Source organism: Liolophura sinensis, chromosome 6 (assembly GCF_032854445.1).
Source record: "Liolophura sinensis isolate JHLJ2023 chromosome 6, CUHK_Ljap_v2, whole genome shotgun sequence".
Classification (NCBI taxonomy): domain Eukaryota; kingdom Metazoa; phylum Mollusca; class Polyplacophora; order Chitonida; family Chitonidae; genus Liolophura; species Liolophura sinensis.
Window position 1 is genome coordinate 3,007,094 of NC_088300.1, and position 72,089 is coordinate 3,079,182.

Genomic DNA, 72,089 nt, shown 5'->3' on the forward strand with positions numbered 1-72,089 from the left:
CGCATAGCTCACTTTTCAAAGTAATGGTTTATCTGTCGTGATAACCGATGGTTACTTTATTGTATACTTGTATACACCTGCGCATTCACTTTATACCTCCCGAAACAGTGATCCTAATGAGGCTATTGTAAGTCACATCGTACCAAAGCCATTCACTTTATACCTCCCGAAAAAATTATCCTAATGAGGCTGGTGTAAGTCACATCGTACCAAAGCCATTCACTTTATTATTAGTGTAAAAAATCGTATACTTGCATGGCGTTTAAACATATGTACAAATCGTTATATATATGCACAAAAGAACTGAATTTATGTCAATTCGTTTGCACATATGTATATAATTAGAGAACAAATATTAAAACAACTTGCATTTTATAGCACTCTCGTTGCCTCCACCCTTACACACTGACCACCATCATGTTTAAACAATACAGATGTCTTCATTAAAAATCATAGAAATCTTTCCCTCTTTGATAGTTCAGTTCTTGATATTTATGTGAGCAGCCGAAGGTAATGTGTTCCACCCAAGGTTCCTTGAAGGTATATTTTACTTATCAGATTGAAATTCCATGCTGTCTCAACACCATTCTGCTGACATCTAGCTTATATGTATGCACAGAGCCCTAAAGATCCAAACAGGAATGTAACAAACCTACAAAGAAGGATGAATCCAAACAACCGGAAGTGGCATTTGTGCCAGCAGCTCTTGACTTGAAACCAGTGGCACGATTAATTGCCGGACGAGAGAGAGAAAAACAACATAAAACCAGGTGTATCATATATCAACCATTTTATTGTTCGACCCCAAATGTAACTGTTGTACACTGAAAAAGTCCATAACAAAGACAAATTGCACAAGTCCCCAGGAGACTTGTCAGACACAAAATATGTCAACGTCACGCACAAAATGGAGTAAGGTTTCTTTATCACATTAATCTACAGCGTACATATGGTCGACTACAAAAACAGCGACCACATGGTTCAAATAAATTATTACATCCTGTCAGGTATGTGTAAATAGTTCGGCAATTCTCTCCTGGTAACCAGGTCAATTAATTAACCTTCGCATAATCATACCCAATTGAATCTGTCCTTACACACAAAGTAAAGTTATTTCATCGGCCAATGAAAGCCCAGTTTACAAATGTCTCAGTCGAATCGTACCCAATACTGTACACTTCTCCATTTTCTGGAAGACGATTCGTCAAGCACTAATTTATCACGCGACCCATCACAAAACCTCATTGATTTCGTCATAAAACATTCTGAATAAGTAAGATATATGAACAAGTGAATCGATGGAAGAATGATGTATCAGAAATGACCATATTTAACTGTACAAACATGATGTGAAACCAAAATGAGTTTAAAATCAGAGAACATCATAACAAGAAAAAATCACAAATAGAACGGAAAAGAGAAAAAAAAAGAAAAAAAAACCCAAACATGAAAAGATCAAAAAACTCTGTATGTGTTCTTACACAAACATTTCAAGTGTTCAAACTGTATCAGTGAAAAAATTTTCTCAGGCCTATTTGACTCTAAAACCAAAAGAGAGGGTCAAAAAGATTCCTGAGATTGGAGACTCCAGATAGTGGGGTGGGGTATGCTGCCATAAGATATCATTCGGACCGGAAATTATCTCCTATTCCCTTCCAAGGCAGAGATTCTATCAAGATTAAAGTGTAAAGCCATGGGAATACTTGGGGGTGGGGAGGTGGCAATAACTGGAACAGAACCTGTCGATTTAAGACAGTCTAAGTGCGCTTTTACAGTTGGTCCCATTGAAAGGGAGGGTGATGGGCTTCCAGCAATTACAGAACAAATCATCTTAAACACTACACGGGAGGGTTTTCATTTCTTCACACTGAACAGTATGGCTGACCTCTGCTCCAGAGTAAAACCTGCACTCTTCTGTAGGGTTCCAGGTCATGACAGCAAGTAAGCAAAAGTCCTATCCAAAGTCTGTACAGAAAAACACCAGGCACTTATTATAAACAAAGAATGTATCAACAACAGGAAAAATATGCTTGTTTGGAAAAGCAGAATTCCATTCATGCCAGTGTTTAAAGCCTGGCGATATTGTTTCAGGACAAGCTAAAGCGGTTAATTAAACTGAACTCTGAAATGTAAAAACTCTGGAATTAAGTCATTTCCTTCCTCTCACAATTCAAAATTGTAGTCACTACAATAAAATGTCAAGAAAAAAAACAAACAAACAAACAAAAAGAAAACTTGTTCCCATAGCTCCACTTCTACACTCCAGTAGCATATACTACAGCATCACCCAAGTTACTTCCACTTAGAGAAAAATCGATACAGTTATATTACATAGAATAAAATATAGTCCTGTACATACTGTTTAATGTTAATCATGTCTCAGTTATTAGGATAAAATAGCTGCTCCCCATAACAGAGCTAGGAACATCTAAGAGAGAGGTAGTTTCGTATCTGCATATACCAAGACCTCAAAACAGGTTATTTATCTTTCTCTCCCCTTTACTAATCAAACTTGGCAATCATTTTCAGTGACAGTCTCCTAAATGTAAAACTAAGGCCTGGTATTTCTTTGTCAACATGTCACAAATAGGTCAATATATACAAATAATGTGATTCACAGAAATTCTGGTGTCAGAAGTGGGACATTCTTCTGATCTAGACCCTTCCACATACCTAGTGCTGATTGATGGATAGCATCTGGTGACAATCACAATTAATTCATCTTGTTCAATCACCTAATAATAATATTTTTGCTATAGCTCATATTATTTTTAAAAATATGTAAACTTCTTATCCAATAACAGGCCAACACTAAACTGAAAGTTGGACTGAGCTATTCTCTACACTGGCATGTCAGTCCTTATGCTGATAGGACAAAACCAAATCTGTTACAATCCAATAATCATTGAAAAGCCAAAATCAATTTACATACACACACGCTAAAGAGAATGCTCAAGGCTACCTAGTCGCTTAACACAGCTTAAAAGAGAATTATACTATAACATACAGTCCAGGTAAGCCTTAGAGAATGAAAACAATATGAAGCACTAGTGGTTGCCAGAGCAAACACACATTATACATATTCACAATCACATTCAATATCTTCCTGCATTCACACAGATTCAAACAAGTGCTTGTTCAATTATGTGAATATGTTCAAATAGAGCTTTCATATCAAGACATACTGAAGCAGCACACCTATGCAACCATACCACATGACTCAGTGGACCTGTGCATCATACAACATGACTCAGTGGACCTGTGCATCATACAACATGACTCAGTGGACCTGTGCATCATACAACATGACTCAGTGGACCTGTGTAATCATACAAAATGACTCAGCAGACCTGGGCAATCATACAACATGACTCAAAACAATCACCAACACTGACTTCGACCCTCAAGTTTCACAAAGCAGATTTCCACCTTAACCATTCAAAATCATGTATTTAAATATAATTGCGCTCCTATCCAAAGTAAGATGGTTATATAATTTATAAAACTTCATCATTCCCCCCTCCCCCCACCCCCACCCCAACCTCTTACTAATGAATCGTATCATGAGAACAGACATCTAAGGGCCACTATACAATTTAGCACATGAAACAGGTCGTTTCAAATGACACGTTGTGTTGCCATCATTATCCATTGACTTTATGCAGACATACAATTTCAAATCTGTGCTCAAAATCTGCTATTGCTTCATACTTAAATAAATACTCTATCCCACATCATTTCTTGGAATTTGATACTGTTTTATGGAAGATGAACAGCCTGTTTTGTGCCATCGTCTGTATACTCTCTATATACAATCTGTAACAGTTGGGAGAGTTTCTCACAAAGACAGAATCACTCACGTCATTTTCACATCAACTCTTCTACTAACACACAAAAATATATACACGTACATCCAGCTAATGCAAAGACCATTCTAGTGTTTGCGTCACTGAGATCAGCGCTAAATGCAAGGGAAATTGTTTAAAGCTACATGTTCTAAATACAGTCATCATCTACACCATACTAACATACACAGACGTCTACACTACCTAAGCACAGCCAACACGTTACAAGAAGCTGTATTTTGCTTTTTTTTTTCTTCCCATAAACCTAACATTGCTACAGTCAGGGTATTTTTGCAAATAAGGACAGAATAACTCATTTTATGCACTTCTGAAGCTGAAAGCAGTTCAACAAAAGTGTTAAAGTAAGCCTTTACCTACATGTACATGAACTAATAAAAATATAACATCAAGTCAAGTTTTCCTATAATGTGTGATCAGCTAACATATATCAGAAATACGAGATTGTATTTTTCTTTCCTTAATTTTGCCACAAGTTTGGTATACAGCAAATAAGCAAGTGTCAAATGTTCGTGTTTCTTCATGAATACACAAGGAAGAGTTTGAAAATATTTTTTTCAATAATACTATCTGCATCACATCTAACGATTTGTCTTTAACAAGAAAATTCTCACTAAATGTTGCGTTTAATTGAATTATATTGAAAGAGTATATCACGGCATTCAATACATTTGAGATTTCTAGGGAGAAAAATGTGCGTTTGCTGATGTGCACTTGGAAACAAATCTCCACAATATATGTGTCCCAAAGTTATTATTAAAGAAGGCCAAACAATGCATCAAAAATCCAGATGGTTTGAATATTGATAAAATTTGAAATCTTCACAACACCATGTCAGTTTTAAGAGAAATGCTCTGCACCAGAATATCATGCACTGGTAAATACACACATGGCCTATTCTCACCACTGAATCAAGTCCCTGGGTTTCATGGATTAGTAATAAAATAGTTCTATTGATTCTTAAATAAACCTATTTCACAATATGTATAAAATCTGACAAATCCCACAAACTTTTATATTAAATCTAAAGCAACTTGTCTCTGCTTTTAATGTCCATGTCCTAGAATCTGCTTGTATTTCCTTGAATGTCTATCAGTATACACAAGTAAATCAGATGTGCTAGATGATGACATTCACTGAAAACCAATCGAGTAAAGGTCACACTCGTGCACAACCAATTGATATCTTTGGAGGCAGGTGGACCTTTCAGCACAAGATGTCTGCAATAAATGGATCTATATCACATGATCTTACATGTACTTCTCTCTCGTGTTTACGCAGATATTTATATCTATATACATACACCAGCAACAGTGCTAACTCTCCTAATCCAAGGTCCATGCCATTGGCTGCCAAGGCAATAAACTCTGGATTTGTCAGCATGGTAACATCATCTTCTATCAAGGCTCCTAGAGTTTTTCTCCATGCCTCCTCTCCGCCCCAGAAGGACTAAGTATTTAAGGATATATCATAGAAAGTATTGACAGGGTCTGTATCCACAGCTCAGCTGCAGAGGTGTCTTGGAGTAGGCCCAAGAGCGACAGTGGTAAGTTTGGGCCATTTTAAAACCATTACAGCCCATTTCACTACAATGCAACAGTCCAGTCTTGGCTGCCTAATCCTGTAGTATAATGCACCACCTGAAGAATGACCAAAGCTGGCAATCTTGTATCTCAATTCCATCTGTTGTCGTTCACCAGCTCAATGGCAGAACCCATATGAAGGTTCCTCAACTGGGGTAAATGGACTGTAGGCCATGCTGATTGAACGGAACGCGAACACAGATGGGTCAAAACACCGGGCACCACCAGTTCGACTGGAATTATTAATAGTCTGCAAAGACAGAACATAGTAAAAACATTATTATAAACTTCAAGAATGCCTTCACAGATATAAAGACACATATTCATAAATTCGATATTTACATGTACCATGCATTAAGCTACATTTCACAACAGAATTCCTACACACTCAGTTTAACTACATGTAAGCACATTACTTATGTAAATAACAATACACATACAAACCATCCAGTTGCTGCAATAGCCATGATATGCATATGTGCGCGAATGACACAGCAGACTGAATGGTTATAGGTATATCCTGTAGCAAGAAAACAAAGCGTATGCAAATTTTCTACAAAGTTGTCTCCCTTGAGTCCTGAGGGTTAAACTGTCCTGAAATTGAAACCTGTACAGGAGAAGGAATGAACATTGCTGCTCTAGTGGTGAACTACATATGGCAATGTTTTATACGACATAACTTATCATAATCCTCTAGCAAAGGAGAAGATGAAATTCAAACTGCAAAACGCGGAAATACACACATTTTAGCAAGAAGAGAGAAACTTCGACAGCAACAAATCCGCTTTCTAAAATAAACAGATATGAACTTGAAACATATGCCGCACAGAACGTGCTTGACAGTAGTGGCTTTCTAGTTAAGGTACTACTACAAACTTACAGCTCTGCAGAAGTCCAAATCTTAATGTGTATAAACAACACAGTGGGATGTGAAAAAAAGAAGAAACCCAGAAAATTTACAGTAAGGTATTTACTGATAAGCAACACTGCAGCTCTGGTTTTCATCAGTGATGATCCAAGAGGTGTGTGTTAGGTAGAGTTTTGGGCCAAGATCAAGAGAGTTGCTTTGTGCTGGGGCCAGAGGGATGGGGAGGGGGCTGAGGTAGCGTTGTATGAAGGCAACTTACGGGGTAAACATAGTAACATACATCCAATAACCGTGAGAAAGCGGTGAAATCAGCCCCCAGACACCAGCAGCCTTGGTCCTCTCTATATAGGACTAATAAACCATCAATATGAAGCGGTTGGAGAAATAAGATATAATGGTGCTTCACTCATCAAGGGTCAATTAGCAGTGTCTACCTTAGGCAACTAGGTCAACTCTAACATTCAACACCAGCACAAATCTTCTTCATTTTATTTCCAATCTTTAAACGGTTCTAATTCAATTTTGCCAGGCCAGAAAATTGGCCTCAGGGTTTCTTTATTAGTGGAAACTAAGCAAACGTTCAAAAATTCTCAGAAGATATTGGGGCAGAACGTTTGTTATTTGGGAGAAATATTTTCCAGGGTTTTTACAAGAGCAGCTCTTCCCTGGAAATTGCTTGTCAAAACACTAAGGGTAGTTGGATGTTGATAATTCTGGCAGATGCTCAAAAGATAAGATCAGAAATCTGATAATGGCCGACCTCCAGTGGAGTGGCTTTGATGCCCTCCTGCTAACATCCCTGCCACTATTTTCAAGGTCGTTTAAAAAAATGTCCTGGCTTAAACATACAGCTTGGTTTCAGATTTCCACACGTGGCAATCCTGTTCTCTGTCAATTCATTTATCTTCAAGTTTAAGGCATTTGGGAAAGTGGTGGAGAAGGGTAAAAACATGTCAGTCCTTAGAGCCAGCCAGCTCAAGATTGAATCAACACGCCTGCAGTGAGATGATCTAGCAGTAATCAATAAAACCCAGGACATTTTCCTCCTCTTGCCTTGACACAATTCTGCAAGTTTCGAAAGATGAAAAAAACAAAGAAGAAATAATCCACATTTTTTTTAGACTTTTTTATGCAATAGATCCTGAAAACCATCCGAATGAGCAAAGCTTCCTCTTTGATTTTTTTTTTGTCATTTATTTTCTGTAAGGAATTGGAGAATTAAGGAAAAGCAGGCAAATGTTGTTCAGGTTACAGAACGAATATTGATTATCTGTCTGTTTCCTGGACACAGATTGGAACAAATTAAGCTGATGACACTGGGTTATCCTCTGGTCAAACAGAGACGATGCGTATGCAGTTGGTATCTGACAATGGCACCCTTGAACCACTAAGGGGGAAAAGTCAGAGTTATTTCCACATCAGCAGCCAGTCTAATTGATACTCATAAAATCTGATGTCCAGTCTCTACTTCCTTCATGTCCAATTAAACCTTTATCCAGAGAATCAGGCAATTTTTCCACCCATCAGGGTAGAAAAGACTCCTGGTTTCATGCTGAGCTCAGTCTGTGACAGCTACAGCAGGGAAAAGTCCTCAGGCATTGTCACTCTGGCACACAAGGACAGCGCACAATTTTATTATGTCTGATAAGTGACAAGAAGCCAGGAGTAATTGTCACTTCCCTGGTCCAGGCCCCAGAACAAATACACCCAACTGCTGCCAGCCAGGATCAAGTTACGCTGGAGTCCATTAAAATCAGAAAACACCAACAATGTCCTAACGAAGAATACAAATACAGGGCCAGATTTGAGCTTTGTCTGCATTTCTTTTTTTTTTACAGAAAAGGTCTTTTTTCAGATGCATAATTTTGTGAATGCCACAGCAACTTTCACTTCATAGAACAACTCCACTGAGAAGCTAGAGATTACCACATCCGATGTCAATTCTTCAATGTTATTAGCTCTTCCCCCTCTCTATTATGCATCACCAGACAGATCCTCCCCCCCCTCTCCAGTCACACAGTAGCCTTGACAATTTTCCACTTGATCCATTAGGGCATTTCCTGCCTGCTCGGACACTGGTCTTCACAAAGTTACCCTCTGTGAAGTGACCGTTACTTGATTAGCTCAACCCCAGCCTTAAGGACACATTGGCCCTGGACTGAAGATCAGCTGAAGGGAAACATACCATGTAGCTTGAGGGACACTGTTAAAGCAGCACCCACTGTGGCCCAGTAGCCTTCAGGGGGCACACAACTATCAGCAAATGACCACAGAGAATCATAATGTGTTGCTGGATGAGAGCTGCAGTGCTCTGTAATGCAATTACACAAGGGCAACTCTGACACAAGGGTCAAACATCAAAGACATACTTAAACTATTACATTATAAGAACAGCAAATGACATCAGTCCAATCTGCCTTGGGCTTTCTACCATTCACACTGCAAGTGGCACACTGTCATGTGCTACCCTTTGCCCATACAGCAGAACACCTTAAATGCAGGAAGATTCATGTTTTTTGGGCACAACAAAAACAAAACAACTGTTGCCCTCTTGATTATATCTGGAAGGTCCATTTCTGGAACTGTTAGTAATTACATCTGCTTACATTTTCAAAGCTATTAACACATATTCTCAGAAAATAACCTTTGTAAAATATTCCCAAGAATGCTATTGTGGCCCACATCATGAAGGTGGTATGGGATTGGAGCTATCACCCCATTAGCGGGTCTTCTGAGGAATTAGTGGTCAACATTCTGTCAACAGAAGGGGTCTGGGTAATAAACACTTGGTGGATGATTCAGTAAACACAGAATGAAGATCCTGTCACTAGTGGCCACTGGACTGCAAGGTTCAGCAGGGGCCTATAACCATCACCAGATGAAACCAACAAGCAACTCAGTGGAATCTAGTCCAGCCCAAAGGTTTCAATGGTCTGCATTCTTACCGGGGTGGAATCATGAGGTCAGGGGCAGTAAAACCTCTCTCCAGGAGTAACAGTAGCCCCCCCAGAGCTCCCCAGTGACTCCTTTCTTACCCTATTATCCAGACAATGTGGCCAGAACTCTGCCCTAGTATAACAAACAGGACCCTAGAGAGGGTCAGTAGAGACTACCCCAACATTGTAATCCAGTAGTCACCTTGACATTGCATACCATTGCTGGACAAATGTTAACCCTTAATACAGCACACATGTGAAGCTTTGATCAATCTGGCAACAGAAATATCAACCTGGCTCAAAGGTAACAGCAGTATGCTCAAAGTGTCCATGCTAGCTAAAGCATAATTCCTTTCTCCACGGAATCTCTGAAAGGAGGCAATTTAACAGTACTGTATCTAATATGAACTGTCCAAAAGTAATGTCTGGTTTTGGGGGCAATACACAATATCATGTAGCTTCTTTCCACTTAATTCAGCCAAAACATAACCAGTCACAAGAGTAATGGTGACTGAAAATATAACAAAGGTCAATTACTTGACCTGAATACATGATCCTAAATAGCCACTAAAACCTTCTTTCATGTATCCTCTTCAGTATGTTATAATATCTTAAGCACAGCCACCATTATTTGCGCATCACTGCCACTCAAAGGCCAAGTATTCAGAGAGGATTTGATCCAGTAACTGACAGTTTTCCATGCACTCAGCAGCTGATCTAATCTCGCTGTAATGTCATGATGGGGTTTTGGGAGCCTTGGACTTGGTAATCTAAGGTCTATCTGAATAACGCGCCACATCCTATTCAACTTCTCCACTATTAATTTATACAGACTTAATTAATTGGGCACAACTGACCCTGTCTGATGTCAAGAGAGGGCAGGAAGTGTTGTGCCATACACTGAGATAAGACAACCTTTTGAGAGGCAGGATTATGGGTTTGGGCAAAGGAGGGTATCAATCTATATGTGACCAGCTGCTCTGGGTGGAAAACAAAACACATGGGTTGTGGTCAGTTACTGAGCTGCCTGCCTAAACAATGACCAGTGGCTAGTCATCTCAGCAGTGTGTTTGCCTTCAGCAGAATTTCCGTAATCAAGCCACTGCCTGAACGAAGCCTTGTGCATTGCTGTAATTTAGAGTTCCTTTTAACTCAGCCTCCCGCAGTGGAATTGTGACCTGCTAATACAACATGTCCATGACCACTGGCTGATAAAATCACTGACAAGGGGCATTTATTGGCACACTCTTTAACCCTGATGGACTGACCAGCAGGGTATGTTCATTAACAGAATTCGTGATAAGCCTTATGGCAAGAATCCCAATTTCTGTACACTAACTAATATGTACTTAAATATTAGCTTCTGGTGCCTGATCCGTCCCCTCCCCCCCACTCCACTGACAGGTCCTGTCTTATTATGCCCTTCCATGTTTACGAGACCTGCAGGTAAAATAAACGGTGCAGGAAAATGCAGACTAAGTCATGACAAACAGAACAAGAGAACAAGTTTGATAGCATGAAAACACTGAAGACCATGAACACAGGAATCTTGACCGCTTGTGCACTTTAGCAGACTGCCCATGATCATACCTACGAGGCAAAAGTGACCACTCTGAAATAGGGCACTCAGTATCTGGACAATCTTAAACATGCCACACAACATAGATTATTTACTAAGAAGATTGCCCAGTATTTGCCAACAAGGCCAGACTATGGTGATTATAGTCCGGCTGCCCAACGCCTGATCACCTGATGTACACGCACATCTTGTCCTCGATTCCACAGCTTTCTCAGAAAACTTCTGGCACTAGGCCAATGTTTCAGCTATTAATATCAACCAATATCACAGCGCTATAATCTGGCCACAGCTTTCCTTGGCCCGCTTACCTGTGGAGGGACAGGGATTTGGTTGGCACACTGCCAACTCTAGTCACTGGCGGCTTCCGATAAAGCCTGGCGGCCATCGCTTTGGACAGAGCCCAGCTCCTTGCGGTCACCAAACTATTTATTTATCTCAATAAAATTACACACAACAGCCCTAAAGAGAAGCAGATTGTCAAATGCTGAATCAACTTTGGCTGTCTCAACAGATAATCACCTAATCTCAGCCTGGTGTATTTATCCAGAAGACAATATAATTGCCTAAGATTATCAGTGTAGCTGGCCACAGAGTCCATGCACATACTAGCCATGGGGATATGGACATGTATATCATCTTATCTCATACACACATTGTCAGTCTTTGGTTTCTCCTCGTTAGCTTACAGTATCTCCACATCAATCTTTTAGGGGCTGGACTCACAGACCACTTCCCAGTGTTCAATTTCAACCACGGATAAATCAAAGATACAAGTGATGGATGACTATATCTACATTTATTCATTTATCAGATTGGTGTTTTACATCGTACTCAAGACTATTTCACTTATAGGACGGCTTCCAGCATTGTGGTGGGAGGAAACGGACAGAGCCCGGGGGGAAACCTGGGACCATCCGCAGGTTGGTGAGGACCTTCTCACTTACAACCGGAGAGGAAGCCAGCATGAGCTGGACTTGAACTCACAGCGACAGCACTGGTGAGAGGCTCCTGGGTCATTATGCTGTGCTAGCGCGCTAACCAACCGAGCCACGGAGGCCCCCGATCATATCTACAATTTTACCAGTATTCATCATTTGATCAAATGACTTCAGTCACTCTTGGCCAATAGCCATACATGTCCAGTGCTCGGCTGCCTCCTAACTACATGTACATGACATGTAGGTAGAGATTTCAAGATCGGATAACATTCATGGATTCCACAAGGAAACAAATTCAGCTCATACTTCTGTGCTAACTTATAGGGGTTATTATGTCATTCAAATTCAACCATGAATTTGCAATGAGTCATGTTTTAATTAGCAAGCATAAAAATACACTGCTTTAATGACAGAGAATGCATTTCACAAAATGCTCTTCTTCTAAAAACATGCATGATCTATAAATTGAATGACTTTAAAACAAATATCACCCCAGTTTGGAATGGGATTAAGAACGTTGACTTTAATGGTTTTTACATTTCAGTTATCCCATATTACATGTGAAAATGTCAGGATGGGGGATACTACTGGTAAAAGCTCTGGTGACGAACAGATGTCTTGTGCCTGGAGCAATAATCTCCCTTGACCAACCCACCAGCAAACAGGGCATGATTAAATACACTGAATTAGACTGATGGGGAATGAAATAATAAATATCAGCCTAGCTAATCCCTTTTTTAATGAACACATTCACTACTGCCCTCAGAGATCTAGGCTGGTTTTATGAAAAATTCAGAAACCTTTTATTTGTTTCCTTTCTTTTCTACTTCAGGTTTCCTTGCATGCTGTTTGTTCTGTAGCTATTTTTTGACCAGAATCACAGGAGACCCTAGTGGAGTGTTAACACAGATGTTGTGTTATCTATGATCCTACATACCAGAGTACCATGTTATCTATGATCCTACATACCAGAGTACCATGTTAACTATGATCCTACATACCAGAGTACCATGTTATCTATGATCCTACATACCAGAGTACCATGTCATCTATGATCCTACATACCAGAGTACCATGTTATCTATGATCCTACCTACCAGAGTACTATTAAACCTTGACTGATACACTGACACCCCTAACTACAGCCATCTGCTAACCCTCTTTCTCAGTCTGGAGGGTCAATTTGAAGCCAGATTGGAGGTACTGTTAAAAATAAGGCAATAAACAAAATAAAAAAACTAAAAAAAAACCCCACTGATTCCTGTTATTACACTGCCAACAGATTGGTCAGAAGTCTATTTCGAACCATAAGGGTCATTTTAAGAGGATGATATAAATATTCACAGCATGATAAATAAGACAATCCTGTAAATTGCTTAGTGTGCATTTACATGAAATTGCCTTCTATATAAACTTAAAAATATACAGCAAAACACTTTTAAGCACAGTTTGACAAAAACTAAGGAAACACTACATGTTCCTGAGACATGTCAAATTAAGTCGGAAACAAGGCATCGTTTGTTTTCTTGGGTAATCCATGGTTCAGAAAACACCACAGAAGTTGTGGTGCAACTTAGAGGAGAATATCCGCAATTTAATCACATAGGTCCCATATGTATACATGTATGTATATACATTGTGTAAGGCCTGTCGAGAACTGGTTTTATAAATAGGTAGGCAAATTATTTTAGTAAAAAGCAATGTAGGTGTTGCTAAGGGTGCACTATATGCATTATTAGCTCACTCCATGTATCATAGGTCAGCCTATTAATGGACTGGCTACTTCTACAGGTTTTAGCTCTTGCAGTATAACCCACAGGAAGCTCAATGTTAAATCACAGAGGCACGCCAGAAATAAATCATCAGCCCTGTCAAGCTGAGAGGTGTCAGAGGCAGTGACATGAAGACAATGTGCTTACAGGGCACCCCTGCTTGGAGAGCAGCCATCAGCCCTGGCCCATGATGCATAGCATGTCAAGGGTTCATGGGAAGCACTAATAAAAGGGGCAGACTGAACATGTACTGGACAATTATTAAGAGAGGGTTGATGGATAGGGTGGTCAGTGATAGATGACCAGTGGTCAAACACTGACCCTCCCTTGATATGGCTGCCCTCTACCACCCCCACCTGGTTTCCCTACTCCATGTCCCCAGACAGCCAGTAATTTAGCTCAGATGCTGTATCCTGTGAGGCCCAGGCCTAACTCTTCACACCATAACAGCTCAACACCACACATCAAAAACATCTCCAGATCCTCATATCAGATCACCTGATCTGGCCCCTCATAAACCGAGGTGTAAAAGCCTTTGAAGCATCTGGTTTTACGTGCCCTGAAAGAATTTCAGAACTGTTGGCAGATTTAGTACATGCATGGGTAACGTTTGGGATGCATGATAAACTTGGTGAAGAAAGGCTGTTTACATGCATATGTATATCCTACAATAGCTGTGTAACATTTGTACATCTCTCATGCACCTGGCTGGCCGTTGTTACAAGAAGACTATGGTGCGTGTCCTCTGCTGGTTACTTTGTACATCTCTCATGCACCTCTAACCATTGTTACATGAAGACTATGGGGCATGTCCTCTGCTGGTTATTTTGTACCTCTGTGGTGTACATGAAGACTATGGTGCATGTCCTCTGCAGGTTATTTAGTACACATAGGACACCTTACAATCATGAAGACATATGGTTTTAACTCTTGATGCCATTCAGGTCACTATAACGTGAGCCATACATCAAATTCAGCCAATCTGAATCTGACCAATAATGTTCAGTCATTCAGGCAAATGAAGGCAAAGGCTACAATCCAGAAAATGATTAATATTTGCTGATGGGGAATGAAGAAAAACTGACAACAAATAACAAGACTAAACTCAGTGGACAATCTAACTTTTCACTTATTTTGTTGAAGTTAAATGTTTGTTGACAAATGTTTCAGTTATTGGGCATTGGTCAGGTTCATAACTGGAGAACACTCGAGAGCTCGAAAGAGACAAACAGATTAAAAATAAAACAAAACATATAAACCAGGTATAAAAAACTAAAGTTTGTCATTAAAGAAGTCCATAAACGTGTGACCTTTGTTTATGCACATATACATGTATATGTATGTAAATAAAGCAAATGTGTTTCTAACGATTTAAAAGGTTGCTGAAAATATTTGTGTTCAACTTTCCACCTGTTTACACAATGAACTTGTTTTCTCCCCAGCATGTGAATAATTGATTTGTCCAGGGTCTCTCTTCTCCTTTTATCTGGGTTTCTCAAAATAGACGCTAATCTGAATATGAACAGCATTTACTCACATATGTCTGGCCAAGGGTGGAGGGGTCTGCACTGTGAAATGGGATGCTTAATAAATAAAGCTGCTTGGCAAATCTCCTAAACCACTCTGCTGACTAAAGGGGCTGCCGGGCTTTGTTAGGGTTTTTAACCACATTCGTTCATTCGACCAAATAAGTCTTCAAACATTTCCCTTATTTGCTTTATGCTCTTTTGGATATGGTTAATTTCTTTTTTATGTCAGAAGATCTTTTTCCTTGAGAATTTTTAAGAATTACCCCCTTACCCATGTGCACCAGGACTGGCCCCGAAACTTGCCAGATGCATGCTTGTCACCCAGCACATCCCAGTCAGCTTCCACAGGAAATGGGTCCCTGCCAAGAATCTCGGCCTTACACAAAACAGACCGTTTGCCAGCAGAATACAACATCAAACCCTAACCTTTAAGAAGATGTGATTTACCAGTGCACATATTACACAACATCTCAAACCCCACAAGGGTGGAATTTTAATTGTAACCATGTGTCTCACTGTCTGTAAATGTCCTTTGTTAACAGCCTCCCAGTGATGAAGTCACCATTAAAACACATGGGGGACTTGTTTAATACAATGTCTATGGCTAAACGATCTTTTTTTTACAGAAAACAATTAACAACGGAGACGTTAGCAGTCAAAAGGAATAAATTACATAACAGCATCTCATTGAAATTTTGGTTACAAAACTCCATTTTTCACTATGTTATTGTATTCTAATATTCCATTACATATGATTTCATTTACAGCTGGTACTTCACCTCTTCAACTGTGTTCCGTGTCAGTCTTTCCATTTTTCATAAAACTGAGTTGGATCACCTAGTAATGTAAAATGGGGACAGTCCCTTCAAAATGGGGACAACTCCTCCAAAATGGGGACAGTCCATCTGCAGTTATGCATGGTTTATGTATCCTCTGCACTCACACCAGTCTTTCTACATCATAATTATTGTAAGAGGATGTAAAGTCTCTGCATGACCTGTACTTTTCACTGATTGCTCTGCAAACTGATTAATTACCAAGACAAGGATCAAATAGACTAGCAGGTGTTTTAGTCTTGGCCTGAGAGATACTGGTAGGATAAAGAGACTGATTCCAACATGAGCCTCCTATTCCCGCCGGCTGGGGCATACTTTATCGGCACCCATGTGCTACACATACCCACCTGTATTCTAACTACATCTACACATACAATATCACTTGGAAATGGATTACCTTGAACCCTCCAGCTGTACTGGTTCTGTGTGAAATGGTGGCAAACTCTACATTTAATACCTAAGCTTAGCTACAACCACTTGAGGAACATAAATGGCCTTAGGATCCAGTACATTTAACTGTGTGGAAAACTTATCTTAGTAACACAGTTGTGCCAATTAAGACAGAGTGCACTCCAGAAATTCAGACCTGGGGACAGCTGCTCTTAATGCCGGTCAGGCAGCTAAATAATCTATGCATAATTAGCCTAGTAAGATCTACCTATATCTATGTAAACTTCCAGGGCTTTATTGCATGGCCTTTATGTCAGTGAGCTACATGTACTGTTACTTAAACACTTTTTACTATTCTATGCAATCAAGACGAACTGTTTGACATAATTTTTCCATAATACTAACAGACACACAAGAATTTTCACTTCAACCACAGCAGCCAAGTTTACAGGTGGAAGACATTAGACACTTCAGCCTCCCCCAGACAAAGCTGCTGCCAAACCAGCTTTGGCTGGATTGAAAATATATTTAAAGAACAGTATCAGATCTATCTCATCTGAGGCCATATTGATTACTATACATGTATCTCACAGGACAGGAAGCTCATTATTGAGTAGTTATCAGTCTCCATCACAGGAGATCATTCATAACGGATAACTATCCAGCTTTTACTTTCAGTAAACCATTGAAACTGTTATCTTGACACATAACTAACTTCATGATGATCTCAACTGAATACTAACAAAAACCACTTCATTGTACTGTCACGCTCCAACACTCACCTTTCAGAGGAACATCGTTAATGACGCCCATGAATACACTTACTGTTCAGTTCATGATGGGACTTTAAACCTTATATTCCCCATGATTAGCATATTGAGCAGGGTATAATCAGACTATTCGCCACCCTGTCACAAGCTTCATGTTGCATTTTGCTTTCTCACTTCGATATTGATGGGGAAAGGCTAAAGTTGTTAATGGTCTAACCATATAGTTTTGAATGGGAATGAGGAGTCTGAAAGTTTCCATGTTTGCAGGAGTAACCAAACAATGAAGCAACACAGAAACTGCCATGAAATATACACCTACATCTACACTACACGGAAATAACTGACAGCTACTCTTTGATCCTTGGTATTTCATCTTTTCCCAACATGTATACACAATCATTCAGGGTTGGGGGAGTAGATGCTTACAAAAAAAGTCAGTCCCATGAAAGTTTTATATGGCTGCTTTTGTGGCCAACATTCAATGCAGAAGATATGAGATATACTCATTCAGCATATGTACACATGTGAACGACTCTGTCCAAATACCCTAAAGCAATAAAATCTACTTCCTTTCTGTTATATCTGAAATCTGATTGGCCGAGACAGGCATGCTGTCACAGTGATGCATGCATGGATGACAGATGGTCAATAGAATGTCATTTACCCATATGTAGTCGTGTAGAACTCTTGTAATATTACTTAGTTCGGAGATAACGTACTCCCCGTGGTGAGTGTACCCTGTATGCTCCAAAACCCTCTGATACAAAGCAGATATTGCGAGGGCAATCAGGCAGCTGTGCTAGAAGCCTGTAGTCATATCGGCAAATCACAAAATCACAATGGCTGCACTACACCTCAGCTGTGAACTGGACAATGAACCACACTTCTACAAGCAGGACAATGTCAAAATACCCTCAGACAACTGCAGTGCATTAAAAACAGAAAATCACAAACAGTCACAGAAAATTGAACAAGTTGAAAAACAAAGGCTAATTAGACTTACATGCAATGTAGTGGTACAGAAAATAATTAGGACAGGTATTCTCAGGTAACGTTATTATTGTGCAGATGCATTAACATTTATACATCAAGTAGATCACAGAGCACTTGGTTGAAAATCAAACTTAAGACTTTTCAAGTTTTTCCATGTGTGAAGTCTATAGAGCAAGACCGATGATCTAATTTTGAATGTTCACCAGTCATGTACAAGACAACAAAGCCCAGTGTGAGAAAAGATCTGCATCTTTGTAATACTGTATTCATGCATTTTCAGAGGCAAATACAGGATATCAAATGTTCCTTTTGGTGCTGAAAATAAACATTTCCCAGTCGGCTATCATCCTACCTTCCAACCGAAGTCTCAGAATCAAGTAAAATTCATGGATGAAATCTGAGGTCAAATACAATAAGTTAGAACAAAGGTGCTGTAATGAGTAACATGCATTCCGTGAAGAAGTAAATATACTTGTACGTTAACGATCAATACCTTCAAAGTCTCGTGAATAAGTTTGTCACAGATTTTGCTTTGAAAGAAAGCCAGAGTTGAAAAAGAAGTGTCTAGAAGAAATTTCTCTGCTGTTTATACATGTAACAGTGCCTGTCACCGTCATGAAATCATCAACACTGGAGCATATCTCGCCCAGCTAACACTGCAACTGCACTCGGAAAGAAGCCTTAGTAAAAATTAACATTGGACAATAACTCAAAGAGACCCCGCTGCTCTGCACCTATGATAATAAAATGACAGTGGACAATAACTCAAAGAGACCCCACTGCTCTGCACCTATGAAAACAAAATCACAAATGTGTTTAATTCACAGGTTGTAGTGAATTATTGACAGACATAATGGATAACACTAGCGGCTGTAAAAAACAACCCGGCAAGCTACTGTATATTTAAAGGAAGCGTACGCAGTCACCTTGTTCTATCTCGAGTGGTCACATCTGTATAATCCCAAAAAATTGGGTTAAATCAGAAACACATAATCAAAACAATTTGTGTTTTACTCCACTGGATAGTTAACCTAATTATTATCACATTTTTGTGCATGATGTTTGGGTTTGTGGTGGGAAATTTCAATGTACATTATGTACACTGTATTAGCTTGCTTTGTTAAGGCATATCATCTGGTACTCCAGAACTGTTCCCAACAATACACCTGGCTCATTAAACACAAGCATACATCATATCATACTTAGTACCTTTGTCTACTGGACTATTTCCAAATTTCTTGCATAAAAAAACCCCAGATAAATTCAGTGAGGTGTGTTGTTTGAGCTTTACCTTGGACACTAGATATGCTAACCTGATTCGTTGCTATACAAAAAGTTAACACATTTATCTGGACAGTAAAGAACCCCAAAACTATTTATCCTACATGTATGCGTAGGGGGATAAATTATTACCTTCATGAATTACATGAACAGTTAAAAATTCTCTCCTATAAATGTTGTCTAATTAAACTATAGTTTTTCCACCTCTTATGAAGGTAGAGATGTGGCAGAACTTAACATTAGTGGTAACATGATCAGGATCAATATCTCCATTATTACAAGTTATCTTTTAAAGATTCTTCCCTGGATCAAGGTAATTAAACAAGTTCATCACAATTAGAAAGTAAAGTCTGCCTATAATTACAGCGGAAAACCAATCAAATAATAATGTACAAATAATAATTGTGCTTGGAATGACCCAAATGCCCGTGATATTAATACAAGCTTTTCTCTCCAGAACTCTATTCCAGGCTCAATACCTGTTCAAGAGCTTTCTCTGGGCCTGAATTAGCAAGTTAGGAATACAAAAACAGCTCTGAGGCAAAACAGAGACTAGTTCATAAGAGAGACAAATAAGAAAAAGCAGGGGGCGAATGGAAGCAATTGCGGCTTTTTGATGAAGGTAAAACTGTGCTAAGTGAGAGCTGAGCAGGTAAGGCACTCTTCCATTGATGGGCACTCAATCGTGACAGACATCTGCTACCTACACAGTCAACACTGCTCCCAGTCCTCATTCTTAGAGGACAGCGCACAAAGCTCTCCACAGGCTCTATTGTCAAGGCCCACGTGCCGCAGGAAAACCGAGATCCCAAAACAAATTATTGCTGTCAGTGCCATCATGCAGCACATCCACACTGCAGCTTGCACTACACCCTGCGAGACTTTGTTAATTCTTTACCAATAGTTTATACCCCAGAAACAGTTAAAGCCAGTTGAATAGCAGCAGTGCCCACCTATTCCATCACCCACCCCACACCCGGCCTCTCCCTATTCCATCACCCACCCCACACCCGGCCTCTCCCTATTCCATCACCCACCCACACCCGGTCTCTCCCTTGACGCAGGCACAATAACCTCTCCCCTTCATTCAATCCATCCTACATACAGCTGGAGTTAAAACTTCCATTATCGTTTTATGAGCTCTCACAATCTGGACAGTCAGCTGAAAAATTATTCACAAAGTGCCGTGAAGAAATTTGCCGCTGCAATGTAATTAACCATAAATTATCTGCTGATGTTGTCGTTTAACACCAGCTGATGTTCACATAACAAAAACACCAAAGGACAGGGTAGAGTATTCAGCCGTAAATTTATGCCACATGGGATAATACAGACTCTTCACAGCAGCCTTAATTACCTTTCATCTAACTGTGGGAGAGTGTGATCAATGACAACAGGCTGCAGCATCAGAAACTTGTTACCGCTGTTAGACACAGGCCCCCTAGCTCCCCAGTGATTGAGGACACCACAAATATCTAAAATGGTCATCAACTTTAATCAGGAGTCAAAAAATGAAAACACAGAGTTTCAAGCCAAGACTTCCCCTTATCGTTTTGTAAATAATGTCATTATATAACTGAATATATAAATGAAATGGTTAATATATGTATCATAAACTTTTCATGCCTGAAAAAGTTTGAATCAAATGATCTTAAACAACTATCACACTGTTCAATGAATTTGATACAAAACGCATATTTACACGTGCAAAAATAAACCTGAGAGACAGGAATGTGTCGGAAGGCACACAGTACACGTACGTCACAAGGTATAGATTTTAGATCTCTAATCAAGGCTAGTACACCTTTCAGACGCACACTTGTTATGATGATTAAATTACAGATATATGCTATCAGCTTGCAAGCTCTGTAGAAGTTGGAGTCGTGTTCTTCATGCGGCTGTGAGTACATCTTTGATCTAAAAGTCATTAATTCAGAGTTGATGATCCTGGGAGACAAACCGCGCCAGGTCTGATAGTACCCGGATACTGGCCTGCTTTCCGTCATTATGCCCTCATGCTAAATGACGTGGAATTGGTAATGCCGTGAAGCTGTTTTTAGGAGTTAGGTATCTGCTTTTCACGTGTTATCATGTTTTATCACGCCAGATTTGTAATACTGAAGCATTGCTGTAAACTGGCCGCGAAAAGCCAATAGTGCACCTTTGTGGTTTTTAGCCAGACTGAATCTTCAGAAAAACAGGATTTCTGCACCTGATTTGTCACTGTGTGTAATGTTGTGAACTGTTTGAAGTCAATATGCATTGGGAGAAGGTGAAGAGGGGGGGGGGGGATATGGTACATCCATTTGCTGAGGAAGATCACTTGCAGAGAATTGAAAGCAGCTAGCAAGGTTGGGGGGGGGGGGGGGGGGAGAGATTTTAAAATAGTTGGGTGCATGTAATAAAAATCCCCTTTGGAGGTGTTTATATAGGATAACTTCCTCGCACCCCCTAGAGCCATAAGGCTGACACACAACATCTAATACTCAGCCAGCATCTCACTCAGAGGAACCCTAGCAATATCAGCTGTATAAACACCGAAAATTTATGTTTTTTTTTTTTTACTTATGGTCAATAAATCTTAAGGGTTAGATCCATTGCTGGCAGACTGCCTACTTTTGTTGTCAACCTTATTATTCCTTTGTGGTGAAGGCATCAGCAAAAACAGGCCAGAAATAAGGTTGAATCATGAGAGCTCCATCCATAATAATCGGGTTTACCAGGGAGGAACAATAAATCTGCAGCCAAACATTTGAGTTATGGCCAAACATCAAGAATATTATGAGAGTCTGATCATTCTATTTCCCTAAACAGATTTATGCAGGCTATTCACACTGTAGCTTTTCATTAGGGTCTGCAAATACATGAATGAAAATAAATAATGCTGGCCGTAATTTCTCTTCCTGTATCCACTTTATTACCTCCAATGTCAGGAGACGGGCATGAAGATAATAATATTAGAGGATAGGGTGGGTGTGAGCACTAGAGGAAGGCCACCAAGAACTGCGGGACTTGCGTACAGCCATCCTCTGTCGGAGGAGCAGAGGCTGAGCATGTGGTAGCTGGAAGACGTTTGTTCCCACAGACTAGGTGAACCCCCGCGTGTCAGAGATCGCTGGCACCACTGCGCTGAAGATACGGCAACAGACAGCTGTATCTCCTTCACTTACATACACAAAAACACCAGATATGCCAACAAAAAAATTAGTGATAGGGACTTGTGCTTGCAAAGATCTTGTAAGAGGTGAACTATCATCGCTAAGGCTCGTTGTCCTCCACCAATCAGCATGCCCCACCACAACTTGGCAGACTGGAACCCCTTTGCTCATTCCTAGCTATTTACTCACCAACATAACTTCCAGGGTGTTGAAATAAATACAAACACTTGACAAACTAACATCCTTGTAAAAGGATTGATACTTCCATCATCCAAGATGAATACCTCACCTCTCCCCACCTCAGGATGAATACCTCATCTCTCCCCACCTCAGGATGAATACCTCATCTCTCCTCACTTCAGAATGAATACCTCACCTCTCCCCACCTCAGGATGAATATCGCACCTCTCCCCACCTCAGGATGAATACCTCACCTCTCCCCATCTCAGAATGAATACCTCACCTCTCCCCACCTCAGGATGAATATCGCACCTCATCCCACCTTAGGATGAATACCTCACCTCTCCCCACCTCAGGATGAATATCGCACCTCATCCCACCTTAGGATGAATACCTCACCTCTCCCTACATCAGGATGAATACCTCACCTCTCCCCACCTCAGGATGCATACCTCATCTCTCCCCATCTCAGAATGAATACCTCACCTCTCCCCACCTCAGAATGAATACCTCACCTCTCCCCACCTCAGGATGAATATCGCACCTCTCCCCACCTTAGGATGAATACCTCACCTCTCCCTACATCAGGATGAATGTCATGTTATAATGATTGAATTCACCATCAAAATGAAATATAATGTACTTGATAAAAACAGGAGACACTATATGGACCCTCATAAGCAAGGTAAAGATTAACCATAGACAGCCCACTATATGGACCCTCATAAGCAAGGCAAAGATCAACCATAGACAGCCCACTATATGAACCCTCATGAGCAAGGTAAAGATTAACCATAGACAGCCCACTATATGAACCCTCATGAGCAAGGTAAAGATTAACCATAGACAGCCCACTATATGAGCCCTCATAAGCAAGGTAAAGATTAAGCATAGACAGCCCACTATATGAACCCTCATGAGCAAGGTAAAGATTAAGCATAGACAGCCCACTATATGAACCCTCATGAGCAAGGTAAAGATTAAGCATAGACAGCCCACTATATGGACCCTCGTGAGCAAGGTAAAGATTAACCATAGACAGCCCACTATATGAACCCTCATGAGCAAGGTAAAGATTAAGCATAGACAGCCCACTATATGAGCCCTCATGAGCTAGGTAAAGATTAAGCATAGACAGCCCACTATATGGACCCTCGTGAGCAAGGTAAAGATTAACCATAGACAGCCCACTATATGAACCCTCATGAGCAAGGTAAAGATTAAGCATAGACAGCCCACTATATGAGCCCTCATAAGCAAGGTAAAGATTAAGCATAGACAGCCCACTATATGAACCCTCATGAGCAAGGTAAAGATTAAGCATAGACAGCCCACTATATGGACCCTCGTGAGCAAGGTAAAGATTAAGCATAGACAGCCCACTATATGGACCCTCATGAGCAAGGCAAAGATTAACAATACACAGCCCACTATATGGACCCTCGTGAGCAAGGCAAAGATTAACCATAGACAGCCCACTATATGGACCCTCATGAGCAAGGCAAAGATTAACAATACACAGCCAAAGGAAAACAAATAGTTTTCCTAAAAAAAACAGAACCTAAACTATTTCCCTGGTTTTGAAAAAACAAAGCAGATTGATGATTTCCAAAAACCCACTGCATTACAGTTACATCCTTGTGTTAATAGAAACAAGAATTTTCTGTCAGTCAAGAAAAAAACCTTAGAAAATAACTCCTGTAAACAGTATGGCTTTCCCAAGAGGAAAAAAATAACTAGCACAAGAAAACTATAAGAGAAAGAAAACAATTTCCAAGTAAAGACATGGGGACAGTTTCAACTTTCTGTGAGATTTTCTGCCTGCTGAAAAAGGGCTTGGTTTGAACTTTGGAGAAGAAGTGTATGCCCCTCTCTTTATTGCCATTTTCCAAAATAATGACCTTCATCATTACTTAATCATTACTTATTATGAACATGGCAAGTATTGTGACAGCATTCTCAATTCATCATTCATCACATGGGTTTGTTAATAAAAAAAACTCAATTGGTTGTTGACAAGACTGGTATAAAGAGATTTAAACCTCACGCTAAAAGCCTCTTTTTCCTCTTTTTGCACTGTGTGTTTCTACCACCAATACTCAACTGAGTCCCCAAATTCTTGACAAGCTTCTGTTGCACCAGCATTTTTAAACTATCAGTAGCCATATAGTTACCCTACAGAACAAGCAACTCTAAGCTATCGGTAGGCATATATAGTTACCCTACAGGACAAGCAACTCTAAGGTATCAGCAGGCATATAGTTACCCTACAGGACAAGCAACTCTAAGCTATCGGTAGGCATATATAGTTACCCTACAGAACAACATTCTACTACCACAAGGAATACATCATTACTGTACATACATGTGCAAATCATTCTAACACAATGACCTTTTGTTCCTTGGCCACATAATAAAGCCCTGTAATGCAATTGTTTACAGGGCTACAGTAGGTCTCATTACTGGACATGTCACATATATGTAACAACAAAAATGCCACTATGTGCTGACTGATTGAACTGATTCATTGCCAGATGATACGAGGTAAACACAACATAAATTACTTTCCATGATAAGAATTACACTTTTACTCAGGTGCTCAGAGCTCACACTCTTCATAGGCTAAAATTCAACATTCAGACATAGCACCTGCTGACACAGGTAACTATATGTTCATGTACAATATCATAAAGAAATAATGTGTAAGTACAACACAAGTAGATACATAAACACATACATGTATTTTGTACTTCTTATTTTGACGATTTCAAATTAGTTACAGGAGTTGACTACAGTGCTAGAAAAGAATGCAAGCAGCCGTGACAAACAGTAAATGAGACTGTCATTAAACTGGACTTTCCACCCAACCCATCTAAAAAAAAAAAAAAGGAAATGAGACAAAATAGATTAGTTTCTCAGGTTAGGTGTTTTAATTTGCCAGGACCATGAAAGAGGTGCAAGAATTCCGGACTGGGCGGTCAAGCTAGCTGAGTGACTTCAAAGTCATCAGTATCTAACTGTTAATCCCTAGGCCATTAATCTCCCTTTAACACCTAAGGCATGTATTCGTGTCAGGGGTGAGCTGGCTGGGTAAACCTTGTGACCTTTCCCTGTGACCCCTGCAAACAACCAGCAGTATACTGAAGGTTGTTCAGAGGTGCTGGCTATAGGGCTGTGCTGAATGCTCTCAAACCTCCCCTCTACATGTTTGTATCAGTTTGTAGTACTACAGGGCCTGCGCCCCAGCCCATCCACTAAGGTCCACAGTCCAGTTTGGACAAGTTTCAGACCAAGCTTGCCAAAGTTTGACCACAACAAACACAGCCAGAGCCTCCGTAAAAGCCAAGCGAGAAGGATGAGAAAACGGACGCATTCAAGATTCTTTGGCCCAAATCAGAGCAAGCGAGTTAGCAAAGACAGATTGAATTCATTGGATCCGTTCCTAAGTCAAGCTAACAACAGGACAAAAATACAGATCATGCCAGGCACGCACACCCAGTGGCTCGCTAAATCTAACACTGAGCCACTGGTAATCCTCTACCCAGCCAAACACCAACCATTGGAAGAGAAGCTAGTGGAGAAGCATTCTGGGTACAGGGGTTTCACTGCTGTCAGTTTGTTTGCATTTTTGATGCCACCCCACTTCCACCATAGTTTTCTCCCCCCCCCCCCCACTCCCCCTTCTCTCTTAATTCCTTTTCCCCTTTTTCTGTGATAGTGTTTATTGTTCTTGATTCAGCCCACACATTGGACCATCTATAGGCAGGTATCCACCCCTGGGTCAATGTTAGATGCCCCTTAACTCCTGTGCCCCACTGTTATTGCCAGACACCCATTTCCCCATCCTGACATTATTTACCCCAGGCCGAACCACCTGCAGGTCATGTGACTTTCACCAACCACAACTAAGATTCACTATCAATGACTGACCCTCCCACAAAATGCTTCTCAGTTTATTGTCACCTTCTACTTCAGGCCTGACAACTTCAATCACACCTCTATTTTCTGGAGAAGGGGACAACAGATGTGTCATACAGAGCGATATAGCTGGCAGGATTAATATGTACATGTATGTTCTCCAGGTGTCTGACATCTTCAAGTATAAAAATCCTTGCAATTCATTTGACTGGGGTTTTTCAAAAACTTTTTAAAAGTGCCCTAAATAATTTAAAATCACATATAAAATTGTCTTCTTTTGCTGTTTAACTGACTGGAATGTGTGGGGTGTATCTGTTCTGTCATATTTCACAAATTTGGCTGCCAACTGTCTCAAGAGCATAGTAGGAAAGCAGCATGCTGAGACATAAATATTACCAAAAAACACCATCTTTGGCAGAATTCCACTTGTGAAAGTGCCAGTAACTGGATTCTAGTTCGCTTTCCAAGAAGGTGAGTAGGACAGAAATGTGAAGCACTTAAGACATGCATACAGGCTAGCAGTCTACATACACGGTTGAACTGAGAGATCCCATTCCTACTTAAGAAGAGGTGTTCATCAACATCTAGTGTGAGGGCGTCCAAGTCACCTCTTAACCAGCCAATCCACAGCCACAACCAACTACCTTGCTAATGAGCCATTATCTCAGAGAGAGTAACCAGCCATAGACAGGGCACATACCTCAGCCAGTGCTCGCTGTGGGAGGGACCTACATTGGGGAAATTAGTCGGTAAATGGTGACTGTCAGGTTGAGAATAAAGCTCTTCCTCAGTAACCGCTCCCCTCCCCCCACCCCCAGTCCCTAAATAACTTACCACTCACCTCCACCCACCTCCAGTCCCTAAATAACTTACCACTCACTTCCACCCAGGAACTATTTAAGAGTTATTGTGCATTTCATGATCTGGAGTAAATTTGATTCACCCCCTCATAACGTGCTGCTCTTTTGTTTGATGATAATGTGCTCTACCCTTTTACAGAAAACAATGCAGTTCTTTCACATCATTAGCTTTTATACACTTGACCTAGATACTGCACTCCATGCTCACTTGTCGAGATCAGTTTGAAGACATGTTTATTTGAGGGGCAAACCAAGCACTGTGCCAATAAAAACTAAATGTGTTAAGTTAAATATGCAACTGATAGGATTTCTATGCCATAATGTAAAACCTGATAAAATGCCACCCCTTACTCTAAAGTAAAGCGCCAATTCCAAACACGTTGCCAGAAGAGACCGCCCACAGGAAATAGAAACGTAACAGCAATGTTGATTCGTCTTAACAAACCTTCCAGGGGGATTGAAAACAAATTGAGATGAAATTCATCCCAGCAAGTCTTTTGACAGACTTGGAGACATGTATGCAGGCAATTTTCACATATACATGTTAGAAGACATGTTGACTGATTCCCAGAAGACAGGCCCAACCTGTGTCAACAATGACAGGAAATGAAGAATCTTGAAATTGCTTGCAGCCGAAAAGTTCTTCCTTCAGGCCCCAGAGAAGAATGTAAAATGATTCGGTGACCTTGTGTCAGCTTGTTTTGGTAAGCAGAGCAGGTAGCCTGGGTCAAATGCACATCAACTGTACCCCGATCCCAAAGTGCCTGCCTATCTGCTGGGCATACTGTGTACTCTGGCTTCAGAGTTTGGATAGGCTTTTTACAGCTCCTCTCAGGAGTTTGGGACAAAACAAAGACTTCATGTGTTTCTAGTTGTGTGAGAGTCCACAGAACTGCTCACGAACCAAACCATCTCTCTGCCAAATGTGAGGGTAGAGGTCAAGGCAGATCTCGTCTGCAAGAAGTGAAAAGCACATGGGATATAGGTGTGCTACATGGGGAGAATCACTTCAACGTGACAAATGACAAGCCCTTTGCGTCATGCCAATGAAAGCTTTCGTCCATTTCCAAAATCAATCTCTCGCATTAAGCTGCACCATGCAAAAGCAAATCCGGCCAAGTTACCAGCCCATTTCCGCACGGCTTTGATTTGTGAGCCACTTTATAAAATACAAAGGTTAATGTGTCCCACCATTAAGATTAGACCACATTCGTTCTGTTCAAAGATCAGAGAAGACAAACCACATCCAGAAGGCTTGTTGTGATTTTGTCCAGGTCTGGTTGTGAGTCAAGGTCTGGTTGTGAGTCCAGGTCTGGTTGTGAGTCAAGGTCTGGTTGTGAGTCAAGCCCTGAAGTGAACTAGATAATGGGAAGATGAACAGCAGCCCTGTTAAGCTGGTCTAGAGGGCTAAGTGTACATGTACAATGTAAAGGAGTCCAGTTTAGAAAAGGTTACAAAACCTATGTAGAAGTACTGAATGGAAGTTGAAATTAATTTCCAGATTAGATCAATACCAGCCAAGGCTTGGCCTAGCTGTGTTGCAGCAGTCTGTGTACAAATGGCCGCGGAGTGTGGGTTACCTCATGGCATATAAATCATGCCCGTCCGATTGACTTGTACCACTTTGGTGAACATGCCAACACTTTATCAGCCATAATGCCACCAAGTCCTTTAGCTGGTAACTGGAGAAAGCTTATAAATATCCCAAGCAGCCATTTTCCAGTTAAGACTTAATTTTACAGCCACTTGACAAATCTTTACTTTTGTGATTTAGTTCTAGACTTTGCAGAATGGCTTGTTACCCAGGTTAGATTGGCAAAGACATTCCTTGCCATCAAGCTCAAAACCAGCTCATACATTACGATGGTTTACCCATTTCTAATGCCTGTGCGCCGATAATGGCGTGCTCATGCCTTGATGCCTTTCCTGCTGGCCAATACTTGTGTGACTTTTAGTTAGCTTATTTCGTGGTTTATCTTTCACACACACAATGTATACCCATTCCTCCACTGCAACTTTTCTCTCTCTCCACATATTTACGTGTTTAGGTTACCTCAAGTGCCGTAGAGCCACCAGGATAAATCCAGCACTAAGGTTCTACCTTCTGCACAACATTCTCTACAATATTACAGTCCTCTAACTTCAGGGCTCTCTTGTTCCAAAGTGGATTGAAAGTTAAGTCACACTTAAATCTTGATACCAGTGTTGGTCTAAAACATAAGTAATGGACTTTAATCCAGACTAAAGTTAGTACAGGGCTCAACTACTACTATGCTTCTTAACAGCTGGACCCAAGAGATGTTAACCAAGTCTGGACACTTTGGCACATTCATGTATCATGTAGAGGATAGACATCCTATACCACAACCCTCCTGATTATGTCGAGTCAGTCCCACACACTAGACAAATTCTGATGGGACAAAGATAACCAACAAGAAAAACTTACCCTAATTTTGACAACCTTGGCTCGCCCTAAGCTGTGATGAGAGTTGTGTTTCTTGACCAAGGTCTTCTGAAAATGAAGAAGAGAAAGCAGGTATTGTTTATTTGCATATGAGATTTTCATTTATTTATCTCTTACTCAAGAATATTTCACTATGAAGGTGGCCAGAATTATGATAGAAGGAAACTGGCAGAGCCCAAGGGAAACCCATGACCCATGAGAGGCTCTTGGGCCATTGTGCTGTACTAGCATGCTAACCACCAGGCCACCCTTATTAGATTGTAATATAGCCCCATATTCAAGAATTTTTCACTTGTATGAAGGAGAGCAGATGTAAATGTTTAAGGAATAGAAATTTGTAATGGTTAAAAATTACATACCGGTAATACATAAATGATAATAAGCAAAATTGAGGGATGAGTTACACATGACATTTTCAATGATTTTGGAGCTCTGAAAGCAAACCAATCGTTATAAAACAAAATAAAAAAAAATGTCCAATTTTCAAATACCTACATGTATCCACCTGGTTTTTATATATATAAAAAAATGAACAAAGGTGAGTTTAAGAATGGCCTGGGAACTTTGTCTGCTCAAGCCTTGTCACTGCCACGCCAGAGTGATGGATGAGTGAGAGATTCACAAGTAAATCTTCTTACTAAGGACAGGTGAGACTGGTGAATACACCACCTGCTGTAACAACACACTTAACTTACAGATTTATATACACTGTTATTCTATCTGTAGCAAAAAAAAATTTTTGCTCTAAATTTACATTATAAATGTGGTGGCAGTAAAACTAATTGCTTTGAAAGCAATGTACTCTGAGGCTGCACACTATGCATACTTTTGTGGAACAAGTAGATAAGCTACTAAAGCCACTTAAATGGCTTTATTTTCTTATCTGCATGCCAAGCACTTTATGTGGTGGCACACAATGTTAAAATAATTAAAAAAAACCAAGTATATCTCTCCAAAGTGTTAACAACACATCAAATTTTAACCTGAATGAAACAAGGCTGAAAGGGGTTTGTTTTAGAAATTTTAAGAACAGCATGTAAAATGTACTAGTACTACTAGACAAGGAAATATCAAACTGAACAATGGAGATATAATTCAAAAGCAGACATGTTTTGTAAGCACTAGCTGAGTGTTGACACCCTCCTCACCATGCACGCCCAACCCCTCCACCCTGAGAGAGAGATAAAAAAACAAAACAAGGAACAATGAAGTAGAAAAGTGACTTTGCATTGGCTTGGGAATGAATCCACACTTAAAAATTTGTTCAGCCTGTAAATGTGAGGTGGTCTTGAACAAGAATGAGACACGAAGTGCAAAGCTGTGAACACGTGGTTTTGATGAGCGTGGAATGACACACATGCTGGCAGGGACGTGCCGACATGACCGCTGGCTGCTTGAAGCTGGCCAGCTAATATGCCATATATATCCGTTTTCTTGAGCAAACAGTAGGCACAAATACAGAGTCTGTCACAATGGACGGACAAACAAAAAACCCCTCTTTTTTTCAAAACAAAGAACTAAAGCCTCTGCGAGTCTCCCCTCAAACTGCTAGTGTAGCTAAGGCCCTAATATTTACTTCCGTTTCAAACTCTTTATTCAAAACCTGAAAACGTGCTCCATGAGGCTGTCTGTATCGCAGGGGCAATCAGTAAGCCTGCATACATGTACGTAATTCAAGGGAGAGTGCTGGTAGACTACATGTGTGTGTCACAGTGTGGACACTGCTCGGATGTGCAGACACTATGATGGGGAGTGTCAACTCCACTACTACGAAGAGTGAACACCACTGCTGGGAAGTGTTAACTCCACTACTACAAATGTGGACACCACTGCTGGGAAGTGCAGACACCAATGCAGGGAAGTGTGGACACCAAAGCACTCTTCAATGTGGACACCAATGAAGAGTGACACGCACAGAGGTTTATTTGGTTGTAAGTGTAATGAGGTCTTTTAGGTCAATAGAACATGATGCTAGCAGAGCTATCAGGTCAATACAACATGATGCTGGCAGAACTATCAGGTCAATACAACATGATGCTGGCAGAACTATCAGGTCAATACAACATGATGCTGGCAGAACTATCAGGTTTATACAACGTGATGCCGGCAGAACTATCAGGTCAATACAACATGATGCTGGCAGAACTATCAGGTTTATACAACGTGATGCCGGCAGAACTATCAGGTCAATACAACATGATGCTGGCAGAACTATCAAGTCAATACAACATGATGCTAGCAGAGCTATAAGGTCAATACAAAATGATGCTGGCAGAGCTATTAGGTCAATACAACAACATGATGCTGGCAGAGCTATCAGGTTAATACAACATGATGCTGGCAGAACTATCAGGTCAATACAACATGATGCTAGCAGAGCTATCAGGTCAATACAACATGATGCTGGCAGAGCTATCAGGTCAATACAACATGATGCTGGCAGAACTATCAGGTCAATACAACATGATGCTGGCAGAACTATCAGGTTAATACAACATGATGCTGGCAGAACTATCAGGTCAATACAACATGATGCTAGCAGAGCTATCAGGTCAAAACAACATGATGCTGGCAGAGCTATCAGGTCAATACAACATGATGCTGGCAGAACTATCAGGTCAATACAACATGATGCTGGCAGAACTATCAGGTCAATACAACATGATGCTAGCAGAACTATCAGGTCAATCAAACATGATGCCAGCAGAACTATCAGGGCAATACAACGTGATGCCAGCAGAACTATCAGGACAATACAACGGACGCTAGCAGAACTATCAGGTCAATACAACATGATGCTGGCAGAACTATCAGGTCAATACAACATGATGCTGGCAGAACTATCAGGTCAATACAACGGACGCTAGCAGAACTATCAGGTCAATACAACATGATGCTGGCAGAACTATCAGGTCAATACAACATGATGCTAGCAGAGCTATCAGGTCCATACAACATGATGCTAGCAGAGCTATCAGGTCAATACAACATGATGCTGGCAGAACTATCAGGTCAATACAACATGATGCTGGCAGAACTATCAGGTCAATACAATGGACGCTAGCAGAACTATCAGGTCAATACAACATGATGCTGGCAGAACTATCAGGTCAATACAACGGACGCTAGCAGAACTATCAGGTCAATACAACATGATGCTAGCAGAGCTATCAGGTCAATACAACATGATGCTAGCAGAGCTATCAGGTCAATACAACATGATGCTGGCAGAACTATCAGGTCCATACAACATGATGCTGGCAGAACTATCAGGTCAATACAACATGATGCTAGCAGAACTATCAGGTCAATACAAAATGATGCTGGCAGAGCTATCAGGTCAATACAACATGATGCTAGCAGAGCTATCAGGTCAATACAACATGATGCTAGCAGAGCTATCAGGTCAATACAACATGATGCTAGCAGAGCTATCAGGTCAATACAACATGATGCTAGCAGAGCTATCAGGTCAATATAACATGATGCTACATATACATCCCGGCAGGCCTGGCTGTTATATGCCCACTCCAGACCAAAGAACAATATCAATATCAGCACTGGCTACGTCATTAGAGCCAACCTTATACAACAGTAAGCGTGGCTAAAAATTGATAATCGATCAATTTCACTTATAGACTAATGCTTAAGTTCTAGGACATTAAAGGGCATATATTACTGATCTGAGGCACTCATGGATGAGTGTGAATTGACAATGAGCTGTGCATTAAGCTTATAAATGAACAAATGGTAAGTTGCTGTTTCACTGGCAAACACTGATCGATAGCACTTTTAGTTGAACACAGCACTTTGATACTTAGCCTGTCGTATTTCAGCTAGTAAAGGGAAATTGCAGGCTTTTACATCAGTACTTTCATGTGCATCAAAAGTCCTTCCCAGCCAACCATGGTGGCTAATCGCACCTCAGGGCTTACTGCAGAATTGCAGCCTTCTTCATTTTTTAAAATGAACCTCCAAATATTAACCTAATGTAGTGTATCAGAAAGAAAGATCAGAAATCAAATGTGTAAGTATCCAGATTAACTCTAAAAGCCTGCAATCAAGAAGACAATACCGTGAATTATAGTGATACTGACTCCCAGGTGTATATATACTACTAACATGTCTCTTTTCTCAGCAAGAAGAACATAAATAAATACAAAAAAGAAGACTGTAATAAATTTAAAGTGAAGATCATGCAGCCTGAATGGATAGAGGTGTTTTTTATTAAATCTAACTAATGAGGATTCTGAGCACGATACACAGGTCAACTCTCCCCCAGACATCTATTAACACTACAAGGATATATATGTGCTGTACATTTAGTTAAAACCCCAGGACTTAAGCATCTGTTCACTCATGAAAATCTGTGTCAATCAAGCAACAGGTTTTGCAGAGAGCTCACCAACATTAATGGACTTCATTTCCTACTGTTTATTTTTTGGCCGTCACACCATTAACAGCTTGGGGCTGATGTAGGGCTATTATTCACACCATAATCTTATCTGGCCGTCAAGCAGCAGGTCTTCCCAGCACTTAAATCACTGGCGAAGAACTCCTAAAAACTCACCAAGATCCATCAGAGACATAACCTAACCTATCAGATGTATTAAAAGCAGTGCCATAGGATTATTTAATCTTTCAGAGCCTGTGCATGACAGCAAAAGGCCAAAGCATCAAGCATGACCTGGTAAATGTTTTGTATTATTTTCCCCCTAGTGGTTGAAATTTTAGAGCCTATACAACAGCTCAGGCAAATCAGCGGGCTGGCCAGAAGGAAAAGCAAGGCATGGAGGTGCAGCTCAGAGATTAGGACTGTCAGCAAAACAGTTGTACAAGTATTACAAATATGACTGGCTGAGACAAGATATCCGTGAGAAAGTAAACTCGGGCAGCCCTGTAGCGATATACAACCTTCAATAGCCAGGCGGGGATGGCAAGGCCTAATTCACTCCAGTGAACATCAACGGTACCAACACTAGACACATGCGGAGAATTAGTGGCTGCCATAGCACAGATTGCCCAAAGGAAGGACATCAGCCATGCAAGAACGATAGCGCCTACTTCTGTACCCTGCCCTGCCATTCTGTGTTACACCACCATCTGGCAGAATGGCCTATCAACCCCCCACTCTTGCTCTAAACACACAGGCCAGCCTAGCACACTTTACACACGTGCTAAACAAATTAATAAGTTCTCAACAGAGATATAGCTTGTTTATAGCCCTGTTCTCCCTTTGTATACATCCACAGATTTTCCCTGAGTAACCACCTCTTTAATGCTGTCAGCCAAGAATAATCTACACTGGGGGAAATTGAGAATTGAGGACAGATGAAATGCAGCAGTTTAGAAATCTGATGATGCTATAGAGAAGGCCATGCATCAGACAGAGGATCAAATGGACAGCGACAACCCTCTTACAAGATAACATACATCCTGTCTTCATCAACCACTCCATTCAGACACATTTATCTTTACATCGTACTATATATTTATATAAAAAGCAGGTGTGTCATACACACACCGCCAGTCCAAAACTGCTACATACATGCATATGACACTCCCTCTCCCCTGAATTGGAAGAAGTTTTCCTACAGACCCTTAAAGACACTTATTCCACTGCTATTTCTCTCCAGTTCAATCTCATTGACCCCCAGTAAAAACTTATTTCATGCCAATTCTGGGAACTTGCCGCATTCTACTGCCATCATTTAGGAAGAGATCTGTTCCCTTTGGGATCAAGGCTATGCGCTTTGTACAGACTCAATGGGAGGGCTGATGAAGTCTGCCAGTAACTACTTTAAAATCATCAAGATTGCCTTCAGTTCCATTGATTTCCATCAGAAAGTTTCTGAGAGTATGTGACCCAGGACATGTCATATTATTTGTTTTTGACCTTTGACCTGCCCTGACCCTCATTTTCTTACTGTGTGCACATAATTGGGGCTATTACATTAAATACAGCTGGACATAAAAAATTATCCAAAGAGTAAGGCATCTTTTTACGTCTAAACAGGTTTTATGTAAAGAGGAACTACCCCCAGCAGCTATTAACAAAATTTAAATGTTCACAAACATAACCTTCCGGCAATTTTTTTTTCTGGAAACACTTTTCAAAAGCATTAATCTTGCTTTTACCTTGCAACTGTGGACAAAAATAGGACTGTTTACACACTGAAGTATTAAATTATTTTAGCTAAAATAAAATAGAGATAAAGTTCTTTTCCAAAAATAGCTGGAGACAATACGAGATGTCAACAGCAATCTGTTCACCTCATCAATAGGAGACGACAGTTTCCTAGGTTACCAGTACATATAGGTCCACATATCCCAGGCATCACCAGAAAAAAAAGTCACACTGCTTTGTCCAAGTAATTGATCAAACCTAGAAACAAAATTAGAACTATGGAAGCCAATCTGTGCTACTGTCATTTGCCTCAGTAAATCCAGAATTTTTCTCTTGTGCAGTCTCCTCCAGCAGAAAATGGTTGCCATGGTATCATGAGGAAGTCATTCTATCTATACAACCTTCTTCAAGGCATCACAGATTTTTTTTGTCCACCATTATTCACTTTACATCTCCAACAAGCAATATTATTTTTATCAGATGGCATGTACATGTAGGCCTTAATGAGTTTTTTTATTCAAATTCAAATCTGGAGAGCTCCAACATGAAAACAGTGACTTTATTTAACAGGTATGAAAATTAAAAATTAAAATAAAAAAATGCTACAAAATTTCCGGAAAACACTTTGATATTTGAAATTGTGGAACCATGAGCCATACTCCAATTTCATTTTAGTTCAGAATTTTCCAAGACGCAGTTGTCCAAAAGCAAAAGGAAAACAGTGTCCATAAATTCAAAGATTTTACAGTGTGAATGACCACTCCTACCCTGCAGCTCAGATCACCTTGAAATGACATGGGTAATTTTACAAATGAGGAACACTAACAATTGCGAATAAAAATATAGTTTGAAAAGACCTGGAATATTTGAAATATTGATCTATTTCTCATTACAGTTAACATGATCGTGCTGTTTAAACATTACATGATCAAAGAGTCTGTATGTATTTTTACTGAAACCACTATTCATCCAAATTAATGAACTAAACACTAATCTTGATGACCGTACAGACTTGTGCTGGTATTAATTATCATCTGTTCCTCTCCTATGGTGGTCGGGGGAATCCTCCTACAATGTATTTATTTACAGCATAAATGAATAAATTTCACAAATTGCGTGGGAAATGACTAGCCTTTCACAACCTGGGTTATCTTACTAATCAAATTACAACACCTGTAAGGTCAATTATCAACATGGAGTCCTTTAATTTAATTATCTCTTCCACATCAACGAATATACACTCCTGAATGTCACAGATGAGGATTGCCCATCACCTACATGATATAACATTTTATGTTACATGATACTCCATGTGGATGTCTTTTCACATGAATACATTAGAATTAAAGCTTGTTTATGCTAATTGGATGTCCGCTTGTTCAATGACTGTTAAATTATTCCCTGATACTATTTCAGACAATTACATAAAATCATAAATATGCACATAAATTTTAATGGTACATGATCTATTTATTCATACGTAGCCGATTAAAAAAATGTTACTGCAGTACATAGTAATACACAAGTAACATAAGAGGAAAGAAAGGATTTGGTTTGTCTTCCTTTGTCGCCAGGGCACAAGACTGTGTTAAACAGCTATTATGTTAACTGAAATCAATCTGCATCATTAACCTATCAGTTACAAAACAGTTGGAATTATATGCCAGCTCAAATTTATTTTCTTTATCCATGAACAGAATTAGAAGTTTGCCCCTCATTCCCACAGCCTAGAGCAGCTGGAAATTTGCGCTTGTGGAAACAGGTCAAGAAGTTAAGCTGCAGAGTTTTGAAGAGCAATTTGGAAAGGTAATTCTCAGTGGTGTTGTCCCTTAATTCTATCGTCGTATACCAGCTCATGGCGGCAATTTTTTTCCTTTCCATTTACCCAGAACCCTTCCTCTTTTTTTCAAGCCAGTGATCCTCCAGGAGTTGGCAAGTTGCCAACAGCCTTTGAGTAATAAGCCACAAGTCATGTACGACAACAGCAAATCTCTCTTTGCCAGCTATTTCTTTTCCTCCGTCAACCACGAAGCAATTCAATTCTCTCCCTTTCCAAAGAAAAAAAAAGACCTGGGCAAAAGTTGTAGCCTGTAGCGAGGACAAGCCAGGTATTGACTTTACTGTTGTATCGATTTTTGGCAAATGTCCAGTTCCAATGTTTGTTCCATTCTGCACTGTTCAGCCAGGCTTGTTCTGCGCGGGGTTTGAGAACAAGATTTAAATAATGAAAGGTGAACGATGATAGTACATGTACCAGCTTCCATCACTCTTCTCAAGATGAATGATGTCTACTCTTTCCTCGTTTCCCCTCTTGCAAAAAGCCTTTAACTCTGCTTGTAATTGGTCCATATCTGGACACCCTGGAAGACATCTGCAGGTAGCAGATCAATGATTTGCCACTATACATCTCAACCAAAACCACACTTCCCTGCGACATCAGTCTCCACTCTCATACACAAGATACAGGCCAGAATAAACGTACATGTACTGTCCCAAAAGAAAAGGGTCACATTTGCAATCTATCTTATCCAGCCGTGCGATTTCAATTGAATTTTCTTTGATTATTGTGATATATTTCATCTGCATTTATTTAACTGTAGTCCAGTTTAGGTGTGGAGGAAACCAGTTTGCTTCCTGAAGAGACCAGCTCAATTCCTGAGTGGAGCAGCTTGATTTCCCGAGGCAACCAGCTTGATTCTCCGAGGCAACCAGCTTGAATCCCCGAGGCAACCAGCTTGAATCCCCGAGGCAACCAGCTTGAATCCCCGAGGCAACCAGCTTGATTCCACGAGGCAACCAGCTTGATTCCCAAGGAGGCCATCTCACTTCCTGATTAGTCCATCTCACCTTACTAGGTGCCAAGGAAATCTCCTGACTTAAGGCTGAATATGTACCAATATGAGTTTTGGTCATTTTGTTGGACAGGGGTAATCATCTCACAAACACAGTCAAGAGGGATTGTGGTGATTAGTCCCTTCTGTATAACCACACACATGCGTACAGGATGGTGTTCAAACTTTACAATGTAAGGTCAGAAAATCTCCACCACAGATCTGTGTGACAATACATGTGTAAATTTGAACCACATGTAGGCCTATAACAAAATCATAAGGAATGTCGTTTAATTATTATGTTTGGACGTGAGCTGACAGGTACATTTATCTTGTAGTCCACAGTGACCTTTGACCAATAAGATCAGACCTAGACCTCAGCCACAACAAGTTATCAGTACCTGGTATTAAGAACAAACGTACTTTCACCAATCAATTGGGTAATCATGGTAGGGCAGGGGGATTCCTTGTCACTAGTTTATCGAGGTCTACATGGGACAGGTCTGGTCTCAGCACGCCTGCCTCAGCAGCATTAACAGGGCAGATAGCAGCTAGATGTATTACCCTGCTGGAGAGAGACCTGGCAACATGCCCTGTATGTTCTCATCCCCTCAACACAGCACAAGCTGGCTGCTTGCCTTCTCCACAACAAATCCCATGCTGTACAGAAACGCCTGCATTCTTAATTATGCGTGTCTGTGTCTCTGTCAAGCATCTACTAGCTAATAAACCACACAGGCCTATGGGTTAGGCACCAAGTCAGGGGCACACCAGTAAAACGCCAGACACTCTAATTTACTCATGCTGGTATTTTAAATGAAAGAATTATGGCTGGACGCTACAAATAAATAGCCTCAACGAAGCGTGTCATTTGATGTAACAGTCTGGCAGATAAAACAGTGACTAATGCTCACAGACCTTTTCCTTCCCCATTTTGTTGTGAGGGGTTAGTGAGCTGGACACAGACCCCCATTACAACTTCCGTTTTTCAGTAGGGACGATTGTAGTTCTGTGTATTTTAGGGTGTAAAGTCTTTTTTTGCTGTCAGCCTGCTGTTTTAGGTGTACAGGTGCATGCTTGGTATCAAAATGATGGAAATTGTCTAAGCTTTGGGCAGGTATGAGTTTTAATGGTGAAAGTTTGAAATTCTGGGCGAGAGGACACAAGGAGACAGGTGGTGATGAGGCTGCGAGTGACGTCCCCTTGGCGTTGCTAGGCACCCCTCCCAGCTGCCGGCATGGAAAGGTCCAGATTTTGACGGTCAACCTATGTCAAGATTTTTACAGCTTCTTTCTCACATGCTGGGCCAGGTATGCACCAAAGCTTATTGGCCTCGGAATGTTTGGGACTGAGCTACAGCGCTAAACGTTAACATTGTCGCTTATGGAAAACTAATGGGGGTCTGTGGCCTGATCTGTCCACTTGTGCCAAAACATGTAATATGTCACTGTGTGCTCAGATTTCGCAGCAGCCTGATAATATTTGGTGGGTACATCTGCGATGTGGTTTGCATTGACATGGAACTTGATTGAGCAGTTTTAAAGCTTTTTAATTCTATATTTTCCCCACATATCCATTTTGTCTAAAAATCGGCTAAAACGCTCTGTGGTCAAGGGTAGTACGGGAGTATAAACAGACTGGAACAAACACAGACAACGTTTCATTGTTCCTGGTTTTTAAAATGTCTCTTTTGGGGCTGACATTTGATAAATAATGCAAAATTTGAGTGCTGCGAGTGAAATTGGAGTATGTGGCTGATAGATAGGGTGGTGTGATTAAGGATGGTCAATAAGGCCTTGCATCACATATAAGGGCCCAGCCTCACACAGGTGGATAAAAACACATCAGCAGATTAATTTACTTGGCTAGAGTAGTAGAGAGGGCCAGTGTGCATTTAATTTACAAACCAAGTCAGGTTCCTCCCATGTGTGCCACCACACACTGGGTAAATGTGCTTCAAATCATCCTGCAGGTCACAAAACATTAAAAACAGGCATCTCTGCTGCAACATTGTCTGCTGTTTTGGGCATAGACTTGAAGTGGACAAGGTAAATTTTCCTCTTTAAACTTAAAAATAAACCACTGTAGGCATGTAGTTTTCATTGCATGTGTATATTCATTCCTCTGACAAGTTACATGTGCACTCACACAGCATGTGTGGCGTTGGAACAAAAATGATCAATTTCAAGTTTCTAGCATACATGTAAGTGTGATCTGTTGGAATATTGCCCTTGTGAAAATGAGTCTCTGCCCCACCAGGTGTCTGTTTCTCCACCAGAACATAGTACGCTGTTCCTGCGACATCTCAAGGAGTTTTTGTTTTAGTATCTGGCCCAGTGTGGCATCCACCTCCCTGGGCAACTGGGATTTTTTTATCTTTCCAATATCCTCACACACAAGTTAGAAAATAGACAGCTACATATGGCTTTCACATCCTAGTTTAATACCTATTGAGCTTTCGTCTTGGTTTCCCTCTTTAGATCTTGTCTCCCAAACATGGCGTCAGTGAACTTTGCCTGGTTTATGCATATATTGAACTGGGATCTACCTAGGTGAGTGGGGTCTGTTAGCCGTTCAGCTTCCTCAAAGGCCTGACCAATCGGATGCAGTCTTCCACTCCCCTGGCCGAACTAGAATCCCTGTCATTGGTCCGGTACTACACCATGACACATACCCCTCCAGCCCCCCCCCCCCCCCCAACCGGGGAAACGTCACAGGTTTCTCATATATGTACGGATAGTTTGAATGTCCATTCCTCATGCCCACCCAGGAACACCCAGTGTGGAACCTGATTACGGATGTAATTTCTCACTGATTATTTGAGGATTTCTGTGTTGTTACAGGTTAAAAAGTATAGCTTTTCCCCTCTTCTTGGGTCCCTTCAACACGTCTTGGGAGGGTTGCCTTGCTGACTGTCTGAATGACCAATGTGCATGTAATGTGTGGCTTTATTTTTGTAAGTGGCAAATTCATATTTCTCCCCTCTACTTATCTCTTGTAGATGCGAGTGTCACACTTTGGTGTTTGTTATGTGGAAAGTACTAATTTAGTCTGAGGCAACAACACAGGTGGTGGGATTCTTTTGCACTGTGAGTTGAGGTAAGCCAGCCAACCAATGGCAGCCATGGGGGAGACGGGAAAGGGGGGTAGTGGGGGGGGTTAGTGGGTGATCTTTTAAAGGGTTTTATCATGTGAATCACTTTGTAAAAGGGATACTAGTCTTTTCTTTAGCCCTATCCATGGAAACTGTGCCTATGAGCATTTCTATATCAATTTGGATGCATATGTTTACTTTGATGGTGATCAAAATGTAGTTTTCTGGAATTTTGAAACTCCCCTTTGCTACCCACCTGTATCACTTTAGGTCAAATTTTGCACAAAGTTGCTAAAAGGTATGTCCTATATTTTGTAAGTGAATTGTCAGATAAATTACCTGTCTTTTGATATATATTTTGACACTTTTGGCTTTTAAGTATTTTCTTAACACTGCTGTAAACAAGAAAATCTACTTGAAAATCCATAATTTTCTAAATGCTTGTCAATGGAAAATGTAAAATACTTTGTCATTGGAATTTTTTCATTTTTCTTGCAGATATACATACCAGCTTTCCAAAACATCTGACCTGGTTGAGATATTTTGAACGGTATGTGCACTACAGAGCTTTGAACTTCGTGCTTGAGGACGGACAAACAGACACATTTCCAAGATAGGGGTACCCCAAGTTAAATCCCTCCTACTCAAAAGTTTTTGCATGTATCAAGCTGTAACTTTATGTGTGAGGTTTAGAGGTAGTAAGCATTATGTGGTGCAAAAATTATTGATTTTGAAAAAAGTTGGCTGGTGTGATAGGACACAGACCCCCATTACAACTTCCGTTTTTCAGTAGGGACGATTGTAGTTCTGTGTATTTTAGGGTGTAAAGTCTTTTTTTGCTGTCAGCCTGCTGTTTTAGGTGTACAGGTGCATGCTTGGTATCAAAATGATGGAAATTGTCTAAGCTTTGGGCAGGTATGAGTTTTAATGGTGAAAGTTTGAAATTCTGGGCGAGAGGACACAAGGAGACAGGTGGTGATGAGGCTGCGAGTGACGTCCCCTTGGCGTTGCTAGGCACCCCTCCCAGCTGCCGGCATGGAAAGGTCCAGATTTTGACGGTCAACCTATGTCAAGATTTTTACAGCTTCTTTCTCACATGCTGGGCCAGGTATGCACCAAAGCTTATTGGCCTCGGAATGTTTGGGACTGAGCTACAGCGCTAAACGTTAACATTGTCGCTTATGGAAAACTAATGGGGGTCTGTGGCCAGCTAGCCCAACCAGGCAGAAAATCATCACCTGGCAGCAACACAGAACAATAGCCCATCAACATTGAGGCCATCGTGTAGGAGGGAACAATGTATACACATTCAAATGTACAATAGTAAATAAAAATAAATTTTAAAAATTACATTTAATGACAAGGAAATATTTTAAGGTAACCCACTATGAGAGTGCAAATTCTTAGGTTTTTGTGACATTGGTACTTGTATGTTGGGATTCTACTGCAATGGCAGAATAAAACATTTCTTGCAGCATAATATCAACAGGCAGTTATTTCGAAGCTTTTTGCTTGTGTGCCTGTCTCCAGTACTTACATGAAAGACAATGAACCCTCAAAATCAATCATATCAAGTGCATCGTTGATGACTCAGTAAGTCAATATACTGAGCAATCACCCCCAGTCAAATATCGGGAAAGTTCACTAACCATACTGATCACCGTACACCCAACCTGGGGATTTAAAAATAATTCTAGTGCACTGACTGTCCCTAAATTATAAACTCAGGCTTTTGCTTCAGCTTAACCAAAGTACCTCTCAGCTAATCTGTGAGCATTGTCATCACCAGATCAAAAAATTCAATCGTGTCTAAGGTGACCTATAAAACATTTAAATGTAGACCTCAAGGTGACCTATAAAACATTTAAATGTAGACCTCAAGGTGACCTATAAAACATTTAAATGTAAATGTACACCTCAAAGTGACCTATAAAACATTTAAATGTAAATGTAAACCTCAAGGTGACCTATAAAACATTTAAATGTAAATGTAGACCTCAAGGTTACCTATAAAACATTTAAATGTAAATGTAGACCAACCTCTTAACCAATACCTTGGCAAAGCCTCCTACAATTACTGCTGTCACTGTGAGGAGCTAACATGCCGGTCTTTGTGGATAATTACTCTGTTGATTGGTACCAGGTAGAGTATTAAATATCATCTTGTAAATGTGGGTCTTTTGAAGTGCAGTAGATGAAGGTCTTCTGTTCTCAGTGCTGCGCTCATCAGGTTATTTATTCTTCTAGTTAATACCTAAACCATTAGTGGGTTTTGGTCGCTGAACGATGTAGAACAGGTAGGTTATTATTGACCAGCTGACAGAAGTTCAAAAGCAGGGCAGTGTTACAAATGACCCGATTAAGGTCACATATCGAATACAGATTATACTCCAATGCATGAGTATTACTAGAATCAATATATCTTACAAAGGCAGCCAAAGCCATGGCTTTTTATCAATCTATATGTACATACACCAAGACAATACAAGCGGCTGGTTTTAGACCCACCCGGTCAAACTGACAACCACCTGGTGCTAGAAAATGTTGACAGATCATCAATAATATAAAAATACTACCAATAATTGTACAGCCTAGCAGCCACCAGGGAGTTCTACTTTTATATGTGGTTGAACCAGCCAAAGAGAGCTTGTTATCTTGACTGGTAACTACAACCACATGTGCACACATCACAATCCCCGGCTACAGATAGGACCACATTCATGTAAGAACTGATATCAACTGATCAGTCACTGGACATGCTTTTAATCCCCAAACAAAGATTTGCTACCACCAATGATCACGCTTTATCAGCCAGATGTCTTCTTGTGGCAGGACACCACAGAAATATGACGCCGAAGACACCGGACATGACACTCCGCCCAGTCACATTATACTGACACTTGGCCAACCAGTCCTGTTTCCTTGCTCTAACCTCTCCTCACCAAGTGTGGCAAAGTATCATTTTTGCAGTCTTTGGCATGGCCCTGTCTCCCCTGTCTCCCAGTTTCAAGGCGGATGCTCTAACCATTAGATCACCAAAGCAGTTGCTTCATCATACAGTTTTAACAACTGTCCAGCCTGAACAAATGAGATTCATGTAGCACAGTAATTTGTAGGCTTGAGTGTGCCAAAATTGGAAACAACTAACAGAACGTTGTAAATCTATGCAAAAATTTGGACATGCACCCAAATGCTGTTTACAGATTCAATAGAGGAAAACAATTCAGTGACAAAAACTGCCTTGGCTCGTTCTTTTTTTTTGTTTTTTTTGTTTTTTGGTCTCCTCACCATAAATAGTTTGTACCCCAACAAATCTGTACAGAACACATTCAGAATGGCCAGCCTACATACATGTATGATCTCATAAGACTGAATGCCTTCCACAATATAGCCTAACAAAGAGGGCCTTGGCCACATCAAATGGTTCACACTTTAGTGGTCCTGGTCTGAGAGCAGATGCCCCTGGGGACAATGTCCAGAGAGCCTGTCTGGGTGCTAATGACCCTCAGCTACAGGTCTGGCTTGACTTGACCACCTTTTCTTGCCCTTCCCCACTGGACAATGTGTGTTGGTCAAGAGGTGACCATGGATGATCACGATCCTTGTGTTAGAATGGAGACAAATGTTAAACACCATTAGTCCAAGTGAACAAACTGAACAATGAAACTGAAGGAGCACAATGTTCAACCAGAGCACTTGTTTGGCTTGTCTGATCCCACAGGTTTAATAAGATGATTAATCAGGACCACAATGTTCAACCAGAGCACTTGGTTGGCTTGTCTGATCCCACAGGTTTAATAAGATGACTAATCACCAGTCAGTCACACCATGTTGTCACACCATGTTGTCACACCATGCTGTCACACGCTAAGCTAGCTTCCATGCTGAGATATACATGCAGACAAGTACGTTCTATTGCAAGTATGATATTTTTCACGAGAGTAGCGGTACATACTATTTCGCAAGTCCTGGTCAAACAATTATATACAGATGAGAATGTAGCAAAGCTACAGCCAGATTTGTACAATCATCACACAGATGCACAAACAGTTATTTTACAGCAGGTATGTATTCCATTACTGCCATGCTTCCATTAATTGCAGCCACTGTAAACAAGAGCTTACCACATCCTTACTAAACATTTCACATATCGTCAATATGTCAAATGTCACTTATGAGCATTTGATATTGCAATTATTAAATTTCATCTGAAGCTTAGCATTTTTCAAGTGACACACTTTGCCAGATTTTGACTGATTCATCCACCTTATAGGGCTTGTTTTGACCGATTCATCCAGCTTATAGGGCAGATTCTGACTGATTCATTTTCCCCATTTTTGCTGATTTTGACTGATTCATCTACCTTAAAGGGCCGATTTTGACTGATTCATTCACCTTATAGAGCTTGTTTTGACTGATTCATCCACCTTATAGCGCTTGTTTTGACCGATTTATCCAGCTTATAGGGCCGATTTTGACTGATTCATTTTCCCCATTTTTGCTGATTTTGACTGATTCATCTACCTTAAAGGGCCGATTTTGACTGATTCATTCACCTTATAGAGCTTGTTTTGACTGATTCATCCACCTTATAGGGCTTGTTTTGACCGATTCATCCAGCTTATAGGGCCGATTTTGACTGATTCATTTTCCCCATTTTTGCTGATTTTGACTGATTCATCTACCTTAAAGGGCCGATTTTGACTGATTCATCTACCTTATAGAGCTTGTTTTCACTGATTCATCCACCTTATAGGGCTGGCTAGTATTTGTTTGCCCAGTATGATTAATTTCTTAACACAAAAAGTGTGGGCATCAAAAGTATCATTTTAAGAACTTTGTGTGCTTCTGAAAGTGTTTTTTTTAAACATCAAACTTTAGGTGACATACAGTACTGTAATTTCTGGATGATTTCCTTCATACTGGAACAGAGGTTTTACACTGGAGTTCAGTCGAAGGTCACATCTACATGTATAAACTATTACACAATACATGTACCTATGTGAGAGAAACATGTAGATGTGCAGGAGTACCTGCACAGGAGATACATGTACCTGCATGGGAGATACACGTACCTGTGCGGGAGATACACATACCTGTGCGGGAGATGCACGTACCGGTGCGGGAGATGCACGTACCTGCGCGGGAGATGCACGTACCTGCGCGGGAGATGCACGTACCTGCGCGGGAGATACATGTACCTGCACAGGAGATACATGTACCTGCACAGGAGATACATGTACCTGCGCAGGAGATACATGTACCTGCGCAGGAGATACACGTACCTGTGCGGGAGATACATGTACCTGCATGGGAGATACATGTACCTGCACAGGAGATACATGTACCTGCAGGGGAGATAAAAGTACCTATGCAGGAGATACACATACCTGTGCAGGAGATACATGTACCTCCATGGGAGATACCTTGTGCTTGTGTGGGAGATACACGTACCTGTGCAAGAGATACATGTACCTACACTGGAGATACACGTACCTGTGCTGAACTGAACCTGATGATCTTTACTGGTAGACCTTTACATGTATGAGTTTCTTACCTGCATCTTTTCAAAGTCCAGACAAGGACGCTGCGTGTTGCCATTGCGGTCATATTCAGTCCAGCCCGACATAGCTGTTTTACGATGACGTTTGCGAGGGGAGACGGAGCAGGTCACTGGGGTTAAATTTGCTAAATAAAGTCTTGCCGGGGAGTGCCTTGACACCCTGTGAGCATCTCGAGGAGGTGTGGCATGAAATAAAACCGGCTGAGGTTGTAGCATCAAATCTCGCACCTCCTCATCGGATGATGGCGTGCTGTCACCATGGCTCTGTCGCCGCCCAGAGGTCATCTGAGACCATTTGCGTTTCTCTGCCTGCAGCTCACGACTACTATGAATACTTGAGAGCTCTTCCTCGGAGCTGTGGTCATCGAACCCCCAGCTACCCTGCTCCAACTCCGAGATCTGATCATATAAACCTAAGGTGAGCGTTGTCAGCTCGCTCATGAACTGTGGGCTATTACTGCAACTATCTGTCTCCCCACTGATGAGGGTAGGGGAAAGGCTGCCGTAACTCGAGGTATCCTGCTGGTTAACCTCTGCCATGCCTGCAACAACAACAATAACACACACCAAGATCAATGTCTCAGTCAACACAGTGATACATTCATAAACAGATCATACTTTCATGTAACAAAAGCTAGATGAAAAATCTGTAACAGCCAGAAATAAGCATTCTTCAACATTGTACAACTAAGTTTTATTCCCTGATGAATGATGTACCTACATGTAGTTACCTGTCCAACCATGAAGATCAAGTATCTAGTTACCTGTCCAGCCATGGAGATCAAGTACCAAGTTACCGGCACAACCCATGTGACCAAGTATCTAGTTACCTGGCCAACCATGGAGACCAAGTACCTAGTTATCTGCCCAGCCATGGAGATCAAGTACCTAGTTACCTGTCCAACCATGAAATCAAATACCTAGTTACCTGCACAACCCATGAGATCAGACACAACCCATGAGATCATATACCTAGTTACCTGTCTAACCCATGAAATCAAATACCTAGTTACAAGAGATCAGACACAACCCATGAGATCAGACACAACCCATGAGATCAGACACAACCCATGAGATTATGTACCTTGTTACCTGCACACCCATGAGATCATATACCTAGTTACCTGTCCAACCCATGAAATCAAATTCCTAGTTACATGAGATCAGACACAACCCATGAGATTATGTACCTTGTTACCTGCACACCCTTGAGATCATATACCTAGTTACCTGTACAACCCATGAAATCAAATACCTAGTTACATGAGATCAGACACAACCCATGAGATTATGTACCTTGTTACCTGCACACCCATGAGATCATATACCTAGTTACCTGTACAACCCATGAAATCAAATACCTAGTTACATGAGATCAGACACAACCCATGAGATTATGTACCTTGTTACCTGCACACCCATGAGATCATACCTAGTTACCTGTCCAACCCATGAAATCAAATTCCTAGTTACCTGCACAACCCATGAGATCAGACAACCCATGAGATTATGTACCTTGTTACCTTCACACCCATGAGATCATATACCTAGTTACCTGTCCAACCCATGAAATCAAATTCCTAGTTACCTGCACAACCCATGAGATCAGACAACCCATGAGATTATGTACCTTGTTACCTTCACACCCATGAGATCATATACCTAGTTACCTGTCCAACCCATGAAATCAAAATCCTAGTTACCTGCACAACCCATGAGATCAGACACAACCCATGAGATTATGTACCTAGTTACCTGCACACCCATGAGATCATATACCTAGTTACCTGTCCAACCCATGAAATCAAATTCCTAGTTACATGAGATCAGACACAACCCATGAGATTATGTACCTTGTTACCTGCACACCCATGAGATCATATACCTAGTTACCTGTCCAACCCATGAAATCAAATACCTAGTTACATGAGATCAGACACAACCCATGAGATTATGTACCTTGTTACCTTCACACCCATGAGATCATATACATGTACCTAGTTACCTGTCCAACCCATGAAATCAAATTCCTAGTTACCTGCACAACCCATGAGATCAGACACAACCCATGAGATTATGTACCTAGTTACCTGCACACCCTTGAGATCATATACCTAGTTACCTGTCCAACCCATGAAATCAAATACCTAGTTACATGACATCAGACACAACCCATGAGATTATGTACCTTGTTACCTGCACACCCATGAGATCATATACCTAGTTACCTGTCCAACCCATGAAATCAAATACCTAGTTACAGGAGATCAGACACAACCCATGAGATCGAGTACCTACACGTACATGTTACTCCCCCACCCATGTCAACATGCTCTCATAAAAGGTGTATGCATCAATAATATAAAATAATACACTACTGCCATCTATTCCACAGGCTACATACTAACTGAACATCTCTCCTACTGGACACCATGCTACACATCCTTTACCGCACAGTCACATTGAGAAAGGTTCTCTAATCAGGTCTTCGATAAGCGCTGCTGGGCCACCAGAGGAGGTGCTGCTAAACAAGTTTATGTGACTGTACTGATGACCTCCGTGGTACTTTAATAACTAACTTGGTTTACCAAAGTCTGGCTAATGGCATCGGATGTAGCCTCACATGTTCGTGACCACTCAACGCCGCCTTTGCCTCTAAACCTACTAACCATACATCAATGGGCTAAATCAATGACTTTACAAAAACACCAAAGTACTACTTCCTGTGCAGGCTAACCTGGGGACTGTGATGACAGGCAATTCAGAGGAAGCCATCCAGAGAACTGATAAATTAGCAGAACACCAGGGCGACACATCCCAAAACACGAGTAAATCTTTTTTGAGTATTTACAATAGTATTAATGTACTGAGGGTTCCTGGACTTTGCTGTAATGGCTTACGCACATGTATCTTGAGGTTTTGACAGGATGCTTCAAGTCAAAAAGGGTTCAACAGTGGAAATAATAATGTTTATTCAGTGATAATTATGAACTGTTTCATAAATTAATGCAAACAAATTAGTTTCTATGTGTGAATGAATGAAATGAAATTGCCATAAAATTAAAATTGTTGTAACCTTACTTCATATACCTGTAAGAATAAAAGTCGTAATTATTTTCAATATCAAAAATCATCAAGACTTGTAACATGCACATCTTAAATAATTTAAAAACAGTTTCTAAGATTGGAAATTGTACAAGTTTATAACTGCCACACAAAACAGAGACATATAACTGTGTATATAACTGTCCTGGTTTACATCTGCCTAACACAACACGTTATTACAGTGTATATAACTGTCCTGGTTTATATCTGCTAAACACAACACGTTACTACAGTGTATATAACTGTCCTGGTTTACATCTGCTAAACACAACACACTTTTACAGTGTGTAACTGTCCTGGTTTACACCTGCTTAACACAACATGTTTTCACAGTGTATATAACTGTCCTGGTTTACATCTGCTAAACACAACACACTTTTACAGTGTGTATAACTGTCCTGGTTTACATCAGCTTAACACAACATGTTTTTACAGTGTATATAACTGTCCTGGTTTACTTCTACTGAACACAACACACTTTTACAGTGTATATAACTGTCCTGGTTTACATCTGCTTAACACAACATGTTTTTACAGTGTATATAACTGTCCTGGTTTACATCTGCTGAAAACACATTTTTACAGTGTATTTAACTGTCCTGGTTTACGCCTGCTGAACACAACATGTTTTTACAGTGTATATAATTGTCCTGGTTTACATCTTAACACAACACAGAGGTGTATTAAATCATATCAAAAAGCTGACCAATTTTTCTGGTTGAAACTGATGTCATCAAGCCCACAGGTATAATACTCGAGAGTTTAAGGTAATCAATACCTGAACATTACTCCAGCTTGATCATTAACAGGCAAGAACTGTGTACCTGTACATTCAATATACTCTGAATATATATATATATATATATATATATATATATATATATATATATATATATATATATTACATATATATATATATATATATATATATATGAGAGGTGTCTCCTGGTGAAATGAAACTGAATGACCTGTTTAAAACCACACGTCACAATGCCTCCACAAATCTGTGTTCACTGAAATTTGCTTGGGCTGCCCTGTGCATATACAATGTTATGGCTAGAACAACCTGCATTTAGCACTGGTATTAGGCACAAAAGCTAATGTCATGAAATTGCACGTTTTTTGTCACTATATATAGCCGACACCAGCTGACATCATTTCTGCGTCAAGTCGTGTACATAAAGGTCAGCCCTACAGGGAGTCAGTATGCAGGAAGACAAGTCAGTGAAGCTATTAAAAACATACAGATAAATCTGCATAATTCATCATTTACAGCTTTGTTTTTATATCACTTTTTTGTACTAAAACAGGGCATCACTCCACCTTTGATGTTACACTAAATTAGTTTCACTTAGATAGTGTAGCAAAACACAAATGTAGCATACGAATTGTGTCAACAACACCGAAAAAAAAAAAAATAACTAAGAGTGTCATATTTAAACTGTACTAAATGAAAAATTATTTACATACTGTAGTTATACAAATAATCTGTATCAGCACAGTTAAACAGAGAGGAATGGTAAGTTTATGTCCAAGTTTCTAGACAAGATTCTGGTTCTCTGTAAAAAGACATGCTGATCAGAAAGAAAACAATCCAATGGTAAAAGCTCTCCTGATGACAATCGCCGCACATCTGTGGTGAAAAAAGAGAGGGGGGCAGGAGGAGATTTCATTCCATCAGGTCAATTCTATTGCTATACTTACACATAAAGGTAAAAAAGTTTAAACACTTACTGGTTGGTGCAAAATAATACTTCTCTAAAGTGTCTGGCCACAATTATCTGCTGATGATGTTGTGTTCTCTCTCTGGTTTATCTACAGACAAACCTATCCACTTGGGCTATCATACGAATGGACTTTTCTACTCTTCACCTGCATCAACAGCTCAACAAGTCTGGACTTGTCCAGAGGACTCACAGTGGCTCTATTATTTAACATACTGTCACCCCGTTTAAATAACAGCAGTAACAGAAACTGAGCATATTGATGAGGTTATGTTAAAGAGCTATTATTCCAGAAGCAATCACTAAGGGGTAATTACCAAACACAAGAAAACTGAAAAACTGTGACAAGTTTTAGACATGACAAACTTAATCCTTATTCTTCACACTCCCCTGGCAAAACCATGATACATCGTTTCTGCGCTGTTTGCACCCCTCTATATCAATGTGTTTAAAACAGACTATTTCTCCGCAGCATGTGCACGAAGAAAGGCTGATTTGTGGTGGAATAATGGCCATGATAATAACTTCATGGATGGGAGAATCTGCTCTTCTACCAGCCCGGCGGCTTAATCCGCCCCACTCACTACTGCCACCTGATGAGATCTAGTCACCTCCCGTTAACAACTAGGCTGCCACTGCACGCAAGCATCCCTGATGAACCACTGCGCAAACTCATTAATACAAACCCTACAGGGAACACAGGCATAAGCAAAGGGATAAGTGTTTTCCTGTTGTTTACTCTTTGTTTGTTGGCCTTTTTGCACTTTCTTTCTTTTTAACCAGCGAGTTCTTGTTGAGCAATGCACCTAGAAGTACAGTATTGCCCAGAATATCGCAGCCCCGCAGGGACAGGCACATATGATCTCTGACAGCTAACAGCTTTATTCTTTTCCCCTCAATCTGCTAACATTAAACCATAAAGTCAATGTCGCCAGTCCTGTTGCATAATACAGAGACAAACAGAGAATAACCCTACATGTATATGTCTCAGCTTGCCAAATTCCACACCAACAAAAGTCTTCTCTGTGATTTGATCTCGTGACACAACAACAGACACCAACAAATCTAGTCCAAAATGCACATATCTTCAAAATATTTTGTAAATTATGATTACTTTCCATAAAAATTCTTCTTGTACAAGAACAACAAATATAAACAGGGGTTTATCAACCTAACACTCGGTCAACAACCTCAACTTACATCTTTCATTGCTTGCCAATATATTTTTACACAATAAAAAGAGTCAATTTTTAAATTGAGAAAAATCTTGCCCACTATGCTCTGGAGCTTTTATCCTTGCACTTAAGTTAATTGCTCTCAGGTGAGGTTACATAAAACAACATTGTGTTTACTTTTCTCAAAATCCACTACTTCTTCCTTCTTATGTTTTACATGATAGCTTAATTAGGACTCTGGAATTTAGGAATGCAAAAACGTATACATGTACGGTAGAGCTGGCACACAACAGCATACTATGTATCATAAACCATGACACTTTTACCACTGTGGCTGTCCACTGGACTTTTACACATACAGTTATATTGCGTTGTTACCAGACACAAAGCCTTCAACTCATGTCAGACACAGGTTGATATGATCACATATGCACACACTGTAATTCTTACAAAATACTGACCATGTGCCCCAGCTTTTGTCATATACAGTATTATATCACACAGTGATATGTATCTCACATAAATGAAAATGCTGCCAGCCTTTAGGAATGCATGTTTTGTTCAAATAAGAAATACATTGATTGTAATACTTATTCTTTAATTAAGTTTTTGGTAGTCTGACTGGTTTTTAGCGAATGATGTCAGATGTATTATCTTCACACTCCACATATCTTTCACCATTCGTATATACCTTATTAACTGCTACTATCAGTTATTTTGTCTCCTCAGTAGTGAGCCTTGCCTGAAGTAACAAGTCTGACCTGAGGTAATGAGTCTGGCCTGAGGTTACCAGTCTGTCCCCAGCACAAGACCAAGCTTCTCCCAACATGCACTGTTACCCCATAGTGCCATGTACATTGTACATGTATCAAATAGAGACACGGTCAGGGCAAGCTCGTCCACCCACAAAGATTCGTTCACGGAAATAAGCAGGTAACCAGGTGAAATTAAGTCATTTTTTCCCTAGAAGCTACTGACCTTAGTCCAAATCAAAATGTCAAAGTCAAAGTTACCAGTACACACCTATCATTTAATCTTCACTTCAAGTAAAATATACTATGTCCGGTTTACGTACACAAATATCTATGTACGTTAGAACAGATAATTCAGGTGCAAATTAATCGCAGTCAAACGGATATACTTTACAGTTAGATGTGCCACAGGTAAAGAAAGCTGGGTGAGACGTATGTGCAGTAAACCCTGCACTCCTCACAGCCAGCTGCCTGTCCCTGGTCTTTGTCCTGGATGACTGATCACAGTTTATGTAGAGGACCATGGGCTAGCTTCATATACCTACATAGGCGTACCATATTTACATGCACTGATACAACAAGGAAAAGCTGTACCCAATATCCACCCATTTCTTCTCAAACCCATGACTTTTAACAAAGCTTTCATGTGTAATAAAGAACATTGTGTATTCTCAAGTATTCTCCAACAGTCGTCAAATTCAGGGCAACCCAAAACCACAAGCAATATTCAGTAATAAGTACATATACAATGCCTTTTTTGTTTCTTTTAAACAACTGTTTGTGACATGATTTCCATAGACTGTACAAACCTACATACCAAATCCAGATATGAGCATATATGTATCTAGGATATACTGGGTAAATAAAGTGCAATTTGACCGCCGTACTAAGTATATCCTGTCCCCCAGACAAAGTACAGACCCATATTACCACTCTACACTTCCTTTAAGTTTAGATGTCTGCTTCAGTGGCTATACTGAAAACCACACAAAAACACAGCCAACTGGGAGCACACTTTCGCTCCACTGTGCCATAATGAACTGCCAACATGAACATCCATTCTTCAGGACTACTAGAAATAACAGCATGTCCACACAACCTGTACAACACCACCTCTTGCAGTCACTACTTTCAATTTCCTTCAGTGTTTTTGCAACTTGTGCCTCTAGCTAAAAAACACATATAAGTTTACATGCTTATTCCCACTTACCACTTCATCACTGACAAATAAATAAACCACCCATATGAATAATTCAACTGATCAAATCAAGTTATATTTATATATATAGTATAGTATAGTTAAATGTATATTTATTTTGATGTCAGAAATAATGAACGAAATTCAGAAATATAAAACAAAGCAAAATTCACACAGTACAATTTATCACCATAAAGCTCTGAATAGAAGCAAATTTCATTACTAGCCCACTGAAAACGAATAACTTTGCAGTCCAACATCTGGACCAGACAAAGAATCCATTATACAGGTACATGTAGGCCGTCTCTGGCAAACCTAGGTAGTGTTCTGACATGGATGACACTAATCCAGGTTGGACAACTACACAAATTACAATTAACCTACAATGTGAAGTATGAAAAGCTTTTATCCAAATTTCATGACTATCTCTTTCATGTAACACCAAGACACTTCTACTGTGAGAAGCACTTACGCTGAAGTTCCAGTTGCTCAAGTTCGGCATTTTCATCATCAGATTCTGTTCCTGAATCCCTCTCTTCTTCTGCCTACAACATGACAAACAGCACTAAAGTATACAAAATCCATACCATCATGATTATAGCACAATATACTACTGTTATCATCATGATTATAGCACAATATACTACTGTTATCATCATGATTGTAGCCCAATCTACTGCCGTTATCATCATGATTGTAGCCCAATATACTGGTTATCATCATGACTGTAGCCCAATATACTGCCATTATTATCATGATTGTATCCCAATATATTGCTGTTATCATCATGATTGTAGCACAACATACCACCATTATCACCATGATTGTAGCCCAATACACCACAACTGTCATCATGATTGTAGCACAACATGCCACCATTATCATCATGACTGTAGCACAACATGCCACCATTATCATCATGACTGTAGCACAATATACCACTGTCATCATGATTGTAGCACAACATGCCACAATTATCATCATGACTGTAGCACAACATGCCACCATTATCATCATGACTGTAGCACAACATGCCACCATTATCATCATGACTGTAGCACAATATACCACTGTCATCATGATTGTAGCACAACATGCCACAATTATCATCATGACTGTAGCACAACATGCCACCATTATCATCATGACTGTAGCACAACATGCCACCATTATCATCATGGCTGTAGCACAACATGCCACTATTATCATCATGACTGTAGCCCAATATACCACACTTACCATCATGATTGTAACACAATACACTACCCTTCAGTAACCTTAGCTGAACATGCCAAGTGAGACAGAAATAGGTCCACATTAGACACTTTTCATTATTACCTGTGTATGCATTACATATACGATGGTGCACTCTCAAGTCATTGGCTCAAAAGTTTTAGTGGCCTATGTTCAGTACTAGAATCTGTGCTACACCCAGAAATTATAAATCCCCAAATATTGATAGTCCCAGATTAAATCTTATCTTAGATTTGGCAAAATTTTGGTCAGCCAAGGATGGTCCCAAACCAACGTCAGAGCGCACTTCATCTAAATAACCTGAAGCAGTTGCTGTGGCAGTTTCACAGCATTTGACACAAAAATTACCCAACACATTTTCACAGCATGAAATTTGAAATGTGGACACTTATGTTCTTTTCAACTGTCGTTTAATCGCAAGCACAATGTCAATTCCTTCCTTCCTTCCTTGAGCGCACGAGCCCCAAAAGATTCCTTGGTGACGCTCATAGCGATCTGCTGAAATGACCACCTCCACATATTTAACAAGGGCAGACAACTACATCAGATTTTTAAATCAAGCGCGCTCTGATATTGGTTTGGAACCCTCCTTGGTCGAACAAAAATTTTGCCAAACTAAAATATTAACACTCAAAATAGTTGAGTCAAATTGTATTTCAACTGTATATAAAACATACATGATCACCTATTCCAAGGCAACACCTGCTCAATTCTTCAGAAAAGTGAGGACATTTCTCAAAGCTGAGACGGACTTGTCACAAGAGAAGCATTAAGGTTTTAAGGAGAGAGAGTTGCGTATCTGGGTCACCGTTTGAATGGGGCCTGTTACTGATGCATACAGCGAGTAAGCCGTATACCATACACACACCAGGCCCGGGCCTTACAACAGATGTCTCCTACAATGACAGTACCGCCTTTTTCCACAGCATGGTATCTGTGCAGATAAAATGTTTAATGTTCACTCAGAAGTCGTTTGGCAATTTCAGGGCACTTTTCTTTGGCGCTGAATTTTTTCTCTCATTTTCTTCACTGGTATGAAAATAAGCTGCCAGCCAGCCAGAGTTTTAAGTTCAGTCCATGCCAGAGCACAATTCTAGCCATATGTTGCTACATCTGGTACATGGTTTTGTTCATACTACAGTTGCCTGACATAGGCTCCCAAACCCTCACAGTATGAGCTTTCACATGTTAATAATTGAATCCATGTCCTGTCTTGGATAAAAACGCTTTAAGTACTTATTGCCCTGTCTTTCATATCAAGAATGATATGCTTTTAGTCTTATTCAGTGACACAGTTATTATTGAGGCAGCTTAGGTCAGTTAATACAGTCAGTGTGTCATTAGAAAGCGGTGAGAGTGTGTCCTATGACAAACTTTGTATACAAAGAAAATTTTGTCTCGGCAATCACAATTACCAGTATGTTTTCATACTTCACATTATTTCATCACTGAACAAAGCACACTGATCAGTAATGATCATTTTAGTTCAGGGATTCACAACAAAAATATGATTATAGAAGTTATTCTATGCTTTAACAGTTTTCTGCAAGCTGAATTGACATCCTGGTGAGCCTAATCAGTAATATACTGACCTTGTCAAATGTTTTTGAGATCCACAGATCTAGATACAACACTTTCAGGTCAGAACTTTAAAAAGGCAACAATTTCTTACAGTTCTAGAGCAGAAAATTCAATCGGATATGCAACAAATACAAAAACAGTGTTGTTACTGTGTAACAGAAACTACACTGTTAAATATGCAACAGGGATGATGTTCACACCAAACCATCAGATTGTTGTGGGCACTATTCATAGCACTACTGATAACATTCAAAATTAAGGCCGACATCATCTCCAACACCAATGCATTAACTGCTGGAACATGACATGTACATTTATCACCACGGATCTCTAAATTCAACCAGAATAATTAAAAAATACATAACACATTCAATAGGTTTCTTTTAACAGATCTAAGGATGAAAACATTTCACCTGCATGTATCTATGTATAAAACTGTCCACTTACATGTATATGCAAATATAATATAGATGTACAGTCAAGCTCTGACAAAGATCAAGCTGAACTGTAATATTTGGGAAACTGAAGATGTGTACAGCATGTGCACAAATATTAATGCATCTGCAACGTTACACTAAAGCAGAGGTCTCATGAATGAAGTTTCTCGCAGATCTTACCTCAGACTGCGTCGGTTGCACCCCATCGAGTGACTGAGATCTTAACTTCTGTGACAGCAACTTCAGCATTTCCTCGTATGACATGGATGCAGTGCCGATCTTGAAAACACTGGACAGGCAACGCAACTACCATTCATTCGACCGTCAAGCCGGCAAACTCTAGGACAACTTTTATACTGTCATCTCCTAAAATACACCCTAAATAACTATCAAATTTGCTAGGGAACTAGGAAGGGTGATAGAGTAACTTATGCTTAATTATGTTTTCCCACCGTTGAGGAAAAGTAACAGAAAAATGCCCCTATCCCACGTCTTGCGACTAAATCCTCACCCAACCTGCAAGGCGCACACCTCCGCCGTACTATAGAACTGCGGCAGCTCATTGTGGGAATTTGACCTATATGTGCAGATCTCGTGGACCACACCATTTTAAGGGGGGATAGGCTGGTTGGCACAAAATAAATAAATAGGTCAGTAACCATATATCAAACTACCCAATCTGATGTTTCATACTTTTGGCTTCTAGTGATTTGTGGAAAACCAGTCTTTCTTTCTAGGTGAATACTAATGATTTTTTCCACGGATAGATTCATGCAGCCAATTTTATGATTTTCCAATCAACCCCAGTGTTTCCCGTTTTTGCCAAACCTCAAAATCTGATTGGCCACTGAAGTTTATTCGTCTGACAGCAAATTTCATTGTGGTGTTTGGCAACCTGCCAAATATGAGAACCACTAATGCCCTGACATGCATGTATTGTTCAATGAAGCCTTGTTATTACCACATAACTGTATGATCACGACTATCCGCCCGCTGGAAGTAACATGATTTCGTTTTTTTACATATAACTTAATTGCACGCGTAGAATAATTACAAACAATCAACTGCCAAACAATGCATACAAAGAGGCATTCAAAATAGCTAGGGTAATATCATACAAAAGGCTCAAGAATAAGAAAAAAAAGGCCTACATACCAAGTCTGACGTGCTTCGTTTTCATAGCAGTATCTGAAACAAATAAAGCTAATTGCCTTACTATTGAGTAGAAATGAACACGGTGTTATGGCAAACATTAAGCCATGCATGACACACGACTGAACTATGAATGAGTTTACATGTTACAGCTTACCAGGGGAGATCTAATGCCATCCAAGCATAAAAAATATAAGATCAATCAAAGCAAATGAGCTAAAGGTATGCAAAACTGATCTAATTATTTTCCTTGAGTTGCCTTCATGATCTTTAGTTCGTTTCCCTGTATATGACAATACGCCCACATACATATTCTTATTCCATTAATTTTCTTGAATAATTATTATTAAACTCCCATGATTTGTATTTTATCAAAGTAATTTTTATTTTATGGTTTGGATGTACAGGCCTCCACGCGCCACAGTGGTCATCTCAATTTCATGCGTATCACCAATCAATTACATATACCTGTAGGGTTATTACTTCACAATAAGCAAGTTTTGCAGAAACCGTGAGAGTTTGGCGAACGGAAAGACCATGTGTATACCGGCATGTATTTGTACATGGATATATAGGTATACATTAGACATACAGTTATCTACACATGTGGACAAATAGACCGTGTTTTAAGAATTCCGGTTAGCCATGGTTTATCTGCTGTGACGCTTTCAGGCGCCGTCCTTCGAGTCAATTTTGTAAGGCCATAGAAGCCAGTGTGTGTACTCTTGGTGCAGGTTGAATGAATTTCCTCTTCGCGGGAAAAGCTCAGCTGACAATGTTATCAGGGTTGTCTCCCTTTACACTCCTGTGTCACCTCCAGGTCCTGGCCTAAAAGTAGAGCGGTTTGGAAAAAAAAACTCTATGACATTATTTAGGTGTTTCGTTGTTATTATAATTTTCATCTTTATTTTTGTGCGAGGTATGCGGAAAGGGAAAGATGTTGAATTAGAGGGAGACTTTCTATACTCCTTGCGAAACCTTCAGTTTATTTATATTTAATTCTTTGATTGGAATTGAACGCCTTTCTCATTCAAGAAGAATATTTCGCTATTGATGAGCGTAATTCGTGTGTCTCTTGCAGTTCAGATATAATTAACAGTCGATGACATTAAAAAAAATAATAATGGGGGGGGGAGAGAGTGATTACTCAGTATTTGTGAAAAAGATAGGCCCTATCTGCTCTGCCCGTGTAACAAAAGGCCGAATAAATAAGTGTGACAAACTTGTTTTTAGTGTTCCTTTGTGTTTCTATCTATAAGCGTGTGTGTTTTTCAACAGGAAAGCATCAATTAACAGATAAATGGACAGACTCGTCAGGGCGTGTCGGACACTCAACAGCTTATCGCCTCGTGCTCAAAGCCGCATGTATCAACAACGCCAGTGGCCGCATTCCGCGCTCTAAACCCAATCGCCCATGCCTCTTTTTCTCTTCGGAAAATGAGATGGGGATAATTTGTTCCGATCTCTAACTGATAAGCTAGTCCGTTCGTCAGATAAGTTTCCGGGACAAGCCATGTGAAGTCTGTGTATACTGCATTTTCCCAATAACATCCATTTCCAAGCCACCTCTGAATTATATGTTGATTAATATGGGAGTCTCGCCATTGTATACAGTCCCACATGCCGACTTTGTGCTATATATGAATTATCACGAATCTATAATACATCTCCAAAGAAGGCCTATCTATGTCTTACAGTTATACACGTACCTGATAAATCCCACTTCGTTTAGTATATATGATTAGATGCATAGAAAATGTAGCAAATGGTATAAACGGATATCATATACACACTATGTCAACGACCATTACAAGTAACATCTCGTTTATTATTTTTATCAAGGATCTGTGTTCATACACTTTACATAGAAATCGAATAATTTAATACATTTATTTGCATTTCAAATGCTATTCCGCGGTATATCTCATTCAGCTTCATGTTTCATACAGCGTTGTTTTCAACCCATGTAGAACACCAGTATAAACATATACATGCTGACTGTGTATGAATGGATACAACTGCATATATGAAACAAGCTCTTATGCAATAACTTTGCGTGAAGATTGATTATTCACACACAATCATGCACAAATATCACATTACACTGAAAAGTTTAAAATAATTGTATATTCTAAATATATTTGTATACGGGCGGTCAAAATAAAGGAGATTTAAAATACATCTGTTACAGCTGACGTGAAAGCAAGCTTTGCCCCTGATATAATTCTTAGAATAACCAAAATCCCTCGGCCAATGGTTTTATATTTTCCTGATGACAGCATCGTTGCGTGGCCTCAGTGTGCCTTGTTTTTAACAGTTGACAATGACCATTATCGCCGTTCCCATAGCGCTCAGTTTAGTAAATACTAGTACTAGCCTATATGATAGGGAATTAAACCTAAGAGTGGGACATATAAATAGCTATACATGTATATAGAGAGTACCTTCACTGGCGTTCATCATTCAACCCTTAATTAGTTGTCATTCTGACTATATACTTACATACTTGAGGTATCAAAATGCACGGACAGAAGTTTCTCTTAATAAAACTCATGCTAAATGTGCATGTACAGGTGGATCATATTCTAAACTTATACAGGCATGTGGCAGGAACAGACTGAAATGCTTATTCGCGAAATATTGACGGTTTCAAATTGATGTTTTCCGTTCTGTGTTTTACGCCGTCCTCAAGAATATTTCACTTATACGACGGCTGTAAGCATTATGACGGAAGGAAACCGGGCAGAGCCCGGGGAAAACTCACGACCATTCGCAGGTTGCGGGCAGACCTTCCCATGTACGGCCGGAGAGGAAGCCAGCATGACCTGGACTTGAACTCACATCGACCGCTTTGGTGAGAGGTTCCTGGGTCATTGCGCTGCGCTAGCGCGCTAACTACCTGAGCCACGAAGGCCCAACTTGGATATAAAGATTTTTGATTAACTGTTTACAACGATGTCAACGTGACCTTAATTACTACTATATTTTACTGGGCATCATTTATCTTCATGGTATACACACGCATGAATTATTTAAAAGTGATCAATAAAATGCCAAATTATTGGAAAATTTATAACCAACTGCAAGGCATTTTGTGATAAATGTCTCTGAATGAAAATCTGTGATATAAGCACATGTTTATATCGGTTAACGTGCCAGCACGGCGCAATGACCCAGGAGCTTCTCGCCAATGCGGTCGCTGTGGGTTCGAGTCCAGCTCATGCTGGCTTCCTTTCCGGAAGGTCTGACAGCAACCTGCGGATGGTCGTGGGCTCTGCTCGGTTTCCTCCCACCATAATGCTGGCCGCTGTCGTATCAGTGAAATATTCTGAGAACAGCGTGCAGCATCACTCAAATAAATACATAAATAAATAAACAAATAAATAAAATATATTTGACAAGGAAAATATTTTTGATAATCTGTCAGTTACTACTCCTTTACACCTTTAATTTGTACATATATATGTGTAGATTTACTTTCTCGGATTCATGGACGATCAGTCTTACTGGCTAGAATAAAGTTTATTATTACATTATTATAAAACCACAAAATGAGCATGCACTTCAGTGGAGATAACCAAACATGACCTCTGTGTATTTCTATCTGGCGAGGCTGTACTTGACTGAGCTATAATTGCACATGGTGACGTTAGGTAGGTGTGTCGTCTTCCCATAATCATGGGACAAACATTTAACCAATATCAAGTTATCTATACATAATGTGTCATTTGGATTTTGACTTATATGTGCAGTGATTTTCCTTCAGAGCAGTCCGTATAGGTTTGTACTGAACGGTGGGGTCAATGAAGCTGATATGGCCGATATGTGCAGAGTGGAAGTAAATTGAGTAAGATAGCTTGTAGGCTCTCTATCTGACTGTCATTTACATTTTCTTGTGTAAGTAGTATACACGTTAATATGTCCATGTTGGCATGTGTCATGCTGGGTTTTATCCTCCGTGAAATAAAAATAGACGGTTGCATGTAACTTTATGGGTTATAGAAAATGCCATATATACACAAAATGACGTATTAATCCCTTCTTAAATTTCCTTCACAAAATTTACCCAACATTCAATTATAAGTATATACACATTTATTCCCAAATGTAAACCTTTCTGTATTTTCTCTACAAACAAAATTAATCATCCAATTATTAAAATATTCCTCTTAAAATGTTGCCTGTAAAAAATTGTAATTTGAATAGATATGTATTTTGTAAACTAAACAGATATCACACATTTTCGGAACATATGTTTAAAGCAAACATTAAATAATATATATAGCCTTGCATGCAGGGTAAACAGAAACCTCACTTCTGAAAGAAACCAATTAAAGAGAAGGCAAAGTTGCTATTTATTATATTTCGCGTGCATGCACATGGAATGATCGGATATAAACTGTGCGGTGTTACGGCCACAGGCCGTGAAGGGCAAGGGGATGGGGATGGGGAAAGGAAAACTGGTCAGGAGCACCAAAGCTCATAAAACTCCAAGCATGCCGACGTTAGAGTAGTATAGTCGTAAAAGTGACGTGGTGACAAAACAAATTTTGGGAGAGAGAAGACAAAATTACATGGTGAAAAATGCATTTTTTTTTTGGAAGAAATTATTTTTTTTAACCACCGACTTTGTAAATCATGGTCGTTAGTTTAAAAGTCGGGGCCCCGACATACCTGACCAATCATAATTAAGGGTGACGTTATAATTTCATCTATATTTACGGGGCTACTGCCTGATCGTCAGTGCCATTGTGCTTTTGCTTTCTTGTCACTTGCAAATTATACTTTCTCAGTGCCAAAATGTTCCTTTAGATGACCAGGAAAGCCAACACGATTTGTAGTATAATCCTCAACAATCTGGGATTATTATCAATAAAATAAAACACTTAAGATCGATGAAACAATTAATACGATAAGTTTAAAACGTATCACAGCCGTCATCAGACATATATGTGATGTAAAGTTAAGGCCTTTGGTCCTAACGTATACATAGCTCGTCTTAGTTCTACCCAAGCTGAACCAAGTACATGTATTCGAATAGTGTCTCACATATAGCTGTTGCAGTTGAGATTGAAAGAACTCAACTAGGCTATATAAGGGCTGCACGCTGTGTTTTGTATTTTATTTTTATTTAGTTTATTAATTTTATTTTGTTTATTAATAAGCTGCCCCGTTGATAACGAGAGATGCACTGTCCACCCAAAACAAGTCGGTCTAACGCGATGTACTTTTTTATTCTTTCAGTAGGCCTACGTCACTGTTTTCTGCGTAGACCCAGTCGTATCCGTCGAGCAAATTCCTATATGTACATGAAATTCACAAGCAAGGCAGCGTGGTAGCTGAGAATATGTGTTTTTAAACATATTGGAATTGTACCTGTGTAGGCAATCATGTCAATTGTAGTCCTTGTTCTTGATTTAAAATACAAGTTATTTATTTCATGGTAAGATCCTATGGTCAAAATATGTAGTTATCAGTGAGAGATGCGCGTCTGGGGCTCCCATATTGGCTGTTTGATGGTACACGACCTGTGATTGGCTAATTAACTCGACTTGTAAACTCGGGGCCCCGACATTATAAGTTGAGGGTTAAAAAATTTTTATTTTCACTATGTCACATTTAGGCCTCTGAGGAGTATAACATGGGTCTGTAATATACATTTGTTTCGTGTTCATCGTTGGTTTATATCATTTACCGATTGACCGCGTGCAATTTATCATTTATCAACTTTAAAACCTTTAAAACTTATGTAGCTATCGGAAGTAAATGCTTGTAGATATATATCTCAAACAAAAAAAGAAATCAAGGTATGGAAAATTTGGCATATTTTGCCATCGGTCGTTTCTGGATAACCTCGAAGGTCTTACTCCTATGATGTGAATATATATGAATCAATACAGTATCTTAGACCAAGTATTGGGTTCATGTTTTGCATATTAATAACATCCCGCGTGCACATCCTGTACTATTTATATAATCCGCTATACAGACAGGTGAAAAGGTCAGGTGCGTAATACATGGTGGACAAAGCTGTCTTTGGAACCCATCAAACGCCTGGGAAGTTGACGTCTTTTCGACAATACAGGTATTGATCTCGATGATTGACTGGCATAGATCAATGATCAAGGGCTGACAACAGCAGACATATGGATGTCAGATATGTTGGGGTGTATGTTTAGCACAGCATTTCCGTACATGTACGTATAACGGAACACCTGAAGTATGCATGCACGTACGAAAACTTGGGCATGTACTAAGCTCTTGTCTCTACAACAAATATCGCACTAGTACGTTTGAATGACCCACCGTCGGTCGGCAAGTATCAGAAAGCAATGAGCTGCTATATTTACCAGGCCAATCGACATTGATGCTTACATGTATCGAGAACGACGTACATAAGGCGTGCTTATAACACTCGATAATATCAAGGCGATATGGAAAACGACGTACATAAGGTGTGCTTGTAACACTCGATCATATCAACGTGATATGGAAAACGACGTACATAAGGTGTGCTTGTAACACTCGGTCATATCAAGGTGATATGGGAAACGACGTACATAAGGTGTGCTTGAAACACTCGGTCATATCAAGGTGATATGGGAAACGACGTACATAAGGTGATGGAAGATTTATGCAAAGATGAAAGATTTTTGCGAAATGGATTATTACTCCTAAGGGAGTTCCGGTGTAGAAACAGCCAGGCACATCGATCTTGTAGAATGGTTATATATGTATACATGGAAAATATATATATATATATATATATATATATATATATATATATATATATATATATATATATATATATATATATATATATATATATATATATACACGTAGATTCTTGGTCTACATGGAAGCAGGAATTTTTGAATCTCCCTCAATCTTGTTGATAACCAAATGTACTGTGTTAGTTCAAGCATGAATCACCAACTCCAGTTTACAGCAGCACACAAATCCTACAACTATTCAAACATACAAGCACACATACAAGAACATGGTAGATATAATAACTCCATCCGGCTATGTATTTCAGTAATGTCACAAAACCAATATCCCGTTTGCAGGACAACTAACAGGTACGGTGTATAATGAGTTTAAAATATAGTTGACAGATTTAGCCACAGAGATTAGTCTGGATATCAGTGTATTAGTGGGATGTGCGTGGAGTACAGCACTGAGGGAACGGTAAAGGTATAATTCAAGTTGAGTAACAAGGGAAAAAAACAACAATTATAAAACTATGTCCCTTCCGCGGTTCCATATAATATCATGTATACATAGGGATGACATTATATAAAAAAAATCCCTATTTCGAAAAAGGATCGTCCTTCATATACCGTGAAGAAATAGGTGAAAGGCTCTGTTTGGATGACCACGGTTCTGGTTGTCTTGTAGAATCTTGTACTTTAACATTCCACGATCGAGATCGTGAGTTCGATCGCAACACACATCTTCACAAGCCATGTGTCATGTTAATGAACCATATTCTAACTTCTGTGTGTGCCCATGCATGACATCTTCAGGGTCAGCATTGTAAAGAGGTTCAATGCAAGCTACATTCGTGATGGTGCCCAAAACTTCTCTCTAAAAGCTGTTTGCGGGTGGTAGATAGTATACTGAGGTAAAATCCACATAATTATGCGAATGTTACAAGTACACGAACTGCGTTCAACTAATATACATACATGCCACTATGGGTGTTGCAGTTTGCATACACAGTACATGTATATATATACGTATGTGCGTGTGTGTGTGTGCTAGAGAATGGGCGCCTCTAAGAGGTGGCATCTTGGTGATGGAAGCATCGGTGCCTCTGGGTTTAAGGTCCTGGTTGTCTCAACGTGAGTCCCATGTGATTAACAATCAGGAGATGCAGTAGTTTATGATGAGTATCAGGATAGAAGAACAAATGTTCTCATAAAAGCCACTAACCCGTCTCCAGCTCATATGTATAGGGGCTCTTATATTAGTCGACTAAACTTAATTATAAAGCTCCCTACCGCTGGCACATAATCTAATAAAAATGCTTAATATAAGAAATCAAGAATTATGTAAATGGGCGAATATTTCGCTAGATAAGGTGGCGAGTTGCTAAATGAAATATCTGGCTCTTAAGGCACAGGCCAAACAAATGGGATAAGGTACCAATTTAATTATGCCTGGTTGGAGGAGGTATCCTGACCTGTTATCAGGGTATATAGGATTGTGTTATCATTATATACGAGCGCACTCCCGCGTCCTAGCGGTTTGGTGTTTGATCTCCTGCCACAGTCGGCATTTTACTCGTTCATTATCTGATTGTGACTTCTGTACACATACAGTCAACAGCAGCTGAAGACATATACGATGACTATGGTCATTTCAAATACCATGAATATATCTGAGGATTTGTTGGCAATTGAGATATACCATGTCCAGCACTCCTTATACATTTACATACGCAACAATTTATCCTAAGTCAATTGTTTTCGAAGAGAATTAAAAGATATTATTTATCTTATTTATCTGTAACTGCAGACAGTTTTATCTTCACCATCAAGAGATTTATATACAAACTATTTTAGTATCATGGAATGGTGAGAAAGCCAACAGTTTAATTTTGTTCCAAAGACACATTCTGTCGTCCAGGTGTGTATTTTATGTTAAGCTTCAATGTCGTTTACCTTAACATATCTAGAAGAAAAAGGGTGATTTAACCAAGCTTTAACTATATACAGTACACAAGTGCACAGCTATATGACTCAAGGGGGCATATTGAAGTAATACCAATACAATAGTAAGAGAAATATACCCTTGGGCCGTATTTGATGCGATTTTTTATGAAACAGTTGTTTTTAATCAGTAATGTGTGACACAGAAATGATTATACAACACACAGTAACCGTGCTATATGCGGGAGCAGACACGTGCCTCGCTGGCCCTGAAGGTTGCCGAACCAGAGTCACGGACTAGTTCAATAAACGGTTATGGTATATCCACATAGCTTTTGTAACATTTCCACCATGTCATGGCTAGATCACGTTAATAACAAAAGTAAGTAAGGTTTGCGATGGTAGAAATTCACAAATCGGAAAAATAATTCAAATTCAAAACAAAGCTAGGCAACAATTAATATTTAGCTGCTAAAACTATAAACAAGCTCGATTAAAATACACACGCACATACTCCTTACAGCGCATGCGTAGTGTGTGGGAAAGTATCTGCATCCGGTTAACTAAAACCGCTATTTTAAAGATATGAACAGTAGTAAATAGTTGACTACTTCTCTTTACCCTTGGCCGTCATATTGTACGTCTTTGATGATGTTATATACTTTACACGTTCTTGCTTCTTTGATGGTTTGTCTTGAACGTCGATTTGGAATTGATCTTGTGATTACTGACCTGAGCCCAGTTGATCAAAAACTGTATTGCAAGTTAATACTAGATTTAACTTTAAGCAAAGTCTTCAATTACAAAGTTTCAGCACATAATTGTGCGTTTTAGTAGGTTTTTGTGGGCTTGACGCAAACCTGCTTAAAGATGATGGCGATAAAGCTGTAATCTGACATCCATGCGCCGCCATCTCTTGTCACTACGATCAGAAGTCATTATGTCCATTCTTCTGAGCCCTTATTGGTACAAATTAAAACAACTCCAATCCGATACTTCAGAGTGTGGTCAAGTAGAACGAAGTTTGATGCAGTTGTTTTCGTCTGTTCTCCTATATCCCTCTCACAGATATGCTGATAAGCAATATAGCCTGTTTAAATAAGTCTTATTGGATATCTTCAACCCAATGATGAAGTTGTGGGAATCGGATAAAGTCTTTGGACGCAGATGGGGCGATGAAGTGGGGCACGTTGTACGGGATTGGGGATCTTGTTTACATTGGTCAAACTAAACTCCTCTCACTTTGCCACGGTAAGAGGAGAAAAACCACCAGCCGGCAACCCATTGATTTTGGTCGTCGCCAGTAAATCCGCGGATGCAGGCAGCAATCTAAAAGGGATAGACGATACGCCTTTATTATTCAAAGCTTGAAGAGTGTGGCGTGATTAACAACTAGCAATTGACAGAAAATTGGTCAGCGCTTATCGTTTCCAAACGCCCTTCACTCCATTAACGGTCAGCCAGAGCAGTCCATGCTGATACCGGCGATAGCAGGGGAACAATACTCACCCGACCTGCGCGACCCGCCGCAGATTCTTCATGGGCAATCTGATCTGAGGCTAACCTATGATAGCCCAATAAACCCAATCTACATTCAGGTTTTCATGCCAGAGGAATATAAATAATACGGCAAAATATCGGAATTACCGAAATCTGCGATAGGCACGTGTAATTTCTCGTAGGTGTAAAGTCTCGTAGGTTATAGTACGGGGAATATTGCCACAACTTCACACGTGTCAAAATATACACAGCAAAAAAAGACAAACAAAAGTTGTATATTTAGTCGTTAATCAATCAAATATACATGCGTCATTAATTTGTACGGCTGTTTTTATAGTGTAACTGGTATCAAGATAAATTTTTTATTTCACATACATATTTTCACATTTCGCTACGCAAAGAAAGATATGCTTTCTACATGTCTTGGTTCGTTGTTGTTTTAGATACAACCATGAACTAAATCGCCCAAAAAAAAATCCCAAACTGTAACACATGCACGACTGCTGTCTTCAAATTATTCACTTATTTATGCACTTGTGCGCATACTCATTCTTTCGTCCATATATTGAACCTCTAACTCGTACCTCTAGACCGACGCCATTGACTAACATGTATATATATACCAAAGCAAAAAATCTGAATTAAAAGAACAACCAGAAGAAAGACAAAAATTAAGAATTTCTTTACATCGCAGAGAAGTTGAAAGAGGCACGCATCATAAAACTGGCAGCATATGGTGTCTCCCTGATTGGATGACAATTTTAACAATGCAACTATTACTCCATCTGTGTCTGATGTCTGGGATCGTGAGACCAAACATTTGCATATACACTCAGGACGCGCCATAAATTGTTCATATATTCCGACAGTTTTACGGCTATATGCACAAAAACGTGAAGGGTGAATTCATAGCAGACATAGCATAGCAACAACATATAGACCAGATTAATATCAGTTGAACTCTTAATTCAATGCAAATTTCATGCGAATGCACCTCTTTCCCGTATACCTTTTTAAGTATCTGACGCACGTTATTTTCTTTCCCATGCAAGCAGGAGATGTTTATGCGTTTATGTTTTGTTTAATAACATTTTTTCCTAAGGATCAAAGAGAAGACGGTTTCTAACATGTACAGATTACCTATAACAATGGCTGAATGAGTGAAGAATTGTCGATGTGTTTTGTGGTTTAAAGCACTTATATATTGTTGGAATTCTGTGTCAACCAGATACACCTCGAAGGTGATAATCCGGCCTGTGACAAAGGATCAAAGCCCCCTTATCGTTTTCACTCTTACTTGTAATATCTAGGTCAGTTTTGTTTCGCCCAGTGTGCTGTAAAGGCAAATAATCCATTTTTATTTATATAGTCATTTTATCTGATTAAATTCGTTTATGGCATTTCCCTGCATGTTGGTCTTGCCCAGAGCGATGTTCAGCGAAAATGTAACGTTTAAATAATCAATAACATGATAAGAGTTTTAGGGCTTATTGTATGCCTACGTCAGCCAAGGTGGCGCTATGGTTACGTGCTGGTCGTCTGCTTTTATTGATTAAGTCTCGCGTTTGTCTATCACTGGCGGCAAACATGCTGAATTGGCGATTATACTGGGCCACATTACTGCTGATTATTTTCAACAACAGCTGTTGCATTCCAGTCATCCTCGCATGTACACTGATCTGTTTGCACTTCTAGCCATTTACTCTTGCTCCGGTCAGTTTCTTCCAAGTTATGGGCATTGATGTTTTCACGCCATGGAACAAAGACCTATTGGTCATTTTGATGTGCGGCATAAAAACCAATTTTGGCGCAATGCCCATGCGAACGAAATCCGACATATGCAAATACGGCTCAGCGCCCGCTTGGAAAATTTCAAATGAGGAGATCCATTAAAGATTGGCCATTGAAAGGCGGCGTGAAACGCGATCGTTCAGCAACCCAGAAGAATTGTGCCTCACGCCTGGCTGCCTATTTAATCGCCTCGTCATGTTTATGGCTTTTATTTTTCCAGGGCAGTTTAC

At 39.9% G+C, this 72,089-nt stretch overlaps 1 protein-coding gene across 2 annotated transcripts; it reads right to left on the reverse strand.

Moving 5' to 3' along the window:
• Positions 1 to 3,548: 3,548 nt before the first annotated feature.
• Positions 3,549 to 59,263, reverse strand: LOC135468134 (uncharacterized). Of its 2 annotated transcripts, none has more exons than XM_064746212.1 (5): positions 58,940 to 59,263; positions 55,960 to 56,032; positions 47,528 to 48,075; positions 29,901 to 29,966; positions 3,549 to 5,696 (listed from the first exon to the last, which is right to left on the reverse strand). In XM_064746212.1, exons 1-5 carry the CDS (start codon positions 59,021 to 59,023, stop codon positions 5,565 to 5,567), a joined length of 903 nt encoding a protein of 300 aa, XP_064602282.1. In that variant the 5' UTR covers positions 59,024 to 59,263; the 3' UTR covers positions 3,549 to 5,564. The 2 variants fall into 2 exon arrangements, with proteins under 2 accessions (XP_064602282.1, XP_064602283.1); XM_064746213.1 differs by lacking the exon at positions 3,549 to 5,696 and adding an exon at positions 27,908 to 28,408.
• Between the last annotated feature and the right edge of the window lie 12,826 nt (positions 59,264 to 72,089).

What these genes read in the sequence shown, in the direction of transcription:
- LOC135468134 (XM_064746212.1), bottom strand. Translation starts at nt 59,023, where the DNA reads ATGTCATACGAGGAAATGCTGAAGTTGCTGTCACAGAAGTTAAGATCT. An exon ending in TGAGCAACTGGAACTTCAGC is followed by an intron (nt 48,076 to 55,959) that starts GTAAGTGCTTCT and finishes TTGTTGTTGCAG; the next exon opens with GCATGGCAGAGGTTAACCAG. An exon ending in TGGACTTTGAAAAGATGCAG is followed by an intron (nt 29,967 to 47,527) that starts GTAAGAAACTCA and finishes CTTCATTTTCAG; the next exon opens with AAGACCTTGGTCAAGAAACA.